This window comes from Trachurus japonicus, chromosome 6 (genome assembly GCF_045865225.1).
Source record: "Trachurus japonicus isolate A0001 chromosome 6, Traja_1.0".
Lineage (NCBI taxonomy): Eukaryota > Metazoa > Chordata > Actinopteri > Carangiformes > Carangidae > Trachurus > Trachurus japonicus.
In genome coordinates this window covers 22,450,849-22,522,937 of record NC_140912.1, presented here as the reverse complement: position 1 = coordinate 22,522,937, position 72,089 = coordinate 22,450,849, and the positions used below count along the sequence as shown (strand labels likewise).

General features: G+C 40.7%; 1 protein-coding gene across 1 annotated transcript; it reads right to left on the bottom strand.

The window, feature by feature from the left end:
* Positions 1-35,469: 35,469 nt before the first annotated feature.
* Positions 35,470-54,002, bottom strand: cbln1 (cerebellin 1 precursor). The gene is made up of 3 exons (XM_085779861.1): positions 53,563-54,002; positions 52,177-52,296; positions 35,470-35,821 (listed from the first exon to the last, which is right to left on the bottom strand). Exons 1-3 carry the CDS (start codon positions 53,818-53,820, stop codon positions 35,624-35,626), a joined length of 576 nt encoding a protein of 191 aa, XP_085635987.1. The 5' UTR covers positions 53,821-54,002; the 3' UTR covers positions 35,470-35,623.
* Between the last annotated feature and the right edge of the window lie 18,087 nt (positions 54,003-72,089).

The window sequence follows — 72,089 nt, the reverse complement described above, 5'->3', positions numbered from 1 at the left end:
AGCTGCACTGTCCTAAAACCATTCTATATATAACACTGTTAGGTCGCAACACAAAATAATGGCAACTGGTGTATGCTTTTTTCAGTGCAGCCAACTAATGCATTTCCGGCCTCCAATTTGAATAAAACTCTGAGACCATTGCATCCATCGATCCATGCTTTGGCTATAACACTAGGGGGTTGCTGGTTATATAATCATATTTCATATGTGGAAGGTGCTTTTATCCAAAGTGGGAGGTATATCTGTGTGTCGTCTGCATAATGGGGATATGAGAAGCCATGTGAGTAGATATTTGAACCTGAGGAGGTGGTGTATGTTACTTTTTTTTTTTTTAATTAAGTAGTACCATTTCAGCCACATTTCAAGAGTTTGAACAGAACTAAATGAAGCCATGTAAACGACAAAAAATAATTCAAATGTTAAAAAGCTTCTGGATTTGTAAACAGTAGAGAGGGATGCACCATTGCACCGATTGAACATCGGTATCGACCGATATTCACCTCACTGACTGCCATCGGAAAATACTGATGGCAGTGGCCAATGTTTATTTGTTATGTGGCATATTGTGCTGAATCAGAGGAGAAGCCAGATTTTTTTCTCTTTTTTGTGGAGCTGAGACAGAGGGCACATGCATGTTCAGTTTGTTAAAAGAAACCAAAACCATCGGTGACAGCATCAGCCATCTGCTAAATTGATATTTTAAACATTGGTATCTGTATTGGTGTCGGCCCAGAGTTTCACAATCTGTATACCCTTCATAGACGGCAATTTAACAGAGTAGTAATGCAAATGTTGTGTTAACTGCTCCCTGCACTGCCCCCTTGTGGCCATAAAGCATGTTTTTATGGTCACCTTCTTTTTCTTTTAATCAAATAAAGCCATTCAGTGTGCTCTCAGTTTCGCTTCTAAGAAACTACTTAACAACTGTCGGTTTTTTCCTGTATTTTGTGCTCTCATTTGACTGAGCGACATCGTGACGTGGCATAGACTCACATCACTGTTGAGCCTTTCTTGCTACTGTCTGAATGGTGTGACATGTCATCAGACGGAGCGCGGCTGTGTGATCAGCAGTACGGCTGAATGATCAAAGCCCTGCCAATGCAGAAACACAGAGAGGGTTTATTTACAAGGCATCTGTTAAATTCAGCACATTTATGAAACTGGCACCCACTGAGCACCCTGCTAATGCAATTTCCTTTCATGATTTTTTTTGAAAGCTAGCCAATTAAGAATATTACACTGCCTAAATAGGATTGTTCTGTCTATAATTTTCCTTATGCTTTATGGTGTGAAAGAGTGGGCCTGTATATACAATATACTGTATATGGTAAAAAAAAAAATCCATGTGTCATAATGTATACAAAGAATACTTCTTGAATAGTATATTCAGTCTCTTGGCACAATGCATATAGTTTATCCAGAGTTTATAAGGAGGAGGAGTCAGGAGTAACAGTAAAAACATCACCTCACTGCTCTCAACCCTGTATGAGGAATATCAGACACACCTCCATTCACTTCCAGTAGCTGACAGTGAGAAAAGATCTTACGCAAGCCCTGACAATTTTAGGTCCACTGTCTTCTCCCTGTTATGGGCCTTCAGCTGACAAGTATACAATAATGTTTTAATAGGCCTCCATTCCACAGCATGACAGTAAATTTACTTTTATCAATACTAATTCCCCTTTAGACAGGAAGAAAGGATTTGCTTTGAGGTGACCTTTACCTTGCCGGACGCGTTGACATTCTTCATGATCATGCACATGACAAGATGTTCAACATGGTGGGTTTTGGAAAGACTCAGCTCGTCACTATGATAACAGATCACTAACACAAGAAGACACAAAAGGGCTGCCATTGACACATGCCCCTGTCTGTACAGATCATAGAGACTATATCCTCACACTATCGTCAGCGATTTCATTTAACATCAGAAACATCCTGTTATACCGTGGAAATGGTGTTGGCGTTGATCTGCATCTTAAAAATGAGATAGTGTCCCTTCTGTATATGATTTAAAACTGAAAATTTAGGGGCATGATGAATGATATACTTTGTTTTGGGCCTCTTTGAATTTGGTAGCCGTTGCATCACATGTGTAAGGTTTGACCCAATGTGATGAGTCCATAGTGTCTGTAATTTATACAGTATGAATAATATGCAAGGGCTTGATAAGCGCCAACATGTTTCAGAAAGAGTTTACAGAGTACTCCTACACAGCAGCAGTGCATGATTCATGATCACTATGATCATGTAAACATGATAACTATGCCCAGAGTCTTAATTAGCCAGAATCACTAGGGTAAATCCCCCAGGGACCATGAACGTCATGAATGAACATTTCACTTTCAGTATGCTCAGACTGGACAAAAGTGACAGACCTACCTGGATCCAAACAGGCTGATTATGACTTAAGCCTGGCCAGAACTGGGTGTCTCCTCTACGGGACACAAAGATGAAGAGACTTGAGATGCAAACACACACAGAGTTCGTGCTTTGTTCAGGATTGTGGTGATGAATGTAAAATATTTCAATGTGGTTTTGTTGTCTAGACTAGAGTTTTCTCTGTGAATCTGTTTTGTTTTCTGATTGTCATCCTGACCAAAATACTGTTTTTTAAAAGTGACACCAAAGCACAAAGAACAAATAAATCCACTTTTATTTATCTTTTTTCTTCCTTAATGGCAGAACAGCTTCACTGTGGAGCAAAGAACAAGAAAAACTAATAATAACAGCTGTAGATGTATGAATGCACATGAGAAGATGCACACCTAAAATGATTAAGTATAAAGTTAACCTTTACTCCTCTGAATTATATTATTCTTCATATACATTTGGGAGCAAACGGATAATTTGCAATTAAGATAATGCTTCAGATTTTACAAACCTCTGAACAGCGGTATGCGGAGAAGATATTTTTCAATACATATTTGTAAAATAAAAGCTAAATATCAAATGATTGGTGATAATCTACATATGCTATGGTTGCTTGAGCTTTCATGGATTCTGTGTTGCTATACAATAGATCTTTGTTCTCATTTTGTTGTGTGGCCTTGTACTGTAAAATGACTAAGCGCCATCAGCTCACATTAACCACAGGGAAGTGTTTTTCTATCTTTCTATGGGAAGCTTGGCTGATGACAGACCCCCTGTGTTTGGAAACTGTGAAACTTTCAGATGAGAGATGGAAAAAGAGGAGGCCTCTCTTTAATGTTGTCCTGACAAAAATGTGCTGTAGGCTGCAAGAGAAAGAGATTGACACGACGTACATCTATATGTACACGCTGTGCCGGAATAGCTTAAAGACTGAGGGCACTGTATGCATCAAAGGGTGGGTGATCTGACAATGTTATATTGTGGATAATCGTATTATAACATATGATCAGCTCACATTAACAACATGCCATTGTTTTACTTTGAAAATGTCCTGAATATCTTTGAGTCCTGAACAGTGTCTTCAGCAGATGAGTCTGAATTTTTTTCAGCCTGTTTTGCAAGAGCATTAGATTTAATTAAGGTAAACACATACTGAGTGAGGCATGTGGACTCGTGCAGCGTTGAGGAAATTATCCCCATCCTGCAGCTGTCCTGCTGCAATGTGAGGTACAAGCTACAAGGAGGTTAAGGGCCATACATGTATAGTTATATGCAGAGAGCTTATTTGGGCAAGGATTACCATTATCGATGGGTACCTTTCACTTTTAAACCGATAGAATACTGATACCTGGTTACTGGGAACCGAAACTGATATGCAGTGATACCTGTTTTCAGTAATTTTGTGTGGTAATTGAAGTTATTTTGTTTATAAAAATTTGTTGAATATTTGTTGTTATGGTTTGATGTAAACATAGCAAAGTTGGCATTGTGAGGGGTTTTTCTTTACGGCAACAGTGGGATCTCTGTTGAAAACTTCAGCGTGTGCAGGGAGAGGAGGGGCAGTTCACAGACAGTAGAGTTCTCTACTGGCCTGAAAATTAAAACCCAAACCCACCATCAGGTCCGGTGTTGAGGCCTGGACCCGACACAGTCCAACTCCCAACGATCAACGTATACCGAACTGAACCAAAAACCGTGACCACAAAACTGTGAACTGAACCGAACCGTGGATTTTGTGAACCGCTCCACCCCATCACTCATGTATTGCACATTGGGTACCACTTTAAATAAGTATGAGAGCTTTTTTTCCCCTTTTTTTCATTATCACCCTGCTGTCATTGTGTTTCTCCTAGATTTTCTGGTATTCAGTGGAAACATGCTGTGCAATCCTATTGGTAAAAGCCACAATTGGCAGAGAAGACGTATTGCTGTTGTTGTGTCCGCTGGGTGAGTTTGTTTGTCAGGCAGTGACAGTAAAGAAGTTTGCGACAACGTGATGAGGCCGTTTCCAGCTGTGACAACACCAAGACCAACATACATCTCCAAAACTCACACTGAGGATGATGTTGGAAAAAACTCAAAACTTCTGGATGAAAAGGTTAACATCATTTTTTTCCCACCACTTCCCTGTGACATGTCATAATGTAAACACACACACACACACACACACACACACAAATGCCAATGCAATGATACCAGAAATTAATTTGAACCAACAAAACATTACACTGTGTGTGCGTGTGTGTTTCTGTGTGTGGAGACCCAGGGGTGTTTGAGTATAGCAGATATGAAATGGGGCATTAATTGAGCTTCAAACTGAAGGGAACAGAGGGAGCTGGGGGATGGGGCTACATTGGAGGGAACCATGGAGCGTGTGTGTGTGTGAGAGAGAGAGAGAGAGAGAGAGAGAGATGATCTGAGTAAGAAAAAGGGGGTTAAGAGAGAAAGAAATGCAGAGACAGACAGATGCAGTGAGAGGGGGGAGAGAGAGAGAGAGAATCATGCTGAAGGGAATAACAGCGAGTGATGCTCATTAAAACTGATTATTAAAGCAGTAACACTGAAGAGCTGCATTCAGGCATAGCCACAGCATCCCAAATGTGTTTGTGTGCGTGTGTGTGTGTGTGTGCATCTGTTGTTACTATAAACAGATAGCCACTGAAGTATTACACTGGCAGAGTGTATGCTGTTAAAACATACAACTGATTTTCATAAATTAAACATTAATCCTGTTCACAGATTGTTTCAGCACAGTCACACTTGTACTCATGCCTGTGCTGTTGTGCGTGAGTGAGCAATGCTGTCCCGTCCTCCAACAAGTGCTGTCAAAGTGCACTCGAGCAAGGCACTCCAGGCAGACAAGCCAAAGGCCTCTTGGCTAAATGTGGGGGAAACAAGTTGGGCAGCTCCAGCTGGTAGTGTGTGACAGATTTATGCTGCAGAGAAACAGCTGGAATAGTTTGATTTCATTTATTTCAACTCCACTGATAGGACACGGAAATGTTTTTAGTTCTACTGTAATTCGAAGATTTGTCTGGAGTTTGTTTCAGGCAGCGTCACCTACAGCAGCTTTTAGTATGTACCGTCTGCACTCCAGAGGTATAGTACCTCACTACAAACATGGGATATTTTTGGAAAGAAAATTTTCAAAAGCTAATGTGGCTCAACTAGTGAATCAACGAAGATGTAATTTTTGCCAGCTTCATGGAAACTGGTGGAGGATTCTGCTGTATGGGAATTCACGGAATCAGATCAACCTCTATGCAGATGACACCTTTCTCTACTTAACAGAAACTGTCATTTTTACAGTCATTTGTTGTCGTTATGAAATTAAAATCAATCAGTGCTTGTGAGGTGTTAGTTTGTTAGTATTTAGCTGTGAGCAGGGAAGCTAGTCCCCCCTACTTCCAGTCTCTATGTTAAGATGGGCTAACCATAGTCTGCCTCCAATAGCATTGTGTAAAAATCATTTAGCAGCGTTTACCTTACACACAAATCAGTAATTGTTTTTGCTTTGTATTTTGTTTTTAGACTAAATTAGGCTAAACCCTGGACTCCAATTGTTTATGGAGTATGTGGGGACTTCTTGAAGTGACTATTTTACTTACAACATACTTAAAAAAGAATTCAGTCTATGAAGCACTGCTTTCCAAACAGGATAGGGTACTGTGTTAAGAAGACTTAAAATAGCTAACCATCTTGAGCTCAGAAGCCAATAATAGATGAAGTCACTGATGACTTAGAAGAGTCATCGATGACTTACAGGAGAAGAAAAATTCACAGCGTGAGAGACGGTACTAAACTGATTATTTTAAAGTGTATTAAGAATCTCTGCTGCTATTTGGATGGTTACTTTTATATATTGTTTATCTGTTTATAAAACATACGTCTTGAAGCTTCAGTGTGTCTGAGGAAGATTCATTGCACCATTACTGTACTTTGCGTTTGTGTTGATGTAAAGTTGTTGAGATTCATTTCCTCTAACTTTTTAATTCTTGTCCTCATTTACCAAAACTACCAGATGGTCCTGCTGTACTCAACCCCCCCTCTCTCCAAGAAGTGTTTGTTGTTCTTGAAAACAAAGAAACATATTGGGACATATGAGCTGGCATTCTATCTATTCTACCGCAACACAGCGAGGTGGGCGAGGGTGTAGGTTCAGTTTCATCTCGGTTCATCTTTTTTTTTTGTCAGGTGGCCAAAATAAACAGTTGCGTACACATCTCACACTATCTGACAAAGAATCTGACTCTGCAAAACGTTCACTACCCATTTTACATTTCTTGAAATAAATGTAAGTGTAAAACTGATGTGATGGAATTTCAAAAACTGTTACAGGAAAATAGATTTTGTATCAAATTGCAGGTCCTGTGCTCTGTTTGAATATTTGAGATATTTTTAAAAGTCACCTGAGATGCTCTGTAGTTTTTCCCCTCAGTCAGCTCACCTGAGAGTATTCAGCTCACCTTTCTGTATGTATGACGGGATTTTCAGAATAAAATGATGCCTGTCATCAACAAACAAGTCAGCTGTTTGAATAATGTGTAAATATGAATTGATAATGCCTCTATTTCAACTGTCCCTACGCCCTCACATGGAAGTTGCCCTGGATAACATTCATTCATTGATCTTCTATACCGCTTATCCTCACTAGGGTCACCAACTCCATTGTGAAGGATCCCCTATAGGATCAGTTTTTCTCTCCGCATCATTAAAAACCAATGTGTTGCCAAGAAACACCAGCAACTCTGCAGGGTTTAATTTGCAAAATTGGTTAGATGGTTAGAAATTGATATAAATATTTTTATAATAAGGAGCTATTCATCAACAGCTTTGCATTTATATGTACTGTAGTCCAAACCACATGTATGCCCAAGGTGGTGGGAATCCTCTGCATCAATGTGAATATAAGGCTGAAAATCTTTGTTGTCTCTCCAGAGGGGATGAAACACATACCTTATAAAAAAAAAATCTTCTGAGGTGTGTGTGTGTGAGAGAGAGAGAGAGAGAGAGAGAGAGAGAGAGAGAGAGAGAGAGCTCATGCTTCATAAGACAACCATGACAGTACATGCTGGAGCTACAGGCATTGCCTGAAGCTGAGAAACTGGATAACAGGTATTTATTTTACTGTCATGACGTTCCTGGTGTTACTCTGGGAAAATGCTAAATAAAATTCTCACCAAATGCATAAATCAGTAATTCTCAAACTGTGCTACACATACCATTTGTGGTACATTATCCTTAACCTGCACCAGAGCCTTGATGAGAGGTCTGGCAATTGCACTCCAAATCCTTGCAAGTCCTTCACTTAACACTCAAAATCAAGACATTGTCATTTAACTTTATTATAGTCATTATAGCAATGCTAATGATAATAATAACTGAATAGTAATTGTAGCAGCAGGTGTGGAGCAGGATCGTGGAGACAGAGGGTAGTTTGCAGCCACAGACTCAGACGGCAGCTCTGGAGGCAGAAAGACCTGCAGAGAGCTAGGAGGAGAGAGCGTGAGCACAACTACAGTACTGTATGTGGGAGACAGAGAGAGAGATATGAAAAGAGAGGACAGGAAGAAGAAGGACAGAGAAACATACAGTCTGGAAACTTATGTATTTGAGGAAGCAAACAAACAGAGTTGGGGAGATGTTGGTGGTTTTCAGGAAGTTCATTCTTGTCATAGGACATCATGAACCGTCCTGCATACTGGGTTGAACTCGTGTTGAGTTTGTTTCAGGCTGCGTCACCTGCAGCAGCATTTGATTAGTATGTACAGTCTGCACTCCAGTAGCAGACACCAACCCAAGATTTTCAGCTCCACATCATCATCACAGGAACATTAATCATCCTCTGTCTTGTGTACATAAGCTCAACCCTCTACTGTCCTCTACTCTTCATCTTCAATTTAGCCCCTCCTTCTCTTTTTATTTACCCTCTCTCTATTCTAATTGACCCCTTGCTTGTGTTTGAATCCGCACTGATGGCTGATGACTTGGATGAGCCATTACAGCACACAAGGAACTGATGGAAAGCTTATGGTATTTTCTGTCATGTTATTGGTTAAGAATGGTCAGTGTCCTGCTTCAGATCAATCCAGTTAAAGAGTCATCGGAGAATGAGATCCCAAATGAAAGGGGACAGAAGTTGCACAATCATCATACTCACAGTGACAACTAGGTCCAGTGTTAGGGTGTTGACATGTGATCCCCTGGCTTTTCCTTTAGCCAACCATGGCATGGTGGTTTGAGTAAAGTTACTGGATGAATTTTCATACTCACAATAATGTTCCTGTTGGGATGAACTGTAATGATTCTTCTCTTTCATCAACACCTTGATCTATGATGAAACACCTGCAGAGCCATAAGCCGCAGCTGTGTTTTTGTCTCTTGCGCTAATAAGTTAAACAAGACTCTTTTTGAAATCACCATTGGTCAGAGATAGTGAAAACTGATGGGAAGCACAAATCCACCAGACTGAGGAGAGATTTTTTTTTTTCCCGTCAAGAGTATAAGTGTCCAATTTCACTAAAATGCATATTTATACCATCTGCATCATCACTCTCTGCGACTGTGTGGCGTCTTTGGGAAAATAAGGAGGTTTTCCTTATGCTCTTCTGATGATTCAGAGGTAGTAACACTAAGTTCAAGCTAATCAGCAGATCCTAGCAAATATTTAACGATTTCACTTACAGTAAAGGTGTAGGATTTTCGTAAAAAAGAAAATATGGACTTATAAACAAGAAATCCTGCTTAATCATCACCTATAGGCTTCTGCTCATCTGTAGTGGTGAATGGGTCTGCAAAGCCCCCAAGAGGGAGGGGTCTAGTTTGAATGTTGTGTTTAAAACTGCAACAAACAAGCCTATAGACTCTACCTTAAAAGGATTTTTCATTTTCATTTTAATAACCAACAGCCTGCCAACAAGCTGTTGCTAACGTAACTGACAAATCAACAAACAAATGGATGAGTCGTATGGAAAAGAGACAGATGTGAACAATGTGAAAGCTCAACAGTTGATTGGTTTTGCACTGCAGGGTTAAATTTTCACTTATATCAACTTAGACGTTGACCTTTACCATTCCTTTCGTAAACTATGACAGAATAAACAGCAGACCCAAGTCACAGTCCACTTACTTCCTTATTGTTATTCTTGTTTATTCTAGTTTGTGTTATTTTTGATGAAAATAAAATGCATGTCAGTCAAAGGTGTTGGCCAAAAAGGGCATGTCACTTTATAACCAAGTGTGGAGGCATTTCATATAATAGCTAATATCTCTCTGTCTCTGTCTCTGTCTCTTTTTCATTCACACAGTCACACATACAAACACACACGGAGCCGTAGAAAGCCACATCTGCCAAAATAGAAAAAAAAATGAGGGCTTTGTGAGTATGAGAAAAAAATCTGTACGCTGTAAGCGAGAGAAAAGGTGCAGATGGCAACAAAAGCTTTTTGTGGAGAGCTGAGCACAATATGATGGTGGAAGGAATGGAAAACTAGAATCCCATGCATATACACCCACCCGCCCCACCTCCCCCCGTTATCCCCACCCCACCCCACCCCACCCCCCGACTGCGTCCCTCTCTCATCTGTCCATCCCCTCTCCTCCTTTTCTCTTTCCCTCTTCCATCCCCATCTCTCTGCTCAAAAGGTTAGTAAATGTCAGATGGGAGTTGTCATCATCTTCAATGGCGTCATCTTTCTTCATAGAAACACTGTCTATCTGCGTGTGCATGTGTGTGAGAAAGTTGAAGGGAACACAATTGAACAGAATGAAATAGAACAGGATATTGAAAATGGGAAATTACTGCCTGCAACAAAGGGCACACACATATATATACACACACACACACACACACACACATGCATGAAGGATGAGAATGACTTGAAATAGAGCTGAGAGTGAACAGTATATACTTCATGTCTCTGTCCTCCTTTGTCTTCCTCCTTTTCTTTTGCTGTTTGTCACTTTCTCTTTGTTCGTCATTAAAAAAAATCTGCAAAACTTCAGTGAACATATTTGCATCAGTGCAGCTGCTTGTGACTTTTCCAATGCCCACATGCACACATTTTATCACCCGCCGTCTCGCTGCTGCGTCTTCATCACAGTCCGTATTTGCCTCTCTATATATTTTATGACTAATAGAAGGAGCAGGGCTTTGTGGCGATGACAAATCCCCACACTCAGACAGTTTTACAGCCCCCAAAGAGCCCCTTGACAAACGACTGGGCTGTAAACCTAATACTCTAATGCTGTGTGTTATTGTAATGGCGTGTGTATGTGTGCATGAGTGAATATTTCGGAGATGTTAAGTATTGCTTATCTCTGCCAATTATAAAAGTGCTTTAGCATCAAAAACAAATCTTAGCGCAGACACACACATGCAGGGCGATCACAAAGAGCTTTATATACTGGTGATATGTCTGTTAGCCTAATGTGCATATGTTACACAGGATACAGCACGGGAAGTAAACACATTCTGTATGCAATGCATGCATGTACACAAACATCTTGCATCTGTGTGTGTCACTGCTGGAGCTTTTACCCTGTTTATTCTGGATGGAGATTTGTTTTTTTGGGGATTTTCATGTGTGAAATTCGGAGACAGCTGTGAGTGTGTGACCACAGGTGTAAGTGCAATTCTGTTGCAACATGGAGAGATCCGGGCAAAAGGTTGAACCAGGATGACTGAGGACATTTTTTGGAGGAGCAGGACGTGATTAGTATCTGCAGGTGGAGCTGGAACGGGCTCCAGTGTTGGCAAATTGGTCAGTTTGTTTTATCACATCCGTTGAGCGTAGTTTTGTTTTTCCGAAGCAAAAACAAGTTGCATTCATTTGCATGTTTAAATGTATAAACATGCATAGACGAAGCTATAATCGGTTAGTTGCATCAACGACATAGATCTCTCTCTCAGTAAACATGCCATGTCTGGTAACACAAAATAATAATTTGATTTAATCAGAGATTTATGTTAATATTACAAATGGTCTGTCCCGGCTCAAAATTGAACTATGTACTTTCTTCTCAGGTAATTCAGATTTCAGCTTTCCCTAGAAGGTGCAAACACAAAACCAAAACACTGATCTAAAGGACACAAAAATGCTCCATGACAACTAATTGATTTCACATGTTAGTTAGGCTACTTGATGCATTTAAAGTGTTGATGATGAGGGCAGCTTCAAAGGATCAGTTGACGTTTTTTCAAAACTGTCTTCAAATCAAACATTGAGAAGTTTATTGGCCACAAAAACAATCCACACTGCTCATCTTGAAGTCAATGTGAGGCTTCTACAGTCTGAGCTGGACACATCAGACAGGCACGAACGTACAGTCTATTTGCAAATTCTCTATCTGTCGTTTGTGTTGTGGCTCAGCAGGCAAACACAGCCTGTGGAAGCTCAGAGAGGGAATTTTGTAGTGAAAAACACTTTGACTTTGGAAACTGTCCACTTGATTTAACAAACTGGCGTCGCCGAGGCCTTATATTTCCTTCTGCTGAATTCCAGGATGCACCATTCACACACAAGGACTTTGGATTTTCTCAGCCATTACTTTAACTGACAATGCTAGAAAATGAGGACACAAAAATCACAAATAGGAGGTGAATTTGGAGACAGAAATTAGTCTGAAAACATTACAACATTAAACAGTAAACAGGGACTGAGCTAGAAGAGGTTGATTAATGCTTATACAGGGGTGCTACACTTTTCGGAACCAGTGTCAGAATAGAAAATCTTTGTTCGTCACTGTTGTCATGTTTCGTTGCCAACAGGAGAAGTGAATGATTTAATCACTGCAAACAGTAGATTTAAATACACATCCACATGTTTTATCACAGTATGTATGAAGTCTGCATTTTGAGTATAATTGCTACTTATCTAAAATGTGTCATGATTTGCTTGTCAATAGAAATAGAATATTTTTATTCATACTGAAGCGCACACTGGCCCCTGTCATGTTAAGCCTTGATAAATCATGAGTGGAGTCGATAAGGCCTCAGGGCCACAGGCTCCACACTCGGCTCATACAGTCATACAGTGTATATGTCTCACACCTTTTCTTCCTTTACTCGTCCATAATCCCCTAATGGCTGCACGCTGTTATTTCCCCTGAGGGCCGGTTGAGCCGCGCACCGCTGCGGGAATGCATTAAATTCAAGAGTTGTTGACGCACGCTCAACGGAAAGCAATAACCTGCACAGGGTCATCCCACCCGCACCCCCACCCCAGCCCCCTTTCATTTTCTGAGGTCGAACAGAATTGCCTTTCAGTGCTGGTGTGATTATGTTCCATTTAACATGGGAATTATGAGAATTACACACATAAGTGTAGTGCAGCATGCCTCAACAAGATTAAAAACAGCTGCACTGGGAGGGAGGGAGAGAGACACAAAGGACGGGCGGCGGGTGAGCGGAAGGGAGGGGGAGAAACACCCAGCGTGAGGCGGCGACAGACGTGTAGCTTTACCGTTTTAATAATAACATCGAGCCTCAAACTTTTTGAGGATGACTTATTTCAGAGATTGTCATCATCAATCCTGCGCGTGCTCAAGTTTCTGACTGCCGACGGTGACCGCTGGCTATTTGAAAAAGTTCCAATTCCCTAAAAGGGAACATATTTAAATTCATCCTGTGAACAGTTTACATCAGGTCTGCTGGTGGTTGCCTATATTTTATACTAACAAGATGCTAACCTCCCCGTGGCCACCTGCTGCCACCTGCTAAACACATGTCAGATACAGCATTAACAGGAATGTAAGATGAAGTTGTTGTAGCGCACTGAATTTTTTTTTTTTTTTAGATCAATCTGTTACTTGCACTTTGTGCCATACGGTATCATCAATAAACACTGTAGCTGCCAGGGACTGTACAGTGAAGCCCTGCCTGGAGGAATTCATTCAGTGAAAGCCTGGGGGGTCAAAGGAAGTCAAAGCAAAATAGGCATCAGTGAAAGGGGAAATCCCTGAGAGCATCACCCTGAAAGGCATAAACCAAGTCCCCTAGGGGCCCCCACCCGCCCCTTAAGCCCGAGGTTTAGCAGGGAGCTGCAGAATTAAATGACTGTGGAAAATGGCTGTTAAAACCCTCACTCTCCTCAATCTGATTTGGACGAACTTAATTATCAGAGTCAGAAGAGGAGCGTTTTTCCAGCCGCTGGCACAAGACAGTTCATTAAAGCTCCCGCCACCGCCTTGTTACCCCAGCAACTCCCACGGATCGATGTGTAATGTGCTTTTTGTTTATGGAGACAGAGGGAAAAGGAGGAGGAGAGAAGACAAACTAATTGAGCTCGTCCAGTTATTACCATGCTTGATGGCCGGCCGCCGCTGCAGAGGGATCCTACCTGGGAACAATTATGGGCACATTTTCCAACTCAGAGCTGTCCTGTGGATGGGGGGGTGTGTGGTTGCTGGTGGCAGATTCCCTCAGAGCTGACAGAGTGATGTCACAAACCTCTTTGCCTCTTGTCAGCAGAAAAATTAATTCACTTTTCTTTATCCGTCTCCTCCTTCCCTCTATAGAAACCCAATAGACCCTAATGACAGGTGTAATTGAATTTCTCAGTGTTCATAGTCACATACCCATACACAAATAGCCCTTACGACTGTTAGTGAAAATAAACAGCACTAATGCGGCGTCTCACACAGTAATTACGACCCAATCTGTGGTGTTTCGCCTGTTATTAATTCTCTTTAACTGCTCCTCTCTCTTTCTGTCAATCCCTTCTTCTATATCTTCTCCATTCTCCTGCTCTGCCCTCCCTCCATCCTCGCCTGTCGCTGCTCACCATACTGCATTTGAAGAATTAGCCGCGCTAACATAGGCCCTAATTGGCTGTCACTGTGTGCTTGAAAATGTGAAGCCACTTCCTCCATATAATCATGTTTACACACAAGCGCCGGGTGCCAGGCTGCTGGGCTTGTCTCTATCGAGCTTGTTTAGGGAGTAATTTACTGTAAAATTGGCTATGATAGTCAGACACACACACACACATACAGAGAGAGAGAGAAAGAGAGAGAGACCAGCTCAGCACAAAATGGGTGCTGTTGAGACACAATGACTTTGTCAGCGTGCAGGTTATATATTTATTTATTTATCCTTTTCCTTACTAGGCGTTGAACTGTAGAAACAGAGCTGTGCCTCATTATCACCAAATTATCTTACCCAGTTTAAGGGAAGCAGAGCACACTCTATCAGTGTGTTACAAACCAGCAAATCACATGAGATGGATTACAGGACGTCCGGTACTAGAAAACAGGAAACATAACCATTTTGCCGGTACATTTGTTTACACACGTTTTCTTTCTACTTCAATTTATCACGCTAATTGGAGGAGATAAAACGCTGCCATTTTAGAGAATAACAAATCAAGATGCATCTTCAAAAAAAAAAAAAAAGATAAACAACACAGTCCCATAGTTTATCTGTCACTGCACTTCCTCTCAGTATAAAAGATCCTGATGGCAAAGCAATCAAATGGGTTCACTTCAAAAAGAGCAGTCGTGCCTTATCCTTTACTTTCACCAGTATAGGCGCAGCTTTCCATAAGTGTCAAGAAGATTTCAGATTAAAGGCGTCTTCATTTGGAAGCGCAGTGACCAGAGGGCAACTCTCCCAGGATCACATTCCTTATTTACCGGCTCCGTTAATTCCTATTCCCAGCACAACAAGGGTGGGTGGGGTGGCGGGGCAGGGAGGGGGTGGGGGGGCACTTGAGAAGTCTGCTCACTGTGAAGTAGACCTGACATTTTTCTTCTCTAATTGTGTTTTCTTCTCCCTTTGCTGGATTGCAGTGTGTGTATGTGTGTTTATTTGTTTGTGTGTGTGTGTGTGTGTGTGACTGTGCACCGAAGACTGTATATCAAAATAAGTGTGTGTCTGTGCGCACATGTGCAGGCATACTTATTTATCTGTGCGTGTGTATGTGTGTGTACAGCAACAGTGTGTATGTTTTTTGCCAATTAGGCACTCAATGACAGGACATGTGGTGAAGCAGCTAGCTGGGCTATTCATGGATCAGCAGTTATGGGAGGAAATTTCAAAATACCAACTGGATACACACACACACACGCAGAAAGAGAAAGAGAGTGGCACTAATTTTGAATGCTGATCTTAGTGCAGCTGATCTTAGTGGCTCAGGCAGCAGGATGCTGTCTGTCAGTGCATCATGTATTGACACAGTTGTCCTGCTCGCAAGTCAAGTTCACTGGTTTCTTGGGATTTGCAAAATTTCTAAAGTTTGACAAACAGTGCTTAACATTTCAACACTTCTGATAACCTTCAACATTTTTGGAAATTAGATAAACTTTTCTTGGCATCGTAACTAGTCAAATGAGAAAATTGGTATGAAATATTCTGTTTATCAATAGGAGTCTCCTGCTGAGTTTAGCCACTGGGACTATAAAAATGGAAAATATAGCTAATTGTGCTACTCCACAAAACACTGATCTAAAATTTAATAGAAAGCACAAATGTTACCTCAAAACCTGGTGATACAGTGGTTTGAACTGTCACCAAACAGCAAGACGGTTCTTACTTTAAACCTTCTGACTCTGTAGGTTCATATATTTTCCCCATATCTATATGGGTTCCCCAGCTTCCTCCCACAGTCCAAAAGCATGCAGGTTAGGTTAATTAGTGATTCTTAAGTGCCAGTGTGACCGATGTGTCTGACCAGCCCTGAGTGGGTTTCAAACCCTCTTCTCCCGCACTGTGGCCGATGATGCAAAACGTTTCACCAAGAGGTCAATGACCACTTGGCAAGTGGGTTTGCACGTATTTTTATGGGTGAGTGAGTTTGACTTCAGTACCGCTAACTGCCACATGTCGTCACTTCTCCTCACTGGTACCTCGTGACTGTGGCTATACCCGCGGACCTCTGTTATACCTGTAATTGTGAATTGTTGTAGTTCTCTATATCAACCCTGCCGTAGAGTGGCAATCTGTCCTGGGTGTACCCCATCTTTGTTTAATGGCGAATACAGAATTTGTAGCGATACAGCCAGCCGTCATAACCTATAACACCATCACTTTAAAAAAAAAACAACAACTATTTATGTTCAAATGATAAAATCCTAGAATGACTGCAGTAATTATGGCGCAAGCAAGGCATGAAGTCATGTGACGGGGTATCCGTTGTCCTGGAGATCATCAACTCCTAAAAGTAAACTTATAAGTCTTCTGTTAGTCTGCAGACACTAATTAAAAACCATTTATTAAATGGCCAAGTAAGTGTCTCTGTCTCCCTGTTTTAATGTTTGTATAATTCTCATAAGTATTTTTTAAAAGAAAAAGAGCAAGTTTTTGGCAGACAGAGTCTCTGCACAACTTATCATTTTGCAATTAATAGTTTCCCATCTGTGTGTGTCCAAAAATAAAGCACAAAGTGAGAGAAGGGTTGCAACTCTTGTCTTCACTAAATGGTAAACTGATTAAAGAGCTTACTGGCCATGGAACTGGTGTATTGGTGTCTCTTTAAATGTAGAAAAGAAAAAGAAATTGTGGGCAAGGAAATGAGAGAGAAGCTGCTGCAATTTGAGAAAATGTGATGAGCAGGAGAACGCACGGGAGATAAGACACGAGTTGAGAGGGATGAAACAAGAAAAAGACGGAGTGGGTTGGACAGAATAATGATCACTCCTCTTCAGTGTCAGCTTCTGGATTAAACTGAGTGAAACGTGTTTTATACTCAATATCTTCCTCTTATTTATTTTGGCCATGAAACAAGTCATCCAGCCCTGAGTGGATTCTGTGTGCACACTAAGTCACCTCTTCCTCGATCAGTCATCCTAGGGCTCCTCTCCTGAAGCGATGCCATATGGCGTCTCCACCTCTCTTCTCTCACTCCGGTTCTCCATTCTGTTAAATGTCTCACCTCTTCATCTGTCTCCTTTTTTTTGCCCCCACTCTACCTCTCCTCGTCACTCCCTCCTTGCTTCATCTGTTTACTCCTATTGTCTCCCTGCTCGCTCGTCTTATCTACCTATTGCTTCAAACAGGCAGATATCCACAGATGAGCATGCTGCTCGGCTCGCTCTCCCGCTGCTGATCTTTCAGGGCCAGATCTGTACATGAGTAAAAAGCTTTGCCAGTGGGCATGACAAACGGACATCTCCTCCTTTGTCCCTCCCGCCTCCTCCTGCCCCCATGTCTGCCTCTACTTCTTATTTCTCTTTTTCACCTGTCACAGCCCCAAAAAATAAATAAATCAGAAGATGACTACATAACAATGATTTTTATTGTAATTGTAGTCTGTTTGGACCATATTTCATGCCACTAAAAGGTATGGGTGGCATAGTATCTGTATTAGTAGCCACTTGATAGGTTTAGGCAGATTATAATAGGCAATAGAGCTTCAAAGTGGGATGAGCTTCTGAATTATCAATGCTCCTCAGCAGTGAAACATGAGCCTCTGACTCTGGTTTTCTGGAGAATTCACCTCACGATGTTCACCCAGAGAAAAGCCAGAAGCTTGTGTGTGTCCTTTCTGTAGTGAGACAGAGGGTGCACAGGTGTTACAGGACAACTGTGTGTCGCATTGTAAGGCAACACACCACTGGTTCCTGTAGAAGTATCTCACCAGGTGTGGCACACTGAAAAAGTTTGACTAAAGTCATGCTGTCCAACCATGATATACATCATCTCTATTGTTGGACATGCACTTTGTCAGGTTTCTACAAAACATCACCCTCACCTTTAGCTCACCATTATTAGCTCTATTACGCTCTGTGAATGGATGTATTTTGCGATCTTTACGCCGTTTGTGCAGCAGGTTATTATGACCCATAGTAACATTTCTTTGTTAGGTGATATCCAGTGATATTAATTATGACAGAGAGTCAAAGTCGTTAGATGGGTCATCGAAGCATAGGATATTGACGCTGGTGTTAGTGCTCAGTTGAAATCACCAGTTGTTTCTATTATCAACAAAGTATACCATGCTGTTAGCAAGGTGATTCTTATAATCAAGTTATTCTGTTTTAATGCTGATCTGAGTTAAGTCATGCTCCACCTGCCAGTCACTCACAGTTGTCTATGCAGACACTAAATGGGTCTTTTACAATGGGAGCACTGGATGCCCAAAATAACTTAACTGTACTTGCTTACAAGCATATATAACATATTTAGACAATCTTTCTTTTCAGTTGCATTATCTTTTCTATTTACATGATTTCTTTCCATTACTATTTGCTGTAGCTATGTAGGGTTTGCCTCTCTCTCCCAGAGTCAGCTGACCAGTCCGGGCGTCTGTCCATGCAACACCTGCTGGCTGACACTAAAACACATTAGTCTGGTGTGAGTACCTCTCACTGCAGCCCTCTACTCCTCTCCTCTAGACTCCACTCTCCTTCTCTGCTCTCATTTCCTCTCTACTCCTCTCATCATTTAACCTCTCCTGCTGTAGTTTTTCTCTCTTTTTTTTTAGCTTCTCTCTCTACTTTCCCTGCCCTCTCTCCATTTGACTCCACCACAGTACTACTCAGGTCCAGTCTCACTCTCAAGACATTTTGTGTTATTCAAAGAGATGGTTTTGACGCTGACTTGGTCTTGACACAATCATACTCACACATATTTTCTGATCAAAGAGAAATGCAACTTACTTTGGACATTGGCTACTTTTCTGTACTTTTCAAAAAAGATCCTTAACCCTGACTCAAAACACAAGTGTCTCCTTTCGTTTAGCTCCTACAAGAACTTTATTCATTACAACTTTTATTTACATTCCTGGTAACTGAAGCTGGCCCAGTATGCATGACAGTCAATTTGGATATAAGACTGATGAACCTGTACGAATCACCCCAGTTTTTAAAAAAGCTCAGATATTTTGGTCATGGTTGGTCTTGAGAGTGGATTTATTATCTTACTCTTTGGTAGTCCTCTCTGCCAATTAATAATTAACCCTAACCTGCTTTGGGTGGTCCTATGTGTCCTCATCTTTTGTTATATACCGTAATCCGGTCTTTCATAATGACCTGTCTCTAAAGAGGTGCTGTGCCTCCTCCTCTTCTATTAACGACATACATTTGGCCCTAATCGGTGTCTTTAGGAATCCTCTGGCCGATCTCTTTGATCTCGGTCACTGTAACTATTTCTGCACTACACACCAGCCCTGCAGCTTTTCACCAAGAATGTGATGACATTATAAGGAATTGGAAATACAATGCACAACCCTCATACTTCGGTAAAAAACACTCTACAAAGTTCAGCACAGGCTCGTTTCAGAGCTAATTCAATGTGGTAATGGTTTCCTGCGAAACTGAAGCAGAAGAAACACAAAATATTTTGATGGATCATAATTTCTTTTCCAATAATGTACAGTCGGATAAGCATTTTAGTGCTACATTTATACCATGGTGTTTTCAGCACCCCTATAGGGTAGCTGTGAAAATATTCCAACTCAGGGTAAGACCCATGAAACCCAACCTGCTGTTTTCTTCTCTGCCACCAGGTGTCGCATACTTGTTCTTTCATCGCTTCTCTGTGTGGATGACATAAAGCAGATTGGGATTTGTCTGATTGTATTTAATATCACGCAGGGACAGCACTGGATGAATCATAATCTCTTACACAGGGTCTCAGACTCTAAGATCTATTATTAAACATGCTTAGCACAGTAGCCGTGTCACAGAAATATTACACGATGCAGGATAATAGTTAAGAAGACAACTCTGTGAATGCTCATTGCACAGGGTTTCAGACACTTAGTCAAAGATCTATTATTACACATGCTTAGCACAGTACGAGTCATGAAATATGGCACAATATAGGCTATAACTGAGAAGACAACCTCTCTGTGAACACTTATTTTAGATGTGATATATCACACAGCTGTTGTCATAAGTCTGTGCGTATGTCGACTTTGTCAAACAATGTCAGTCAATTAAAATGAAAAAACGTACAGATTTCACCAGAAACCAGCGACTACTTCTGCTCAACAACAGGGTGTAGAGAAATTACTCTGTTCTTATCTATTCTTTATCTGACTTATCTGCACCGGTGTCTGACACCCAAAAGAGAAAAATCTATACAAAGACTATATTGTCAGTGTGGCTGCAGTGGAGGACACTAAGGAAACATCCTCATCTGATGCCTGAACCACTCCAACTGGCCTCTTTTACTGCGGAAAGTAGCAGCTATACTCCACTGTTCCCCCTGGATGTGAAAGTTATATCTTAAAGGATCCAACAACCCTAGAGTTCTTTGGATTTGCGATGTCATTCTTTTGTGATCAACCAAAGCTTGTGACCATCAATGAGAGCTGAAACCTAAAACCTAATCAAAGGCCATTTGCCATTTGCCATTTGGCTCTGCTCCCTCTTCAATGTTCAGTGCTTTATAGGTGACCCTGCACCAATCTCCCTTTCAATCATCTTTTCTCGCCCATGAACAAAAATTAGATACTTTGGTCGCTTTCACACCTGAAAGTCCGGACCACGGTCCGGACCAGAGGGAAGAAACTGATCCCAGTAGCTTCACACTCAGTTGCAAATTGTCCCAGTGCATTCTGCTGGTCACAGTCTGATGAAGTCAACACAGCCACATCATCTGCAAAAAGCAGATGAAGGTGGAAGTATGGCCGTGACCAGGTATGAATGTATTAAAAAAAAAAGAAAATGCCTTTTTTTCAATTTTTTCTTTTTTCTCTTCCTCCCTCTTTTTTGTGGAGGATTTTTTTTTTTTTTTTTTTTTTCTTTTTTCTCTCTCTCTTTTTGGAATATGACAGAAAACACTAGTGACGATCATAGACTGTGTCGATCAACTGTCTTCCTGTTTTTTTGGGGGGTGGGGGGAGTTCGAGAGTCAACAATCACTATCATGAAATAACTTTCCGGAGCCTCACTCTCCCCACCCTCCCTCCCTTCCCCCCCCCCCCCCCCCCCACCCCCCCCCCCCCCCCCCCCCCCCCCCCCCCCCCTCCCTCCTTTATGGACTATGACAGAAGACACGGACAATTAAGTGTTTTTGGGAAATATTCGATGTTATTCGATTGAACAGCTGTATTTTTACTTTTTGGAAAGCTTACAAAGGATGGGCTAAATAATATCTAGGTCCACTACCATTTCTCTTTTCACTTTTTTATTTTTTCTGTATTTTTGTCCATTATTAGTATTTCTCATTTTATTTATTCATCTACTTACAATTCATTTATTGATTTGTTTACTCGTTTAATTTATTTATTCTTTTTTTATATATATATATAGGCCTGCCTATATCTTGTTCTCTTTGGTTAGTATTAGTTATTAGTTTATTCCTTTAAAAAAAAAATTTTCTATACTTTCTCTTATTTAATTAGTGTTATTGTTGTTATTGTTATTAATAATGATGATAATAATAATAACACTGATCTTTCTTACTATTATATTTACTTTATTTTATTTTTATTTAGTTACTATTTTCAATATTTCACCAGTATGGGTTAGGGTGAAGAGAATTTAAATTAGGAACCGCGTGAGGGGAAATGCCCTGTTTGTCACAGCTCTGCTAGTGTTGTGGGGCAATAGGAGTCAACAAGATGGGGTAAATAAGGATTGGGATTGTACAAAGTTTATGCATTTTAGGTTTTTTCCCCATTTTTGTGTTGGGGTGGGAGGGAGGGTGGAGGGTTGGAAGAGGGTTGTGGGCTTTAGAGTGGGAATACTCTGGCTTAAGAAGAGGGAGGGGAGGGGAGTTGGGATTCATGCTGGTATTAGAGTGAGACCTACCTCGAATGTGTATGCTGCCTTCTTATATGTTACTGTACCTATATCCTCTCTCTCTCTCTCTCTCTCCCTCTCTCTCTCTCTCTCTCTCTGTGTGTGTACGGCAATAACGGAGAAAGAGTGCTATGCGGACATGAATGAATGAAACGATATTGCGTTGCTGGCACAAAAAATTCGCCAGTGCCAAAATATAAATTCTATAGTGGTGGGGAAAGTGATAACTCCATTTATTATATGCAGATGACATTTTATTATATTTCAGTAATGTGATTTTGATATTTTCTCTACTCTTGACAAAATTACTAATAAGAACTATAAACGACTATTTGACTTAGTTAAAGGGGACCTGGAGAAATGGTTCGATCATAAATCATTGTCATTAAGTAGCCGAATATCAGTTATTTAATATGATGGTCTTACCCAAGATAAATTTTCTGTCCAGTATGTTGCCCTTTACCTTCGCCGGTCCCGCTATTGGGAAAGGACCCAAGAGTCTTGTGGCAAAGTTTTTGTGGTTGGGAAAACGACCTAGAATTGGGGGTACGGTACTTCAGCAGGGCAAACAGCTAGGGGGATTTGGGCTGCCCAATTTTAATTTATACTATTTATCATTTATGCTCCGCCCTTTAAGAAACTGGTTCTTTCAAGATGTGAACCCTTCGTGGCTCCAGATGGAGCAGGATATTGTTTCTCCTTACAAATTGGAAGAATTAACCTTTTGTGGTCTACCCTCCAGATACTGTCAAACAAAATTTGGCCCTATAGTCGCCCATTCTATACGGATCTGGCGGGGAAGTGGAGAAATTGGGTGGCTGGGAGATGCAGTGGCACACGCAAGACACCAATTTTTAGAAATCAGCTGCTATGCTTGGAGAGGAAACCATTATTTATTCCCCATGGTCTAACTCTGGTATCCGTATTTTATCCCATATTATAGACGACAGAGGACTTAGGTCATATGAAGATCTCAAGAGCTTATATAATCTACCCAGATCTTCCTTTTATTTTTATTTACAGTTGAGACATGCTATCTTAGCTCATGGAGTTCCATGTAACATGCCTCTTCTCGAACATCCCCTTCTCAAGCTTTTAGGCATGGAATCTAAATCCAGAGGTCTGGTATCCACTCTGTATCAAAAAATACAAGAAGCTAAAGGCCATACACTGGGGGTGACCAAAGTGTGGAATGTTGATTTGAAGGAATATAACCAAGTTATTGATTGGAAGAAGAGTATTGGGGGAAACATTAAAATTACGTCACGGAATTTCAATTATCAAATGATTCATTATAAATTTATTCACAGATTTTATTTAACACCCAGGAAACGCTGCCAACTTCAACTTTGCTCCACTCCCACCTGCCCCTTGTGTAACTGTAGCCCAAATAGGAACTTATTGTCATATGATGTGGCAATGTCCGGATGTGGAGTTTTTTTGGTTTCAAGTAGCATCCCTGATGGGAGATATAATTGGGATCAGCATACCGTGTAATCCGATTGTTTTGCTGCTAAACGATGACTCGCAATTAGTACTTAAGTTTACTCAGAAGAAACTACTTTTCTTAGGCCTGACGGCAGCCAAGAAGATGTTAATACAGAGGTGGAAACCGCCACACACACTCAATATCTCTCGATGGACTGCCTTACTGTACGACATTACTTCTCTGGAGCTCTCGATTGCCCGATCGAATGGGGCTATATAGCGAATAGCATCCGAGGTCCTGTCTAAGGCATTGGAGAAGATTAGACTTAAGTTACATAGACAAAATTGGTTAGTCGATAGGGCTTAGTCCCCCCATGTATGAACTATAAAAGTGTATGAAGATGTCTGGGTAAATTTGTGCATAGGGATTTGGGAGTTGAGGGGTACCTGTACGGTATGTTTGGTATGTATGTATGTTGAATATTTGGGGGACACTACTGGCAGTGTGAACCGATAAGATCACCCTTAATCTCAGGATGGTCATTTTTATTTTTATCTTTATTTTTATTTTTTATTTTTTATTATTACTTATTTATTTATTTCCATTATAACTGGTGTACTCTTTGGACATTTGTTAGTAGAAGAGGAGAGGGACAAGGGGACTTGACACTTCTGTGTTAATTAATTGAACTGTATGTGATGTACTTCCCACTTTATGTTCAGAGACTAAATCCAGCACGGGGAAGGGGAGGGGAGGGAAATAAGCCAGAGGGTTAGGGTGGTATGGGTGGGATAAGGGTGGGACAATAGCCCACACTCATTTTGTATATGATGTATGGTGGTATATGTACGATGTACGGTGGTATATATATATATATATATGATTTAAGGTGGTGTATGTATATATGTCAATTAAGTAACTGTGAATTTGATTTAATGTGGGCATATTGTAAAACGGGCAGGGGGGATGAAATAATAAAAACTTGATCACAAAAAAAATCATCTGCAAAAAGCAGTGCAGCAATTCTTGAGGTCCCCAAACCAGACTCTCCTCCCCCTGGCTGCCCCTTGAGATCTTGTCCATGAAATCCTAAACAGGATTGGTTTACAAAGGATAACTCTTGTGGAGGCCAACACATGGCTTGTAGCCCTGTAGTGTCTCCCACGAGATCCTCTGAGGGACATGGTGCTAAACCTTCTCTAGACTGAGAAGACACATGTAAACTGGATGAGTTAATTCTCATGACTCCTCGATAAACCTTGCAAGGGGAAAGAATTTGTCCTTTCTTCCACACCCAGGGTGGAATCTGCATTATGTCACCTGATCGGAGGTTTGGCAATCGGACAGAGCTTGCACCCTGCAAGTTTGAGCAGTGTGATTCCCAGTAATTGGAGAACTATCTCTGGCCCCTTTGCCCCCACCAAGGACTTCATGCAGTGGTATGCCCAGGTTCCTGCCCTTGCCTATACTGCCTATCTTGCACAACACACCCCCTTAAATTCTAAATAACTTTAACATACAGTATGTGGGACCACTTCCATTTTATGGAGGAGGATGAGAATAACATTAGTCTATTTACGTCAGTGGCTCTAATCTTTTATGGTGATGCTAAAATTTTAAGGCTTCCTCATTCACATTGTTTTCACATGGGCAGTGTTGAGCTACAGTATATCACCACCACATTTTTACTCCCTCTTTTACCACTAATTTACTCACTGAATTTTTTTTCAAAAAGCCTGAGCCTGAGGGATCACATCATAACGGCTGTGCAAATCAAAACAAAGACAATCTTTTTTTAATTATTTTTTTAAATGGGAAGAATTTTTTATTTCACTTCATAAATTTGGAGAAAAAATAAGTATTTTGAATTCACTGTCACTGTCCTTCTCTTTGCCTAACATCATAATGCTACAGTCACTTCTACCAATATAACTATATCCCTATAGGAAACCTCCCATTACAGTGTTGGTGTGGCACAGCAGCAATAAACTTGACAGAACATGTTTCTTTTGCATTGTGCTCGCTGATGCTGTCAATCACAAACTACAGAGGAACACAAGAGCTCTTTCACACACAGGTTAAAGCCCTCTTACACACGCTAATACTTACCCATGGACATACACCCCCATCCCACCCTCTTGTTTTCATCTCCTCTCTCTGTGTTTTGTTCACGTCTGGTCAGTTCTTTATTTAAGGTTTCTGCCAGGTCTTCAGTGAAGGTTGCCCTCAGTTGGTTATTAATAATGTTGCCTACAGACTACAAAACCTTAAAAAAAAAAGTACTAATGTAGCCAATAGGGGAGGATGCAGAACAGTAAGATAATGGGTGCAAAAGAAAATCCTTGAGACACAGATTGTCTGAATTTTAGAGACATCCGCAACAGTCAAATCTCGGAGCTCTGGTCTTAAAATTCAATGGTAAAAGTACTGAAATTCGAGTTTTTCATTCAATTTAGGTTCATATTTATTGCAACTAAGGTTATGTACTGACTCTTCCACTGAGTGCAAACTTTGAGATGGCTCTGGTTCCTTAATGTAAGACTTCTAAAAAGGTAAATTCTGAGGAAAGAGCCTCCACTCTAGACACTGAAACAACAACGAGTTCCAGCAGTGATACACCGTCTCTCTATCTGGTCACTTCACATCAGTTTTAGAAGATGCATTTTTCCACTTAAACTTTCAGTCATATCGTATCAATAATTTCAGCTTGATGTTATAATTTTTTAACCAGGACCTTCAGTATTTGGACTAAGTAGCACATGAAAAAAGAGGTATGCCAAATTTAGACGACTCACTCGACATATGGAAGTTTGATAGGACTCCTTGATGCCACTTTCTAAATATACTGGGGCAGTTTTATATATATATATATATATATATATATATATATATATATATATATATATATATACATATAAGCTGTGGTCTGCTTGACTTATGTCTCAACTTTCAGTTCAGCGAGCAGAGAACACTAGGTCTGTCCCTCACACATTGAAAATGTACATTAAAGGCGTAAAATGGTATTAAACCAATGGCACTAATAAAGCATCTCACTTCGGAGTGACACTTCCCTGATAGCCTACTGGTATTACAGGGATGTACCAGATGCTTATTTAACCGGCATTTGATCATATACTATAACTATCAGATTAGACTCTGCCCCAAGTGTAAGGAGTACAAGCATCTCAGGGTTTTGTTCAGATGTGAGGGTAAGATGGAGCAAGAGACAAATAGCAAATGGATCGGTGCGGCGTCAGCAGTGATGCAGACATTGTACTGCATCACTGTGTTCTTGATGTACTAGTTGATCTTTCCTCCAAGCTTCATCTATGTCCATAAGCTTTAGGTTGTGATCGAAAGAATGAAATGACAAAAAGCAGCTGAAATGGGCTTCCTTCATAGAGCGGTTGGGTGAAGCAGGAGACGGGCTCAGACAAACGCGAGATAAGTCTCCTTTATGTCAGGAGGTAGTTTTGCCTCTGGAGGTCGTTTCTTTGGAGGCTCTCTGGGCATGTCCAACTAAGAGAAAACCCTCGGATATAGACCCACAACTTGCTGGAGGGATTCCTTTTCTTATCTGGCCTGGGAATGCTTGGGGATCCTGTAGGAAGAGCTGTAAAGCTTTGCTGGTGAGAGGGAGGAATACCCTGTTGAAATACCCTGCTCATGGTAGGCTGAGTTCAACATGGGGCAGAAGGTCGGTAGTTTGATTCCCAGCTCCTCCAGTCTGTATGTTGAAGAGTCCTTGGGCAAGACACTGGATCCACACTTGCCCCCCGATGTGTAATCGGGTGCGTGGATGTGTGTGAATGATAAGCTTCCAAATAAAAGCCTGTCTACGAACAGTGGTATGTGTGTGTGAAAGGGTGAATGCAACAAAAACAGTGTAAAGTGCTTTGATTGGTCCGAGAGACTAGAAAGGGCTATATAAGTCCATTTACCATTTACTAGGGATGTAACAATATCAAAATCTCACAATATTACAATACCTCAATAACAAGTTTATTGCGGTATTTTAAGGCATATCACAATATCAAAATCTCATCGTACAATAATACCACAGTAAGCGCACAGCAGAAATGTATTCCTATTTTAAGGTGCAAAATAAGTAACAAAGAATGAATATTTGGTAAAACTAAAATAGCTTATCTGCCTCTTTCCTTCCCTTCCTCTACCCGACCCTCACCTGCCCCCACCTCCCTCTCTCCCTCCCTCACTTGACATCTGCAAAGTCTCTCTCAAGACACTCTAGCCCCTGGTACCTGGTACTTTTTTGGTAACGCCCCAGCCCGGGTTCCAAGCAAGCAGAGGCGATACTAAAACGTGACGTCAACTGAGTGTCCTCCACTGATTGGCCAGAGCGTCATCACTGGAAGATTCATTAACGCACTGTACGACGCGAGAATCGAACCCGTTAATTTTAAAAACACACTGGCAGCAGCGACCACTGATCTGTACTGAGACTGTTGTTGTTCTTTCACACGAGTTAAAAGGCTGCTGTGTGAAAACCACGCTGTGGTCCCTAATCGAGGAACAGATGAGTGAGTTTGGAGCTGACGAGAGGATCAAAAAAAGAGAGCGAGACGATGCGACCGGAGCAGCCGCGCTATGACGACCCCGCCCGCTGAGAAGGAACTATGAAGTACTCAGCTGTAATGGAAAAGCACCTAAACGGTGTCGCGTCAAGCCGAGCTGTAACTATGTAGTGGAAAAGTTGCAATAGTGCCACCACATCTATGGTCGGTTTATTAACAGGGAGAGTTGTGTGAGTTGCAGTGAGTGCAGTGAAACAACTCACACACAAGCGTTTAACAGTCGGCTGACACGGTGACAAGGACGATTGTCTCTTGCACTAAAAGTACAGTTTTTGACAGAAGCGCCATCATTTCATATTGTTACATGCCTGCGATTGTAGCCGATGTCAATCTGGCCCTCTGCGTTGTGTTTCTCGGTACGGACTGCCCCAGGTGGGGTTTCAAACCCTGGTTTCCCGCACGGCAGGCGACGATGCAAACCGTTTGCCAAGACCTCAATGAGGCCTTGGCAGCTGGTTTGCACGTCCTTTATGGGTGAGTGAGTGCACTTCCGTTACACGATGATATCGAGACATTTTTGTTATTGCGATATTACAATATTGCCCACTACCGTTACATCCCTACCATTTACCATTACAAACCGGACTCCAGTGTGCAAGGACTTAGATCGGGGATGGATCGGAATATGGCTGTGCTTTTTTGCGTAGAAGAAATTGTTGGATACAAAGATTCCTAGGGCAAAGAGGCCATTGCCGTACGTCATACTTTTGTACACAATACTTGTTTGCCAGGAAGAATTCTCACTCTAACAAGAAACAAACAAGAAGAAATTTGTCATGATTACACTTTGTTTCCACTGTCACCTCAGGATCACACTTTTGATACTTCTAAATTAAGTTCATCGTGTGGTTCCATGTTAACACAAAATCATTTGCGAACTTTAGCCTTTTAGTTTGCTGCAGAAAACATTGATAGGCTGCAGAAATCCACTGTGTTCACTATACTGTGTCCTTTCTTTACTCTGTGTTCTGGTTTCTCACCCGTGTTCCCCGATCACTTCAGCTCATAACACAAAATCAACACAGTCAGGCTCAGCTCGTGACACCACAGCCACACAGCACTGGAGTCAATTATGTCAAATTCCTCCATTTTCTCTGTTGAGTTATATTTTTGTCATTTTTCAAACTCATGCACAGATACATTCAAACTCATGTACGTATTTGCTTTTTATCGTAGCTACCATGAATTTCGTGATCTGCAAGGATGAATTTGTCTGTTTGCTGTTTGAGTGACAAGGGTTGAGACATAAGGGAACGGCCAGAGGGAGTAGGTGTCAGATGATCTCTAACTGGCACAAAGGACGCGAGCATAGACGTGCCCGCATTTGAGTGAGTGTGTGTGACCCGAGGAATGGGTGAGTTTGGGTAGAGGTCAAAGGTTATCTTTCCCTGGGACGAGAAAAAATGCTGCTCTTTTCTTTTTTCTTGTCTAGATGTCAGTCTGACTTGCTCTCTGTTGGTCGCTCTTGTTGAATGTCTATCTGCCTTCATGCCCATCTGGCCAGAGCGAGAGGGCACGAGGGCAAAAGTGTGTATGGCAGCAGGACGTGTGAATGTGTGAGTGAGTGTGTGTACATTTCCATGGAGCGGAGAATATAATGCTGCCTCAGACCCAACTGTCAGCTTTTCTCTTGACATTGAGAGGAGAGGAGGAAAGGAGGAAAGGAGTACAGAGTAGCAGACACAGGGGGAGAGGACACAGAAGAGTACAAACAACTCACACACACACAAAAACACACACACACACACGCTTTGTTTGCTGTGCAGTGACCTGCTGCAGACAATTATGTCTCCCTCACTCTGCCACAATCAAATTACTGCTGGAGGACAAGGCCTCTGTGCAGACCCACTGCTGCAGGGGAGATGAACACACACACACTTCCAAACATACACATGCATTTCCCCTCTCATACTCTCACATAACATCGTAAACATTCACCTACATTGTGGATGTTGTGCAAATGCACCACTAACACACAGACATGTTAAAAATGAATTCAATTCCAATTGCAACATTGTCATTAAAACACCAACAACTAATGTGAGTGAGAAATTCCAGGCCTGATCCTTAAACAGAAAACTCTCACTTTTATTCAGCACCTGCTTTTGGATGAAAAACACCGTCAATAAAACAGGGCAGATATAACTTTATATAATAAATGGCATATATTAATAAGAATGAACTCCTGTAAGAAATAGAATATGCAATAAAATAAATCCATCTTGGTCAGAGATATGTTAACTCAAATAGATTTACTCACAAGCTTTGTGGGTTCTTGGCCACAAAATTCTTAGAGACAAACCAGACTACACATTGGACCCATCCACCAACCACGTAGGGATGGGGGAAAAGAACTGGTTCCAGTTGAGAATATCATTTGCTTTTAAGCTTAATTTACTTTGGCGTGACTTGTAAAACAAACATCACGCTCTCGCGAGAGGTCAGCGCATATGATGAAAAAAGAAGTTGAGGAAGTCACGGTCATGGATTATGATGCGCTGCAGCACTCACTTAAACAGTCATTGACTTGTCTACTAGATTGTGATGTTGCCTCTGAGTGGGAGAAAAAAACAGGAAAGGAAACACATCTCTGAACTTTGTTAGTAGTTTGTGTTCTGCCTAAAAAAACTTTTCAGGTAGATTTATCAACAGGGAGGTATTTGCTGTTTTTTGCCCAGAATTTGCCTTGATGAAAAAACACAAAATTTTGGTGGTCTTTTTCTTTTTATGCTTTGAAAATGTGTTACTTTTTAAAACTTACAATAGCCTCAATGCGTCTTGTACAAATGGTGACAGTGAAAGAGAGAGATGGCAACACAGAGAGCATTGAAAGCTGCTACTGGGAAATGAGATTTTTCCTGTTTTTCAGAAGTAACCAGTCAAAATGTTCTCTTATATTTGTGCCAACACAGTACTTGGCAATTACAAGGGAAAGGGAAGTAAAACACTGTCTGCTGAGAGGGACAAAGGGACAGGGACACAGAGACACAGAACAGAGTGAAGTTGGAGAGAAATATGTTAAAGAGGAAGGACAGGAAGGAGAATCAAGGGGCGGGAAAACAAGACATAAAGAGATGAAATGAAGTCAGAAGAAGAAGGAAAAGAAGAAGAGCAGGAGGAAGGAGGGATCTGGTGGAAGAGAGGAGATGGTGTTGATGTTTGCTTGTTATTCCAGCACTAATTTTCCCCCTGGAGCTCATTACAGTCTGGAGAGAAACAAACCACAAAACCTTAAAAACCAACAGAGTGGAGAGAAAGAGGGGGATGCAGTGGGGTGGGGGGAGTGAGAGAGAAAAAAAAGTTAGGAAGGACTGTGAGAAAGAGAGAGAAGGACAGAGGAAGAGAGGAGAAACAAATCAACTGGATTCATAAAGACAGAGATGGAGGGAGGACAGAGAGAACGAAGGAGGGAAGAGAAGCTTGTAAGTGAGACCAAGTGAAACGAATAAGCGATATGGAGACAGTAATAAGAGACACACAAACTCTCTCTCTCACACACACACACACACACACACACTCAGGCACATACAGTGAACACCGCCCACTGTTACACACTTCAACACACCTGGGGCTGTGTGTGTGTCTCTGGTTGCTTTCAGAAGTAATGCCAGCTTCTACAAAATAAAGTGCCAGGCCAGGCTTAAAGTAGGTTTAAGAAAAATAAAAGTCCCATTTAAATTTTATTGATTTCATCAGAGCAAATAAATAAGAAAACAGTAGATAAATCGATTTGATTGATTGATAAATCAAAGAATATCATCGTAGTCTAAATATTCACATGTAATTTACAGTCAAGATAATAATAATCATAATAATAATCATAATCATAATCATAATCATAAATAAAAGTCCTCTTTAGCTGTAGGTTTTATAAGTAGTAGATTCAGATTTTTAGCCACAACTTGGTTTGACCCAAAACAAAAACAAGAAGCATGTTTTTAATCAGAAGAGCAGAACAGCAGCCTCAGATTTCCACACAATCACTAGTAAGTTTCTCTTAGAATATTTTTTCTTTTATATAACACTGAAGTACGGAAATACAGATATTATAGTCATCAAGATCAGATTCAGGTTTCGGTATTAGTATTATCATTATTATCATCATAATACCAGTAGAATAGAAACAGTGGCTTAGATTTCGATATATTTATATATCCATATACTGTGTAAATTTATGTATATATATTTATATATATATATTTATATATAATAGAGTTTGTGGTTGTCTGTTGGTTTCAGTGTCCAAAGTCCAACATTGAAGAAAAGCAAGGAAGGATCCGTGCTGGGAGGCAAACGAGTACAGCAGCAGATAAAGTACAGACATGAGGGGAGGAGAGGGAGATGGGCCGTTGAAGAAAAGAAGAAAGACATAAGGTGAGTGAAGGTATAACAGAAGTGTCCACAAAAAAGTAAGAGAGAGAAATCTGCACTTGCGGGCAAACAGCATAGTCGAAGAGAGAAGAGAAGAGAGATCTTGGAGAGGGAGGTGTACGAATCTTGAAAAAAAAAACTCAGCGATGATGGAGAGACAGACAGAGGAGAGGGGGGGTGAAGGTGTGGAGGAGGGGGTAGTTGGACAAAAATGGAGGTTGATTTGAATGTTTTCTTGGCTGCCAGAGAGATGATAAAAAACATTTATGTAGCAAAGTAGAGCAATGCTTTCTGAGTGGCTGTAACTTGTAGCAATAGCAATATTAGTTCCATCAGATGTAATGTGACAAATTGACTGCATGACACTGTTTCTATTACATCTATGTTTAAAGGTTCTATAAGCGAGACCTTTAACAATAATATTGCGGCAAACAATTACGTAAAGATATAGCGGATGGTACAGTATGTATTGCAATCTGTGTGAGTTTCTCTGTTCTTAGTTACAGTATCCGGTCCAGACACCACAATAAAGAACAGAGGCCTCTGACAAAGACAGAGATGAGAGCAGGGTACAGGCAGACTGGCCATGGGGACCACCCTCTCTAATCCTGAACAGACGACGCTGCCTCGAAACATCCATAAAGTTTTTACTGGCTCCGTCACTTTCTCTACTGCCTGTCATCTGCGTGGTAAGTCCCAGTGGGTAAGTCCAGTGTTTACCTGCTTCCCCACACCGATCACGGATCCAATACTAATCTGGTTTCACAGAGATGGCCAGACCTACGGGTGGTTTAAGAAATCCAGCTTGACTATGAGCAGGCTTTTCTTCATCGCTCGAAACACGTCTGTCCTAATTCACTACTGAAGCTATGATGATGTTATCTAACTTTGCTGTTGCCAAATATATAAATGTGTTCAGCTGTGTCTCAGTGCTGCATGGCAAAGCTAGCGTGGGCTAATGGCTGTGGCTGTGGCTGGATTGTTTTTGGTTCTCATGTACATGCAGTAACTTTATTCAGTTGTGCTTTTTATCATGTGTTTAGTGGCCACTTGTACTGGGAACTTGTGACACCTTGCAGAAAACGTGGCTAAGCAGTGGCCGAAAACAAAATTAGTTTTGATTTCAGATACTGGTGGGCCAGTGATGATTGTTTACAGGACCTTTAATTGTCTACCTTAGATACCTCTTGTTACACACTTTATATCTTCACGTTTTCGGAGCAGTGAAAATAATATAAAACTTTCAAGATTTTTAGATAGCAATGCTGACTTCTTACATTACTACTACTACTACTTATTTAAGGTACAGGAGGATGGAGGCTGGGGTGGATTGTGGATCTACAAAGTGCTGGACTTTGCTTACACACACTGCAGTTTGCATCCTGTTTGACTCAGTTTGGGCTAAATAGTAGTTAGAGAAAAGTTGTGGTTTCAATTAAATGTTAAATGTATCTAGTCCTTCAAAGAGTTATTGACTTTTTCAGTATTTAAACAAGACCATGAATAGTTGAATTGTGATTTAGATATTGATATTGCAAGTAGATTTGAAAGCATCAATAAACTGGACTGGAACTGGTCCCTGGTCTTTTAGAGGGGAACTATGACAAAATCTTGTAGTTCTAAATACTACACTGTTTAATTTAAATTATACTTTTGGTGTCAGTTGTGTCATTTCATAAATTTTCTGCAACAAGTAGCCTATTTGACACAGATAATGTAAGACAAGGTAGCGCTGTTCCATCAGAAGAGGACTGGGCTGCAACCAATGATTTTTATCAATATGAAAATGCTGTTGCCTTTAATAATCAATTGATTGAGCAGAGTTTAGTGAAGTATTCCAAACATTATTCCCGGAAGTGATCATATTCAAATGTCTTGTTTTATGTGACCATCAGTCAAAACACCCAGAAAGTAGGGAAAAAGTACAGAAACCTGCAGGAGGTGAAATCCACCGCATTCACTATCATCATTTTATAACTTGGCAAGCATTAACTCTCAAACCACATTTATTGTTGCAAATTAGTAGTATAAAAAACAACAAAGTATTACTGAATTTATTTTTTATGTATTATTTGCACATAGAGCTTGATTTTATATGTTGGTTTTAGGTTTTCTAACAACTGAGGATGTGGCAGCTGTTGTTTTAGCTTTTCTTCTTTTTGCAACAGGTGTCCAGCTGGACACTGTGGTCAACTTTCCTTGAGCTGGAGACATGTTTGATGTCATTATAACAAAGACTAGGAAAAGACTGTGGGAGGGTTATGTGCGAGACACTAAGTAATAGACTAGGATCAATGGCAAGGAAGCGACAGATGTGAATTTTAAGAACAAACTGTCTAGGTATCTGAAAATACCTTAAGTAATGACGACGTCAACTATAAAACACAGCGTACAGGAGAAATAAATGCTTCCTCAGCCCCTGATTTTGAGATCAGAGTTCAGTATTTTCCCCTTTAAAAAAATTCTAGTTTGGCGTTAGGGAAGAGGCTGATCCAAAATCAGTGCAATTTATGTTAAGCGTAAGAAAAAAAAAGACTACAAATATGGCCATAGTAAATGTAGGATGGGAGCAGTTCTTGGAGAAACATTCTTCAAAGCTCATGTTGATGAATTAATGATTGAATGATGAATATGGAGGAAGGGAGGGGAGGGTTACACTCGGGCTTTAGAACACTCTGGAACATATAAATGATCAATTGCGTCTTTCAGCAGAGAATAAAAAAAGTTTTGGCTGTCCAAAGCTGCAGTCAAGCCACAGAGAAAAAACAGAGGAAAAGGATGAATGAAAGGATGGATGAAAGGAGGAAGGGAAGTGAAGAAGCTGGCCGCACTGGCGCCATAATTCTTCTCCCGTTTTACCCTCGTTTAATCGTTCTGTGTCATGCTCTTACATCTCTCTAACATCTCTCATCCTTCCTCCTCCCTCCACCCTCTGCAGCATCCCAAATAGAAGTCTGTTGTCACATCCCCTCTTCTTTTTTCTTCTTCTTCTCCTTGTTCCTCTTCTTCTCCTTTTCCACCATCTTATTTATGTCCTTTTCTCTTTCCCAAGCCCCTCTTCTTCCTTCATCTGCCTTTTCCCCACCTTCATCATACTTTCCATCTTCCACCAGCTCCTCCTCCTTCATTTCCACCCCCTACTCCTCCTCTTCCTCTCCATTTTCCTCTACATGGGGAACACCAGGAAGCCAGAGAAGGTGGAGTATTTCCATCCTCCCATTAGGTTTCCTCTCTCCAGTTTGAGGTAGGCCCGGTCTCCTTTTTCCATCTGGATCAGAACACCATTGCTGGCCGCCTCGCGCGTCACATCCTGGTCGCCTGCAAATGCAGAAATCACCGGCCAGCCGTTGTGCATCAGGCTCACCTGGATAAGGTGGAAAAGGACACACAGTTTACAGAATGAAAAGGAGGGGTGAGGGACAAACATGCTCACAGACAGTCAACCACACAGACAGGGAGATGTAGGGGAATTTGGGATTGGTATAAATGCATACAGAAGATTTTGTATCCTGACAGTGTTTTAATGTAGAATTAGACTTTTCTTGTTGAGCTGCAAGATAAAAATTACAGCTATACAGTATACGTTATAATATAATGTAATCCAACAGAATATTATATTTGAATGGCACCACTTTATGTTACTTTGTGTAGTCAGCACATCGTCAATAGATTTATCAAGGGAGTCCTTCCCCTGCTTTTCAATTACTACTTGGAGAAGATTTAACAAAGACTTAGAGAGACATTTATACACAGAGAGATACAACAGTCCCACACTTTGTCTGACTCAACAAATGTTTCAATGGGGAATAACATCTTCTTCTTACAAAGAGACGTAGCTGTCAGTGATCTGTCCCCCCTCCCTTCCCAGGGCGGCCAACATACACACCAGACAGCGGCTTTCATCACTACTCTTTTGAGCAACAGCAGAAATACAAGCGCTGTTGGCTTTGTTTCCGCCTTTACGTTTTTCAAAAAATAAAAAAAAAGGAAAAGAAATGGCTTTCTGCTACCCCTGGTACCAATGTGGCACTAAAAACAAACTGAAATGAATTTTTTGGAAAGATGTCTGTTTATGCAGGATCACACTTTATAAAAACCTGTGTGAGCAAACCCACTGTTTCGTGATAAGGGAAGCAACACAGAGTTTGTGTTCTCATGCATTTCTAGAGGTGGTTGTAGGCTGTAAGACGACGGAGTCTGACTTGGCATGAGGAAGGAGGAAATCCTGCTTTCTATACTGAGGCTCATGTATATAAGAGACTATTCAATGAAACTTCTAACCAGTTATATTGTGTTGAATTTACTCAGATAATCACCAGTCTATTGCTGCCCTGCACAAGATAATGTAATCCCTCCACTCTTTCTTAATGTACAATTTTACACCAGAGCCTGTGGGACATTTTGTGTCATTTATTGTATACTGTAAATACATTTATTTTTCTGACATAATCCACACAACACGCAGGGTTTATTATTTCAGAGAGCCGCTCGGTTTAGAGAGACACCCCCCACCCCGCTCCACCCCACCCCCGCCCAAAGCTCTAAATACATCAAAATACTTCCGCACACCCTGGAAGCAAGTAAACTGTTGCTAACTGATGAAACACAGTCATAAACATCCCATAATTATACACTTATCCACCTCATTCTAGCTGATGGTCAAGAGAGAGAGAGAGAGAGAGAGAGAGAGTGTGTTTGTGTGTGTGTCTGTGTGTGTGGGCAGGAGATGAAGAGCCTGTCAGAGTCAAGAGCTCTCTTGGCCCGGCTCTCCTCTTAATAGCAAAGTGAACGTAGCAGCTAAAGCTGTGTGTGTGTGTGTGCGTGAGTGTCTGTGTGTTGCTTTGAACAGCCAGTCTGTGATGAAAACACTCAGACTATTCTCAAACTATCTTTTTAAATTATCTGAATGCAAATTTAGGAGAGGTCACTGCAAAACTTACATTTCACATTGCTGGAAAAAATTCTCTTTATTTGTGAACAACAGATATAATACAGGGATGTGTGAATGTTTGGTTTTATATATAATAACACACCTACATGTATCGGCTTGTCTCTCTAATTATACTTGTCTTATCGGTGCACCAGTGGTACCATCCTGCTTATTAGTACTGTCAGCATTACCCACATTTAATATACAGTAGAACACACCTGATAGTTGTGAAGTCTTTGCTTGCACAATTAGTTTAAAATTGGCAGATATTATTAGCAGACGACCACACAGTGTAACTCTAATAATACATGTGAGACAATAAGCCAATTTATACATCACATAGTAAAAATAAGTGCTGCGTTACCAGCGTCTAGATGCAATTCACGCAATTGCTGACATCAACTGTTTTGTCCCACATACAGCATCTTCTACGCACACTGAGGCCTCGCAGCGCATGAGAGGAGGGAGTTTTGTTTTAACCGTCTGACCTGAACTTGGCTCCCCCTGAACGCATCTCGTTCTGCAGGGAGAAGACCCCACCCTCTGAAATGTATTCAACTCTCACTATTCAGTTTGAGGGTTTCACTTTCCCTCCTCTGCTCCTTGTTCGTCCTCTCTCTGCAGACTTACAGAGCTGGCGAATGGTCACAAGTCTTTAAAGCAGTAACACAAACGCAAGTCATGGGTGGGAGGGGGTCACACGAAGTTAGCAAGTTTCAAAGTGTGCTGTAGCAGCTTTGCAGTTAATTTAAGGAGCTAGACTGAAGGAATATCATTACTGAAAAGACAATACCCCGAGCTGCAAATTTAAGTGGATACAAAAAGGTGACGGCACCTTTATCCTTCAATTATTTATGGCAATGAAACACATTACTTGTCATATAACTTGAATATCCTATTTAATTTTAAGACAACACCCTCGAGGCCGGTGTTGGATGTTTTACAGACTAAAAGAGGAATCAGTGTAAGATAAATAAACCCCTCCCTGTTCCTGAACCTCCCTTACCCTCTCTGTGTCACACCTGACAGCACGCACACAGTTGCATGAAACTGACAGAAGAAGTAGTCAGGGTACAGTAGCCCAAATGTGCCAGTGAAGGAAGAAAAAACAACAACTGCTTTTCTGAAACGTTTACCCGCGTCAAAGAGCCGACAGGGTGTAGGACTTCACAAAGGAAACAGCAGGTGTGGGTGTGTTGACAGACATCTACACTGCCTTGCAAACCTCTTGTGTCCCATCATAGAAAATGAATGAAACTGTGAACTAGGCTTGGGCGGTATCCAAATTTTGATACCTTCAAACTTCCTCCACATTTTAATGTAAAAGTAGGTTAAACATATTAAACTAACTGAAAATTCAACCACGCATAAGTTCTACTGGACATAATCAATTTTAGGCATTAAATGACTTTTATTTAATATTTAATCCTTATCTCCTATATAAGTGCACTGCATTTTTTCATGATGGTATTGAAACTGATGCCGTTGCTATTTTTAAACACCTGCAGTATACGGTATTACCGTAATACCGCCCAAGCCTACTGTGAACTAGTTTTAATTCAGTCAATATAAAGGTGGCATGATTTGGAAAAGTGGTCAAACATGATCCTGCATTAAGTGCAGGTGCATTTGACCAGTAGACATTTAAAGGTGACAGGTTTGCAGTTATGACACTAATTTGGAAAATGAGTGTAAAATTAAATCATTAAGTTCCAATACAAACAACAGGAATGATACTGGCAGATCTGAGGATAGTCAATAATCAATATGTGATAATAATGCCAATAGTTACACCATCACACTGGCAGAGTTCACCACTTTTAATGCAGTGTTAATAATCAGTGTGCAGCCTCCTTACAGTAAAAACACCACTTCATTAGTGTGTGTCTTGATTGATTACAAACATTACACTGTTTCCAAGAGTCTTCAATCAGTGAATGAAGACGAGCACAAATCATTAGAAACATGAAATTTGGATCTCATCATCAATAACTGACATCGCTCCAGGTTCTACGGAGAGGTGATGAGAGAAGAAACGGTGTACACAATTAAAATAAAACACATAAACACACCCTTTTATGGAGGCTTTTCAAGGACAGAGTAGCGAGTGTGTTAGAGATGGAGGGAGGGCCTGTGGAGAAAGCCATTTGAAGCTCTCCTCTACATCTTTAGTGAAGCTCAGTGCTAAACTGCCAAATTGTAAAACTGAACTATTAAATAAAGATAAGAATTCACAATTAAATGTACAAACTTGTGTTCAAATCAAGCAGAAAGACTTAAAGGAGGGCAATCTAAAAATATCAAGCACTTCCTCCCCCTTCCAAAATGTCAAGACGATGGACGCTCAGGCTAAAAAGAACATCGTATGTAGAGAGGTGCAAGCGGAGACTTCAAGTTAGCCTCATTAACCTCCAGATTATTATATCAAACAGGCACGAAGGGAGGGAGTAGGTAGATAGATAGATAGATAGATAGATAGATAGATAGATAGATAGATAGATAGATAGATAGATAGATAGATAGATAGATAGATAGATAGATAGATAGATAGATAGATAGATAGATAGATAGATAGATAGAGGAGATAAAACAGGAGAGAGAGACGGGGATGGAGGGGGAGAGAGCGCGGGAGGGAGAAATGGTTTCTGTCCAGTGTGCGTGTAATGCTTCCAAACAGAGATGGCAGACAAAAAAAGCAAGCATCACTACATCACTCTGTTACCCTGAGACGCACACACTCGAGCATGCGCGCGCACACACACACACACACACACACACACAGGAATCATGCAGACAAAATCCACCCTCTTGCCTCCCCATCCATTCAGCCAAGTCACTCATGTGGAACTCACACTTACAAACCTTCCCTCTTGTCCTCACACATTTTTTTCCCCTTGATACATAACACACACACACACACACACACACACACACACAATGTCTCTTTCAATCAATAATTCAAACATGTTTCCTGGTTGTCTCGCTTGTTTAATCCCCCCTCAGATCTAGAATCTGTGATTTTTGTCACATTACTGATCATTTCTGACATGCAGTGTATATTACATCAGCGTAACAGTGCAGTGAACAAGGTGGGAGATAGGACTGCTCTCTGAGCTGCAGACATAATATTCAGCACAGATGATTGGTTACTAGAAGCATTAATTACTAGAAGCATACCTATCACATATTTATAATCGGCCAATAATAACAAGAAGCCGATCCATCTGGGAATCCCTAATTGCCAGATTCATCTGTCAGTAAAAATGTTTTTTGGCCTTCACTGAGGTGAGCGCTACCATGTTGACTTGGCTTAAAAGATCTCGCACAAATGTTTGTAATATACTCGACATTTCAGAACCACAGCAGGACTTATGATCATATTTCCGTTGCTGCTGTAAGGAGCAATTTGAGCTGATTTTACTTAGTAGAGAAGTTCTCTAGTCGTTCTTTCAAGTCAAGTCCTGATTAGATTGGATAATTGCGAGTGTGTTTTTACTGACAAAAAGACAGCTTTTATTCCTAACTGTGGAAAATTGCCCGAATCACTTTTTTCTTTTTTCTTTTTAAGAAAAATGACACTGTTTTCAAACATGACATCAATATGTAAAATTGGCAGGGCATTTACAGAAAACAGTGCAAGTCTGAAAGGGACTCACATCTCTCTGTCTTTTGTCTTACCATCTATCTTTCTTACTTATGTGTCGACTATCTGTCTCCCTCCCTCTGTTTCTGACACACACACACACACACACACTGGGTCAGTGTGCGTACTAGTGATATATAGCTCTAATAAAGCTGTGACAGTGGTTTGAAGGGATGAGACTGTGGTCACACACATACTGTATACACATCCACACATCCACACACCTGTATGAATAAAGAGCATGTGGTGTGTGCGCCTCTGTGCAGCTGTCTGCCATTCCCTCCCCGTATCCTACATGCAAACACACACACACACACACACACACTGTCATCTACACCCTTACAATTACCATCCATAAATATAAAAGCATGATAATAGGCCTGCGCATCATGTCAGGCCTCGATCGATCTGCATTCATTAATGCATAAGCGCCAATTAACTGGCTGAGTAACAGAGAGAGAGACAGAATAACAGAGAGAGGGAAAGGGAGGGGGGGAAGGGATGTGTGTGTGTGTGTGTGTGTGTGTGTGTGTGTGTGTGTGTGTGTGTGTGTGTGTGGAGGGGGTGGGGGTGGGGGGCAAGAAAAGAGCCACAAAAAATGTTGAGGGGATGGAGAGAAGCAGGGAGGTAGAAAATCTGGCCTTCAATATGGAAATAGACGTCGCATGTCTCAGTGCAGCACTTAATGCCAACGACATGATGACATCCTGTTATTGCATCATCAATTCCTGTCTACTCCTCTGTCTTGACATGACAATGATACTCTTCTAGTTTTTTTTTCTCCTACTGTTTTTTTTACATCGTTGTCTCTCTCATTTTTTTTTCATCTTTCTCCTTTCTGCCCCTTTTCATTCATCTCTACATCTTTTCCTTTTGCTTCCCTTTTTTAATTCTCCTCTATCTTTTGCTTGTCACCTTTTTTTTTCTCTTTCCCCTCTTTCTCACTATTTTTCCTGTCTCCTCAGAAAGACAGTTAGTCATAGTGATAGATACATACATAATGGTGTGTCTGTCTGGGGCGTCCGTGACATCCTGTGTCTTTAAAATGGCCAAGTTTTTCCGGTTGTGGAAGTTTTCTGAAGTTTGTAGCAAAGTTAATTGAGGGTCACACAATTGGTGCACAGAGGAAAACAGCAAACCTCTGACAGTTCCTAAAAAAAACTCAGCTCAAAGAGTGTAAGACAGGAAAGATTGATTCATATACACATGAAATCTAACTCTCTTGTATGGAGACACCCAGCATGTCATCTTACAAAAACGTAACTCTCTTTGTGCAGATTGTAAGCATCCAGAAATCATACATTACATTATAATAATAACCTCATAACAGTAAAAGTTCACTAGGTTAGCTGACCTGAGTGGCACTACCTTTAGATTTAAACACATGTATTTGGGGGAACCCATCCAATCACTATTGAGTTAGAGAATCAAGAGGATTTTTACACATCACAAATGAATAGAACAAAAACAAAAGCAAGAACTCCCAGGAACCCCTGCTGTAACAGCGCCATCTCAGTGGCAAGACAGCTGGTAGTGATCAATAAAGAATGATGCAAAACATTACAGGAAACAGGAAACAGTTTGAAGGTGGGAAACTCATAGTTTCTAGTAACATGCTTTGCATTTTGAAAAAAGAAAAAAGTTTTTCCTGCCGCAGAGGCTCACGTCTTATTAGAATCTGGAACATCTGTGCTGGCCAGGAGACTTTATTTAGGTCATGTCTGTGTTTATTGTTGGTTCTCTGCTCTTTGTTTATGGTCTACCTTCAGTGGGTGCTCTCTAGAAATCTAGAAACACAATTACTGTACCAGTCCAGTCTGCAACTCTCACAGGGACACAGCACTAATTTGTAACTATTCCTATTAAGTCAACAAAGCAGTTTTTCCATTTGGGTTGAAATATTTTTTGCATAAATGGAAAATGGAGTTAGCATGTACAGTAATGATTCCTGAATACCCTAAATGTAGGTTTGTCCATTGAAAGCAAACACCACGCTCTACAGATAGCTGAGATTTTACATGATCACTGCAGAGACAATAAAGAAAGTCCAGCTGAAGGTCATTGTTTCCCAGATAAATGTACATGGCAGTTGCTATACAAAATGATGTTACCCTGCAAGAAATTATATTACACTAATTCCATTACAGAGTGGGAAAAACCTTCTAATGAACTTCTTCATCAGTGCTGCCTGGATCTCTGCAGCCTCTTAACCTCTGCTGGCACAGTTTGACATTATTCCTGACTTTTACCTGATTACACCTGATTGTTGGTTATTTCTCTCAATCTCATTAAAGTCTGAATGAATTTCCACAGTTAGTCTTGAAAATGTAGATGTCAGGTCAGTGGGTCCAATTGTTTCAATCTATTTCAGGTTGAATAATAGTAATGGTGCACGTTTTAATGTGAGGTAAACAGGTGATGTGTGCAGAAGAAATTGTGCACATTGCAAATCATACATGAAGGTGGGGAATGAAAAGATTGTATCTGAAGTTAGTTTAAAAGGGCAGTTTTTGAGAAAGTTGGGCAGTTTTCAAAAGTAGAACCGATGCAGAGAGAGATGGAGGCAGAGCAAAAGTCAGAACTTTACTTACCTATCTACATTTTAACCAGATCAGATCTAACAAATTTCAGCAAGTCTTCACCAGCTGTCATCGATATCGCCTCGGGGAACAACATCATTAATTTGGGGAAACCGCCGAGCAAAGCCCTCAGCCATCATTCTTATTTAGCGAGAGGCAAAACATGCAACTCTGAATCTGTTGCCAAATGTCAAACCACAAGTTTACATTACAAGTTAATTAAGACAACTCATTTGAGCTTCAACAAGACTTTTGATTCCTTATAGCGTTTACAAACTGGTCTTTCCCATCTGCAGTGTTGACACAGCCTCCCACACAAGTTTTACCTTACATTCAAACCTACACGCAGCTCACACATGATCATTGCACTAACTACGGTACTCCCACTGAAATAACTGTCTTTTCAGTTTGTGGTTTAAGTGGAAACAGACAAACTTTCCCTCCTATCCTTTCCAAGTATTTCTGTAGGTCCTGCTCTTATGAAAAGGTGACCATTTTCCATTTTCCTGGGTCCAGCAACAACACAGGAAAAAAATAACCACTTGTTACTGTAACTACCAAACGAAGACAGAAGAAAGAAGCATGAGATTAATTAGAAACCCCCATTTCAGTGCTAAGATGAATGCAGAGTGTACGCTATACTGTATTAATACATATGCAGGTTTTATTACTTAATGATCAAGTAGAAATAATTACAGCTGAATCCTAGAGCTCCTTCCATCTACTGAATCCTTGTCTCCTCTGACGCTCTGGCTCTCTTTCTTCTGCCTGGTTGTCTTTCTACACTTACTCCAGTTGCTCCACCATCAACTGTTTCTGCTACTGACTGTATACTCTTTCTGGTTTGGTTGTGCGATGGCAGACACACTTCCTGTTTACCATAAATTGAGCCTTCATTTTCCCCAGCGATTTCTCGCCCAGTGTCAGACAGAATTGCATAGTGAAAATGATGCTTGTATGGAACCAATCCAAATACCCACGGTATGATTTCTCCTAAGCCATTACATTGTTATATTCGATGTTTACTACATAATAAGTTATAGTAAATGTTGTCCATCGCCTCTTAGAAACAGGATTTAACAACCAAAACAAAACTTGCTCTCACATTTTGAAGTTTTTACACACAGAGAGCATTTGTGTGTCTCTTGCGCAACAAAACCAAATGTTGATTTTATTTTCAACAGTTGACATGAAGTGCATAGCAATTGTTCCACTTTCAGTTCACTTCACAGTCAGAGGTTGTTGGCTAAAACATGTAACTGTATTGTTAACCCATAATTGTCTCCTTACATACATTACGTCTATGGTAAATGGCCTGCTGTTATGGCACATCACAGCCATTAAAGAGAGCTGATGATGATGATGGTGACTACATACGCTTTTCATTGAAGAGGTTTGGCAAGTCTCTGCACTTTGAATGAGGTCAAACTGTCTTTTTGGATGTCTATCATGGCCAAAATGACCAACATTAATATGCATGAGCAGGCTGAAAAAACAAAACAAAACATGTACTACATGATTACCGATACTATAGAGAGCGTTTTAGCATTCCTTTAGGCCCAAAGAGCTGTTGGCTTGTAAATATTCCTTTTTTTTAGACTGTTCAATTTAAAGATAATAAATGTTCAAAGAATATTTTCTCTAACACCTCCTCCCTCACACATGGGCACAACACAGTGCAACTTTCTATAATGTTCTGCCAAAGTGAGAGAGACAGAGCGCAGGTTGATTGGATTAAAATGAAACCGAGCATCTGGCTTGCAAACTGTGTGTGTGTTTGTGTGTGTGCGTGTTTGTGTGTGTTGACAACAAACGACCAAACTGTAAAAACAGCAGAATGAAAGACCTCATCTGTGTCATCACTGAAACACACAAGACAAAAATAGTGCCGAGACCCTAACCCATCAATTACCTTCATACACCAACAGAAAAGAGAAACAAAGACGTTAAAGAGTTGTTACAGGATAACATCCATTTCTAAACATGTCCATTAACTTCTGAGAGTGTATGATTTTAATGGATGAGTCACCCCTATGGTCACTGTCACGTCTCACCCCATGCCACTCGGCAAAAGAACTAATGACATGACGTGAGCTGAAAGGTGAGTTTTTCTATTGACCTTTTGGACTTTTTTCAAAATGCAACCAAAAGGCATGCTCCCTCTTCATTACTGGATTCTTTGTGTTGGTAACTAACCATCACTGAATAGCATGAAATTGTGAATTCCAACTGTTTTTACTTTATAGGGTTGGAAATAATATATTATTTAGATAGATAGATAGATAGATAGATAGATAGATAGATAGATAGATAGATAGATAGATAGATAGATAGATAGATAGATAGATAGATAGATAGATAGATAGATAGATAGATAGATAGATAGACAGCACAGCTGTATAGCTGCATGTATTTAATTGGATTCAGGATTTAATCCCAGCAGCAACACCAGCGGTTATTCTTCGCTAAGAAGGTGAGAAGCTAAGAAGGCTTGTGCTAATGCTTACATTATTCTCTGTTCTCTGTTGGTGTCAAGAATGCAAACTGGAGATCGGAAAAGGGGTGAGAGGCATGGCACCCATATTTATACAGATGAATACATTTAAAACTTTAATATCAGATATTTAGGCAAAAAAAAACAAGCAAATAGACTAGTACTTAATGTTTAGTAGGTGTCAGGTTTACTATGTTAATGAGTGTAGCATGTTAGCAGGATAAAGTTTGCTAATTAGCGACAAAGACAAAGCATGGTTGAGGCTGTTGGGGAATGTCATTAGTTTATTAGGTATTTTTGATGAGGCATAAGATGAAAAGGCCACCAAAGTGATTAGGATTCATCCCAAGGGAGAAGTGAATGTGTCAATACATAGCAGCTTTAATCAATATAACTTTCATCTGAAGCCATGAATGTCTGAACCAAACTCTGTGTCCATCCAGCTCATAGATGGTGAGATATTTCACTAGATATTCTAAGTGAAAACTTTTACCCGCTGATCAAAAGTCAAGGTATCACCAAAGTCAGGGAACTATAAACAAATGTGCTTTCTAAAATCTTTCTAATCAACATGTAAACAATACCATCCACAGAGCTACTCCACTGACATGGCTAAAAATGTTTGTATCTCAGTCATTGACCTAAACCCCAGCTCATCCCCACTCACACCAAGCTCACAAACATGTAACATATAACAAACAAATACACAGTGTGTGAGGTTTGACATTTCACAGTCTCTACGCAGGCAGTTGTGGACAAACTATTGCTATACATTATTCCATTTTTTCAAGTGAGGCTTCAACATGCCTCTCATTTCCTTGGATTTTCCTGTATGTCGAGGGGGTTTTCCTTCATTTTTTTAGCTCAATTCATGCTCTCATTAGTATACTGCTGGCTACTAAATAACTGTTGCGGTCTGCTGGAAGTGCACTGAAATGTACCAGTATTTCTTACATCCTCTTAACAGTGGTCCTTCTCTATAGTTTCCACTTTAACAGAAATGATTAGGGAGGGATTTTCTGCTCTTGGCCCACCCAAAAACCCGATGTTTCGTACAATAGTATATACCACATCCTGGAACTACAAAAAAATAAATTAAAATTGCACTCACCATCTTTCTGTTACTCTAACAATACATGGTGTTAAATTTACAACTTCCTCATTCTTACATCTCCCTGAGTAGTTTACTACCTTCGACACCAGTGAATATGATCCAGGGAGATAACAGTAACATCTATTTCTTTCCATGGTAAAAAATAATTAAATTCCTCTGTACTGTACATGAGTTCATAGAAGTGAGAGACAAGCCGTCATTGATCAGTGTAGACATTTAAATGAGGTTTGATTGCGCTTTGTTCTTTTTTTTTTGTCATTTGAAGTATTTTTTCATTGTCTTTTATCTCTACTCTGTGTATCATGAGTGCACCACTGTGTGTTTTTTAATATCTGCAAAGCACATTGAAAACCTTTTTCTTTTTTTTTGATCTGATACAAATAAATTTAAATGTTACTGTTATTATCATGACGTTTTTATATTTGGTCCACAAATGCATTATAATGGTTCATTTGTTAAACATTTTAAATGTGTTCACTAGAGGAAACGAGCAGTTAAGATGGTCACAGCTGGAAACCTACTCCAGCTGAATGACCACACACCACAAAGACATGTTATTTTCAAAAATTATATTTTCATCTGTTTGGTGCGGTTATAAAAATGTAATACATACTCCTTTGCCCTGAAGACTTAATGGCCATATATATATATATATATATAGTTATAAGAGAGTATATATAAGAGTATATGACTAGGTCTAATTAGCTTTTAATGTCATCACTTCTTTATACGAGTCTGACACTTTCTGTTTGGTGTGCGTGTGTCTGTGTGTGTGTGTGTGTGTGTGTGTGTGTGTGTGTGTGTGTGTGTGTGTGTGTGTGTGTGTGTGTGTGTGGCACTATGCTCCTACATAATGGCTGGCTATTTTTGTATTTAGCCAGTGTCTCATAAGTGTGGTGTCTGTGGTGTGGTGGGAAGCTGCAGAGGGAATCAGACTATATTAAGGAAACTGTTTGATGATATTTAAAGATATCGAGAAGGGATGTGGCTTAAGCAAAGTTTCATCTCAGTGGTTCTATACACATATCAATCTTTAAAAGTGTATGTGTTTTTAAAACAGAATTTGCCATCACTTTAATGAAGTGGTGGTTATACAGCAACATCACTTTGTGATAAGACTATGAACCATTTTAATCAGCCTCACACTGCACAGTCAAACAACATTCATTATAGATTATATAAAATCTATAATTACACTGTAAAAAGGTTTACAAAGAGATGTGTGTGTTAGCAATACCATACATATAGCTTCTGTGTGATGTGAAAAAATGAGAGAGGAGAGAAAATAGGAAAAAAAAAGTCTCATATTATCTGTTATCTGTGCTCCATGTAGAAATATTTTAGTACATTTAATTCGACCCACAGAATAATGACTTTTTAACAAGAAAAACTCTGTAGGCAGCTCATATCAAGCTACAGTAGAAATTGTGGATATCTTGCCTCAAAATTAAATCAGTATCTATGGTCTCAATATATAATACCCAACCAGCCTCATGGTGGTTGTACAGTTGATAAGTCTATTTTAAGTGCTGCTGCATTTATACATTGAAATACAATGGTGGTTTATTTCCCCTATTACCACTTGAATGTATACTTAAAAAAGATAAGTTAAATGAGAACCCATGTGGGGAGCTGAGTACTGATTTTAATAAAAAACACTGATGCATGGTTGCACCTGCAGTAAATTAGAGTACACCTGAACCATGTTGTTTTGCTACAGTATAGTATTCAGTGTGATTAACAGAGATGGTACTTGTTGTTGTTGTTTATGTGTTGCATAGCATTTGAAAATGGAGCGTCTTTGCTAGTCCTCAGGAGGTGAAAATCTTACTAGAATATGGGATGAACCTTTGACCCAAGTTCAAGAATGAACATTATAAGAGTTTAAACGTGACTTTAAAAGGATTTGGCTCAGATGCAACTACTCTGAGTCAGAATGTTGTAAGTTCTTACAAGAGTAGGACCGAAAAGGTAAGATCTTTTATTATCAAGCCAGTGCACTGTCAGCAGCTTGAAGCATTGCCTCGAGGTTTTCCTCCCTCAATTGGAAAACGACAACCGCAGACAGGCCTTAATACACACGCAGCATGTGGTTTTTTTGATACGGTACTTGTGCAGCTTTAATGCCTCCGGAGCTGCTTTGAGGCCCAAGGCCTTTAAGGATGCCACTTCTGAATGCTTTGGCTGCTCAAAATACTGTTGTAAAATTTCACTTATTCCCGATGCAAAATCACATTAAATAGTGATAGAATATTTCCTCTTCATCTCCTGGACAAATTAGTTTTTGGTCTTAATTGTAAACATCGACTTAATACTGACTGACTGAATAGTCATAAGGCCGCTGGCTTATGTTTTTGATTATGTTTAAGTTGCTAAGCAAAGCATTCATGGAGGGAGGATTAACCGCTGTCTAACACCTTAAACCAGGTTCAACTTCGTACTGTACAGTCTTGCAGTCTTCACAAATCAGTGAAAAGAAACTTGTACTGAACCAATGACCAATCTAACCTGTGAGCACTTGAAACTCTAGATTACTGATGTCTGACCAGCGCCTTTATCTGCTTGTCTGTCTGAGCTTTCTGTACCGAGCTGCAGGTACGTACAAGATGTTCATTAACCAAATTGATTTGTTTTGATTTGATTTGTAACAGACAGCAGCGGCACATGTATGAAATGTAAATTGTCGCACCTGAAATGCAACCCTGTAACAAACGGAAGCGTTTGATGACTATATCGTCAGAGATTTTCAAATAATATGCTGCACGTAAGCTATCCACTATTGGAAGGATAGATGTAGATGATGGGTGGCATTATGGGTAGACTCCTCTTCAGATCAGTGAATATACTCGATTTAATCCGTGATGCTTGTGTTTAATTGCCAGGCAAAACACAGAGGGAGGCACAGAGAGAGAGAGATAGGTTTGTAGTGGCATTTTGACACCCACATCACCCCTCGCAGATAGATAGACGGATCCCTGCAGCGGAAAGCACTGATGATGAGATGGAACTAACTGTTTATCCTTCCCTTTGTACATCTACCCAGCATCCGCTGATCAATAGTTCCTCATGATGTCTGGCTTTCTTCCTATTTCTCTCTTCGCCCTGCCTGAATCTCTTCATTCTCTTTCCTACCTGTCCAGTTTTTTTCTTCTTCTTTGACTTATACCTCTCATCGTTTTCTCTACTATCCACATCCTTATTTTCCCTTTATTTCTTCCATCCCTCCCTCCAGTTCTCTCTTTGCCTTGTCTTTCTTCTCTTATTTTCTCTTCACTATCTCTTCCATAGCCCCCCCCCCCCCTCTCTCCCCCTCACCTCTTTTCTCTCCCGTCATTCCCCTAACTGTTTTGCATTTACTTGCAACCACTCTCCTCCTTCCGGCTGTCTCTCATGTCTTGCCTGCACCACAGTAGCTGCCTCTAAGGCAATCAAACAGTGGGAGTTTTCAACACAGCAGATGCGCTGGATGGAAGGGAGTATGAGTGGAAGAGGTTGAGGGTGAGAAGCGCTCAGGTTGGATGCATAGCAGAGAGAGGACAACCTACACCTGTCTGTGTTGTGTCAAAAACATAACGGAGCAAAACTTTTTTTTTTTCTCAACATTCAAGATCAGTTTTCAAAAATGTAAATATCAACACACATTAGAGGCTTCAGACTTAATAGGACTTGTACTTAAGTGATGCACTCTAGCCAAAAAATGCTGGTTGCAAAAGTCTGCCAGTCAAGCCATTATCAAAATTACTCCAATAACAGCTTTTTGTTTTTCGTGTAAATCTCTCTTTTGCTGTTTTGCGCTTAACAGCATTTAATATCTGTACTAAAAGAACACGTCAATTTGGCACAAGTAACAGTACAGACGTCATGACAGACATAATTACCTTAGTGACATGAGTCAAGCGTTTGCCATCCACGGTCTATTTGTGTTCAGTCGCTCGAAGATGACTGGGAGTACACATAGAGACCTTGACATAACTTTTCCCCTCCACATATTGCCCCCTCCCTCTCTTGTTGTTGTTATTGTCGTTACTGCTGCTGCCCTTGCTAATTAATTCAAGACTCCAGTAATAAAGTATAAGTAGCAAAACATGATGCCAAAGCCCCAGGGATGCCACAGCATAATTACACAACAGTTTAATTTGCTAGAGATACATTGTAATTAACATTGCGTGGCTTGTAAAGCGTCATCATGTCATCATGTGCACGTTAAATAACTGGAAATGAGCTTTAGACTGAGTCAAGAGAATATGGAGACTGTAAGTCAATAATAGGAGAGTAAAAACGGGTTGATGGTATAAGATGAAAGCAAGCAAACCGGTGATTGGGGCTCTGTGAGCATGTCAGAAACAAATAAATGAAAAGCTGTAATTGCCACATAAAACCCTTTAGCGTCTGTATCGTTGTGTCGGTAGGCTATACAAGAGGAAATTAAAAGGCCTGCCTCTGTTTGCGCTGCTCAAAATGTACTTCATGATTTAATTTGCTAAATAAGAAAAGAAATCCCACTCAGGACACCGCCTCTTTTCATGAAAAGAAAGCCACGAGGAAACGCCGCTGTCCATGGTGCTGAAAGTAACGCTGCTGCTGCCGCGTGCTGCCTCCTCTCTCTCCTCGCGCTCACGGCAGCACCCCGTCCTCCTGTCGGCTACACGCGCTGGATCTGGCTCTGTCCTCTCTGTGCATCATGTATTGATTAATTATGATTGGGCCGGCGGGTGGCGGGGCGACTAGCTTTCATCTGCCCGCCTCCATCGTTGTCTCCGAGGGAAGACATCTCAAACATCTACAAAATGACTGCCAGCGCGGGTGATATGCAACTTTTATGAGGGGAAAACAGCGAGAGGGAGGGGGGCGTGGTGGTGGTGGTGGTGAGGCTCTCTCGCGCACGCACGCACACACACACGCACACGACATACACTAGCACAAACACATAAAAAGATAAACACACGAACACGCTGTTACCTGTATAGTTTGGCGGTTGTAGACTTTCACTACATGGAAGTTAAAACTGTAAATCCCTTTGCGTGGCGCGATGAAATTGCTTCTCTCCTCGTCAAAATTCTTCCCAACGTTTACTAGAACCTGAAAGAAAGAAAGAAAGAAAGAAAGAAAGAAAGAAAGAAAGAAAGAAAGAAAGAAATTCTTTGATAAAATTGCTTGATGTGGCTCATTTGCATTCAGAAGTCACTAATCACATGGGTGCATGCGAAATGTGAAAATTGTAACAAGGGCGTCCTGTCAAATAAAGAACTATCCAAAGCCAAGATAACCAAATTTATTCTTCTGAAATTCATAATTGTGTACTTAGTAATGTTTTTTATTAATTTAGTATTTTCTTTTCGGAATAATTAGGTGATATTATTCAAATTGAAGGCTTGTTTTTTGGGGGGGATGATGGACTCTGAGGGCCCCTCCGACCACACACCCAGTTCCACAGATGTAGAAGAATAACTCTTTGCTTTTATCTCGATTTTCTTTTTCCACGACACAACTCCCAAACTTCACGGGGAATGAAAGGGAACTTAATCAATCTTTCAAATGAAATTTTCAATTATGCATTTCTGCAGCCAAATGTCTGGTTTTATGGATGGAGGCGAACTATGGCGTGTAATTGAACGGCAGTTTGAGGGAGAATTAACCTTTAACGGCGGGCGGGTAGGACCTCGCCCTCGCGACCTGCCGTTACTAAATTATTTGGCAAGATGTCAGTTCACATATTGAGTATTGTCAGCTCAAAAAGTTGAAATATTCAAAAGTCTTGCCTACCAGGCTATTCTTGCCCACCCACTTTGGAAATGTTTTAGCGTATCTATAAAAAGAATCGTTACCGAGACAGATCCGTTTCAGCTCCACTTTTACTTATGGGGAATGAAACAGCTCACTGAGGCGCAGGAGACGCAGCTCTGTGACATACTACAGAGTAATTTGGTTTATATGACTTTGTAATAGTCCTACACACTGAATGACCCTCGATTAAGTTGATCATTTAATCCGCAGACACATTCATTCAGTGTCTGGAGTTTGATTTCAAAAAAAGATTAGGAGAAGAGGAGGTTATCAGATGAGGCACGGTGCGTAAAACACGCATAGGTAACTGTTAGTGCGCTGACGCTTCTGTATGTGATATTTGATGTTTTTCCCCCGGTGACAGACAAGTTCTCCTCTTTACACAGCATGTTTGACTGTTACCATACCAGCAAATATACATGCCACACATTCAACACACACACACCTTCTCAAAGTTCAGCATTAAACTGACAGAAAGCAACTGTAAACATTCATCATGTCTTTGTTTTGTTTTTGTTTTTTGTTAGGAGAGGAGAACAGGACAGAAATATTGCCTCCTACCCGATCGAAGTAGATGACCATGGTTCGGTTGCTCATCTCGGAGGGCTCGTGGTTGGTGTTCCGTACTGCGGAAAACGCCACCTTGGCGCTGCCCGAGCGCACCGAGATCCCGAGCGCCGTGCCCGTGGGGTCCGCGGTCGGGTTGGAGTCGCACACCACGAGGCACTTCCCCTCCAGGACGATTGGTTCCGTCTCGTTCTGAGCGCGGGCCGGACTCGCCGCGAGCCACACGGCACTTAGCAGGCAAAACGCCAACATACCGAAACCAGAGCAGCGAACTTCTTTCTGCGGTCGCCTTCTTCGTACCTCAAACCGTGCGTCTAATCCCCTCCTGAAAACAAGATAGGAAGAGTTTCCCGTCGTCTCCCCGGTGGACCGTTAGACGTCTTGTTTCACAACTAGATGCCACTCCGCTGTCTTGGATCGAGCAGCCTACAGCAAACTGTTTTTTCTCTCACCAAGTCTCTCTCTGAGGGGGGAACCAGACGCTTTGTCTTGTCTTGAGTCTTCTCTCCTGCTTTTTTTCTGGGAAATCAGCTTATTAGCCCGTTATCTCCTGTCGAGTTCCCACTTTGCACCTGTTCTTCTCCTTTTTTTTGTCACTTCTCAGCAGTTTTCTGTCACTTGGAGACACAGTAAGCGGGAATCACGCGCGGTGCGGAGGGGCCCTGGACGAGTGACGAGGCAGAAGAACTCATAGCGCGCGGGAGGGAGCTCCGTCTGCTCTCTCTCGCGCGCGCTTGAATTATTGATATGTGAGATATGAGAGTTTCAAACACAAAAGGCTCGAGAGGAAGGGACGCGGCGCGCGAGCGCAAGATGCCCTGGTCCTACTTTTTTTTTCTTTTTCTCTCTTTTTTTTTTTTTTTACAGACCCCTCCCTCCGTTAACGGAGACCCATCATCGGATTAGCGCGTGCGCGTCTTTGATATTTTCCAATCACTGCGTGTCGACCGCCCCCTCCCCGCCCCTCCACTCTCTCTCTCTCTCTCTCACTCACTATCTCTCACTCTCTCTCTGTCTCTCTGGTTTACCTCCCCCATTCCCCTCCACTCACAACCTTCTATCTATCTATCTATCTATCTATCTATCTATCTATCTATCTATCTATCTATCTATCTATCTATCTATCTATCTATCTATCTATCTATCTATCTATCTATCTACTCCTTCCCTTAGTGTCTGTTTGATATGATAATCTACATCTATTTATCTACTTTCTTTTTCCTCTCTCCCTTCCTCTCTCTAACTGCAGCCCTATATGATAGGCACTCATTGGCACAGTCTGTCCACCAGTCAACATCTTAATCACCGTCACCATTGCCATCATTATCATCAATGAACCAGACAACAAATTGAGTTGTTAAAATTTCACTGTAACCAGCAGGAAGTCGTGTTTAATGTGGAGGGAGATGAAACTTCTCCAGGATGTGTAAATGCCTCCTGGGGTTGTATGTAAAACTCAGTTGGCAGCTGGATTTAATAGCAAACAAGCGTAAAACTGATATGGAGTAGACATGATGGTTAAAATATATGAGGGAGGCTGTTGGTGGTTGTGGGAATGTTTGCACACAGACATGGCAGGTAATTTTAAGGTGTACTGAAGTGAGTCAGGCAGGCAGAAAAATGGCAAATAGGCTCCTGATGCAGCAGGGGGCGAGATGATATCCTGACGTTTATTGCCTAGTGAGTCCCCTTACTCCAAAAAAAAGCTGGATCTTACACTTCTCATAATGCAACTTCAAAGAATCTTTTTCATTAGGTGAGTATGTGTGTGCAGGTAAACAAGCTGGTCTTTCAAAACCATCACAGACTCAATAACTCTAAGTTGTTTCATGTAAGTGATGAAGTTTATTATTATTTTAATGTTGCAGACCATTTTCATGGGTTTAAGTTGTTATGGTTTCAAGTTTAGTGACTCTTAAGCACAGATTGTTATTACTTAACAACTTAAACAGCTGAAAACCAAGCTCCTGCCCAATTATTAGGCCACACCTGGACTGAGGGCAGACCTGGGATCAGGCCTTTAGCTCAGTGAATGTGATTTGCCATTCAATCACCTGTATCAGTTGACTATAAGTGGAAATCCTTTGTTGAGGACGAAAAAAAACGCTGGTGTGCAGGTGCAGAAGCTCTTTTTCGAAAACCCAACAAAGTAAATTTTATACACAAACCATGAACACCTTTTATTTTTGACCTGCATATGTGTTTAGTTTTCATTGGTCATCCCCAACCTGTGCTTCATCCTTCCCTTTCAGCCTTCATCTTCTCTAACGTTTCTCCTCTCTCTTTTCATTTATTTCTAATAGTTACCTTTCTTTGTTTCCCTCCTGTATTTTGTCATTATTTGCTTGTTTCCTCCTCTTAGTTGTTCCTCTTTCACTCCTGCCTCTCTCCATCATTCTGTCTTCTCCCTCTGTTTCCTTACAGCTTTCTCTGTTTCTTTTTTTTTTTAACTCCTCTGTACTCTTACCTCCCCCATCTCCTCTCTCACTGTCTTTGTGTCCCTCCCTCGCTTTCGTTGTTCCTGCAGTTTTCCTCCCTGTCTCTCCGTTTCTGTTTCTCTCTCCCAGGGGTTTCCTTCAGCCTCTAATACAAGTTGACGGTGAATGACAGGCCAAAAGGACTTCTCTCAGAAGCAGGACGCAGGGGACGTGCTACATCTACTCTCTCCCTTTCTCTCTCTCTCTCCCTCTCTCCCTCTTTCTCTCTCTCTCTGTCACATATTGAAATATAGATGCTGCCACACAGTCAAATCTCAATTTTTCCTCTCTTTCTCAGGACCACGTTGCTCTTTTGCCAAACACTTTTTTTGTGTGTCCATGTGTGTGAGTCAGTTATCTGATGTTGTCACAGTCACACAGGAGGAACAGAGCTCATTGTTTGTCAGGGTGACACTGGCCTGACTGCAGTTTAGCTGGACTGACAGACAGGAGCATGTTGCCACCACCACACCTACTTTGTCTTTGTGTGTCACGGGGTTTATACATGACTGTACAGTCAGTGTGTGTGTGTGTGCTGGTTTTCGCTCAGCAGAGATTATATAGTGATCATGGATATCATATTCATTGCCACTGGCCCACGAGGACTGTCTTCTTTCCCAACTGCCTGTCTGTCCACCTGCCAGCCTAATTACCTATCTGTCTCTCTTACTCAGCTGTCTGTCTGTCTGCCTGCTGGCCGATGATGCTCTCTAGCCTCAGACTCTGAGGCTGCGCAGTGCTGTCATGACATTTAGGAAGTGAGATCACCAAAGTTCATCTTTTTTGGGGTAAGGATAGGGAGAAAATAATCAAATCAAAGCTAATGTGAGGTACAGGCAGAAGACGCATTCTTCTAATCATAATTGTGAAGATAGCACCGGGGAATAAAGCAGAACCAACAGCCAGTGTAAAGTGAAGAAAAATATGGCTTTAGTCAGTTGGCATATTGTCTGGAATGAGTCCTATTGTCGTCACTGGACTAAAATGTGCAGTTTGGAAGCTGATTAGGTGTGAATACTGAGAGGAACAAATATCTATTTGCAAGCCTGTTGTAGTCTAATAATTATTGTAAATAAAAGGAACAGGGATGCATGATATGAAATTACATTTTCTCAGTTTATTCTGCTTTAATAAGTGGTGCTGTTTGCAGTTATTTCTATGCAGATATACAAGATACAAGGGAGTAACATGTGAGAACTAGTTTTCTCAGTGTAACTGTCTATGTTATCTCTCTGTTATTATGTTGAGTGTATAGTGCAACATCTATGGAGTAATTACCCTGTCATGGAATTTGCTTGTTTTACAAGTTGTACATTATGCACATTATGTATTTATTCTACATGCCTCTGGGTCTCATTTCCCATGAGCAGAGCTGACTGAAGGCACAAAGGAGTTTTCTTGACTAAATTACAGACAGAGCTGCCACAATTTAAAATGAAGTGTGAAGCTATTAAAACTACAGCTGAGAAACATTGTTTTTAACAACTGTGCTCTCCTCAGTCAAAAGAAAGGAAATAAAAAGACATTTGACAGAGGAGGCAGTCTCCAGAAAAGAATCAGAGCCATGGGGAAAGACCAGAGTTTAACCTCGGCCGGATGTTGACATGTTCAAGACAGCTGAAGGAGCTCAACGTAAACCCAATGTTAGATAGAAGCAAATTTATAAGTATTTATAAGTTATTAATTAATTATAAAAACAAATAGTAACATATATATCTTACCTCCCATTGTGAGTTAATTAAACAAAAACATTAAAGACTTCTTAAGAAGTCTGGATGTTGCTCCTCTGATGCTCAGTTGGTCATATCATCCCCACCTACTCTTCTACAAAAACAAACCCATCTTCATTTACTACAGTACTTTTCCGTATGAAAAGTAACCTATATTACTGTAACTACTGTGTGTTAAAATTGTCACCGTACAACAAGGGGATTGTTTCTGTTGGAAATTATGTGGTATATTGTTTTCAAAACAAGTTTCTTGAAAATGCAAAAGAACTTCCTGGAGTTTGCAGGACTAAGTGATGTTGAGTGACGTTGACGTAGATTAATGTTGTGGTTTTCATGACAGGTGATTATAAAAACAAACTGTGCAGCTAATGAAGCAAATGATAACATTTCTCTCATTTATTTTTTCATTTATTAGTTTATTTCATAGGGACAGTGCACCACTAATCAACAGAGTTAAAAGAAAAACTGTAAGTGGGCCAGAGTTAGCCAACAAGGCTAGTTTTCGTCCGTTGTCCCTGGCCAGATGTTAAAGGCAACCTAAAAGCCAAAAAAAAGGGCAACAATTTATTTCTATCCTTTGTGGCCTGTGGTGGGTTTGACTGGTGAAAAGTAGACTACTGCACTTATACTATATGTTGTAAGGGTGGCTATTACTAGTGCTCTCACCAACTGGACAGTTTGTTTTCATTCAATCCAGGCTGGCTGCAAACCATGTGACACATAATACAGTACTGTAATAGTAATGATTTTGATATATTTTTTAAACCAAGTAACAAATAGTAAGGAGTTGGGCCATCATGTGCCACCAGAATAGTTTCACTGCTCCTTGGCATCAATTCTACTGTATTCTATTCTAATCCCTGAACACTATTCTGAGGGATGAACACATTCCTCCAAAACGTATTCCCTCACTGTATTTGTTGTTTCGGTGAAGACAGTGGAGAACGCTGTCCAACAAAGTGATTTATGATCTAGTCACTCTGAAGGTTGGACAATTTCATACTAACGAAATAAGTCAGTGACATCCTCTGCCTTTTAGATGGTTACATTGTCAGTCTTGTGCACCACTCTCTCAAGATTCTCCTTTAATGTATCACCTGTTTATATATTTTCTTAAGACTGAGAAAATCTGAACCAAAATATAGATAATCAATGTGTTAAACCTAGGAACAGCCTAGGCTTGGCCATTCAAGGTATACAGTAAAAGTTAATTATAGGTAAGAGATATGGAGAATGTGTATTACATTCCCAGTGAACATACACAGCTTCAGAGACACAAACACACACTGATTTTTCATCTGCTAAAAAGAGCATCTCAGAGGGGAAATCTCAGGTCCCTCAGTTTCCTGCAAAACAACACGCCCACGCACACACACACACACACACACAGACAGTCTTCCAGAACAAAATGTGCACACGCTCAGACACATAAATGCACCTGCTCATGCACACAAAGCCAGGTAAACACAGAGGGATTCAGGTTAACCAGACATCAGTGAGATGAGCTGTCTGGTGATCACTGGGCTTCCTCCTGAGACCCGCGTGTGTGTTCGTGTGTGTAAAAGTGTGTGTGGATGGGTTCATGTGAGCATGCATCCTCATTGCATCATACCATATCCTGAAGCACAGTACATTTTTTTATAGCATAGTACACACTATCTTAAAGAGATGGAAGCAGAGGGAAAACTAACTAAACCCTCTGCTTTCTGTCTGTCCTCTTGGTTTTTTTTTAATCTCTGCTCCACGCTGCTTGTCACACATGTCTGAGAAACAGAGGTGACTAAACACGAAAAGAAAAGCAAGGATGGCAGAGGATGCAGTCGAGCACAGGGACATTACACAGTGGGCTTTTTAGGAGCCGCAGACAGGGAAAGCACGGGGGAAGTCCGCAAAATGATGTCTGGTCCCAATTATTCCACAAACTGATGTCCACTGACCTATAGCTCTCAATCTGTGTGCTCGGCCCAATCAAAGGGGAGGCTGAGATAGTTGTGTGTGTGTCGGCAAAGGGCAAAATCACCAATGTTTCATTCTTAAACCCCTAAATTTTTAATGGAGTAGGCTGCAGCTAGATTATTCATGCCCCAAACTCAGGTGAGCTTAACTTTTATGGATCAAGCCAGGGAGGGAACAAGATGTAGACGGTAGACCACTGAGTTTATTTAGAGTAGGGGATGTCTAGGCTTTCAGTCCATCAGCCTGGTCTGCCCACTATCAAACTGCACAGAACCAGGCAAAGTGGAGGAAATCTAGGTAAAGGCCAGCTCAGCTCAGCTTCTTCTGCAGCTTTTGACTCTTTCACAGTCACAGGTTGAAGCTGCTCAGGTTCTTGCAAGAACCTGAATCATATCTCAATATTTGTGGATCTCAACAAATTATGGACAAAACTCACAGTTTACTAAATGATTAGCAAAATAAGTGAATAAATCAGCTTTAATCAAAACAAAGAATGATGTAACAGGGTTAATTAACAAATGCATTCAATGCTCTGAGCCAGATCAAACTCAACAAACGCTTATGGTCCCACCTCAACATTTGCAGCTCCTTATCCTTTTCAAAAAAACACAAAACAGCCACCTTCAAGGTTCTTCTTGGTTCCCTCACTCTGGCTCATTAGACCTGTACACAGGTTACAGGTTACACTGATACCCCCTCGGATGAAAAGTCATAGTTGTTGTTGTCTATAACATCATCAGAACCATGACCAACTAAAGTGGATATCTCTGGATTCTTGGTGTTTCAGTGCAGTGGACATTACATCATGCTGCAAAGCCACATAGTCATACTCCAACTCAATCTAATGGTACTCATCTCCACTCTGTCGTGTACCCACATCAGTTCCAAACCAGTATTCCTTGATGCAAATGTTTTATTAATCAAAGCATTTTTCCAATGCTTTTATCTGAATAGACACATTTGGACAGGTATGTATCTGTGACGAAGATACACATGTACATGTATGCTGACAGTCAAAACTATGAGTATTTGGGTAGCTGCACATTTTTTCTGCTCCCCAGACTCTGTGCTTTAGCATATTTAGTAAGAAATGAAATAATGGATACAGCATTAAAATGCCAAGTCTCTACTTTAACATGAGTAGGTTTATATCAATATAGACAGGACTGTGTGGGAGATAAAACCCTTTTAACACACAGTGCTCAAAGTGTAGGGGTTCAAAAGTAATTATACGGATAGACATGAAGTAAAAAAAAAAAATCATTATGTTTAATATTCTGTTGAAAACTCTTCTCAGCCAGGCAATGCCTGAAGTTTTCTACCCACAGACATCACTTTTACCATGTATCTTCCCTGTATGTATGTACCCTCTCACAGGTCGTCTGTCTGCAGCCACCTCCATCTCCGGCTTGTTGTTGGGTCTCTCTCTCTTTAGTCTGGTCGTTACTGACTGAGATCAAGTGACTGACTCAACCAGTGAAGATATTCGACATTTTCAGCCTGAAAAGCACTCTGGTTGCTTTGTTAGGACAGTTGTTCAGCTGAATGATGAAGTGTTGTCCAGTGAGTGTTGATGTTTTTTAATCTGAGCACACACAATGCTCCTATGTATTTACCCCTGGAATCGTCAGTACCTGTAGGTTTGCATCTGAAGTTCTGGTCACAGTGTATTCACTTTATCAGGAAACATTTTTTCTTCCCATGAAAATGGTTTTTTCTGCTACTTATACACCATTTTGTTGTATCCTGAGCCCATCTGATGTTACAGAATGAACCAACTACCTTTGATATGTCTCTGACAGCTGATACTCAGTATTATCATCTTCGCTTGTCTCTTATCATCTTTACACTCTCGCATGTTTGAGCCACATGTGAACTCGTTTCATCAAGAGCTACCATTGAAATGACTACATTTAATTGTGTCCTTAGACATTGTGTTAACTAAACTATATCTCCCACACACTTCCTCCTGCATTGACATCACCTTTTCATTGAATTGTTCATGTTATATGAGCATGTTCTGAAACTGAGGTTGAAGGACAAACTTACATCAGTTCAGTCACTTACAGCTTTTGTGATTATGGCATCTTTCAAATTATTCTTGTATAGAAATGAGTGGAAGTATCTGCAGTCCAGTAGAAGTGGAAATAACCCTTGCTCTTGCTCCTACAAAGACAAACACCAATCTCTCTGTCAGTGAGGCATTTAATTACTGTTTTCCACTGCATTTTTGCCTTTAATTGATAGGAAAGTGGGTAGAGAGACTGGGGGAAAGGCACGCAATTGGCACAGTTGAGAGCGAACCGGCGATCACTGCATTAGGTATTGCCAACATGGGACCTGACCACCGAGCACCCCAATTATGGTGAAGTTCCAGGTGGACACTCTGTGGCATCACTCCTGGTGGTGACCTCGCTGAAAGCAGCATCATTGTTTTTTTTCCCCCCCTGTTTTTATTGATGTATCAGCACCATGATAGCCCAGCACAAATCTAATAGGTTATTTATTATACAGTTGTCCTGCCATAAGATTAATTAACATATGCTCGGGTTATTTATAGGCTTATTTTTGAAGTGGAGCTGCCATTAAGTGAATTATTGTCTGTCACCACATCCAGCACTTCTGTTGAAATAATCAAATCAGATATGGAAAGTGCAGCCTGTAATCTCATTTTCTAAAGCTGATTACATTTTGTTGACAGGACATTGGTGGGTCTGACAGTTGCCGGGCATGACAGCCCAGTGCACGGCAAGGTTGTCATCCTATTTACAACGGCTCATATGTGCAGAGTAATTTTCAACAACTTTGGATCTACAGGGGGAAAAAAAACAGCTGCTAATATTTGACGTACAAACTCAAGTCATTAAAGGGATAGTTCACCCTAGAATGATATTTCGCTCATTATCTACTCACCCTCATGTGGACTAAGGGCTGGAAGAAGTTTCAGAGTCCTCCATCCCTTCTCTGAGTTACAGGGGGTCTTGGTGTAGCAGTGCATGTCCATATAACGGTTGTAAAGGGACACCAGAGCTCTTCGTAAAAAAACACACACAAAAAAACATCCAAATACCTCCATGCTGCTCGTATGTAATGTCCGTCTTGTGCTGAAGCCCCAAATTGCGTAATTGTCCCGGAAAAAAATTAAATAAGTCTATATTTTAAGCTTGTTTGTAGCGGAAGCTTCTCGAAGCTCCTCTTCCTGGTCCGTCCAAATCTCGCGTGATTTGCGCCGGCGTCAGTGCGGTTACTGCGAATCACGCGAGATTTGGACGGACCAGGAAGAGGAGCTTTGAGAAGCTTCCGCTACAAACAAGCTTAAAATATAGACTTATTTAATTTTTTTCGGGACAATTACGCAATTTGGGGCTTCAGCACAAGACGGACATTACATACGAGCAGCATGGAGGTATTTGGATGTTTTTTTGTGTGTGTTTTTTTACGAAGAGCTCTGGTGTCCCTTTACAACCGTTATATGGACATGCACTGCTACACCAAGACCCCCTGTAACTCAGAGAAGGGATGGAGGACTCTGAAACTTCTTCCAGCCCTTAGTCCACATGAGGGTGAGTAGATAATGAGCGAAATATCATTCTAGGGTGAACTATCCCTTTAATTAAATTTAAATTTTCATACATGTGCTCACCAAAGTGATTTGGAAGTAAAGTGACATCACTGAAAATGATATATCTTTACATACAATAAAGCCTGTATGTGTTAAACGAGTCGCATGGTCTTCTGACAAGAATTAAAGCAGTTCAAATCTGAAACTATTAAACTTATGATGCACACCCGGTTTATGATCTTAAAAACAAACTACAAAAGAGGCTTTACAGCTTTACCATCTCTGTGTCTGTAATGTCTTTGCACTGGTACTTCTCCTTCTCATATGGGACACTACTGGAAAATGATTCTGCTAATGTCAGCTGCTTTTTAGCAGCAGTTTGAGGGTTGCCGCTGTCTTCTGCAACTTGCAGGGCTGCTCACTTCTCACGCTCAACTGATGCCTCAGTTTTTTAGGTGCTGGAGTAAAACAGTGATGTTGCTTTTAATCACTGTGTCTGAAGAGAAATCTTGTGTTAGGATGAACTGGTGCTCGGTGTACTGTAATTACACATGTTAGTGTAAAATTTAATTTTCATTTTTAAACATCAACCCAAAATTTTAAACACAAATTAATCAATAAAATCAATATATCACCCAGCTCTGAATAAACCTGAAATAACTACAGCACCTCCAAACAGTTGTCAGCTCAACTGGACTCCTTTTAATTTTGTTCATTGTAGTTCAAAAGTCAAACATTTCAGGTCTCTAAATAATTAGTAATCAGTTAGAGACAACGAGTCATTTTAAATTAGATTTAGCACTAAAACGTTAAAGTTTGATTTTTTTTTTTTAAACTGTATAACTTAATTTAATTAGCTGCTACAACTTGCTGATCCAAAAGCTTAAATACATTTAAAAAGAAAATAAGAAAACTAGAAAGCTGGTATCTTCATGGTGTTGACTTTTGTGGACTTCTCTAATCTTCACAGTGGGCAAAGGAAATAATCCAGGTTTATGTCAGGACAAAGGATATAATCACATTTTTACAGTATTGTGTCACTTCTATGTGTCCTTTGGTCGGCCACTTGCCACATTACTGTAATATGACACCTCCATGCTGTAGCATTAGAATAAGAACCACACTGTTTAGCAGATTAGCTCTGTGTCTAAAAAAAGCACCACGGTATACTCACCTGAAGAACGTGTTGTTCTTGCTCGTTGGTTAATTATGTACATTCATATGGAAATGCAGAGTTAAAATCAAGTGGTTTTTAAATTAAAGTCCCACAGAGAAGGAAACATTTCACACATTTTATTTTTAGAACCATTGACTGCTCAACTTTACAAGAGCGAAGGGAGAGAAACCTGCAGGCTGGAAGAGTAAGACAGGTAGCCGGGGCTTATAGAGATGATGGAGCTAAAAAGAAAAAAAAAAGAGAAAAAGATTTGTTTTTGAACAAATCTAACTGTATGAAACAGTGGGTCAGAGGTTTTCCTGTGAGTTTGTTTTGGTCATAAATGGTGCAGTTAATATATATTTGGAAAATGTTATTTTAGCATGCTGTAGCTTGTGCTCCTTTCTACCGAGGAGAGAGCATTCAGCAGAAACAAGCAACAAACTCTCTGGGAAGTCTGCCATCAATATTACATGATATCCATCTACTATCAACAACAAAGTAAACCCACTCAGAGCAGGCATATTTAATATCTGGAACCCCTGAGTGCATATGTTTTTTTTCCCCTCTATGTTTAAATGAAAAGTCAAGTCCCAGTTGCAAAGTCTGATTTTGATCTGAAAGTGAAAAACTTGATGTTAAAAAAGGTAGAAAAGAGAGGGCATAATTAAGACAAGGAGGGAAGCGGTAGCTAGTGGACGAACTCACACCTTTCTTCTGCATCTTTTCTCTGAGTATCGGTAGACATCTGTTCAGACATTTGGTTAAAAAAAGAAAGAAAAGAAACATAAAGAACAAATCCTTTGGGTATAAATCAGCCTTTTATAGTCTCAGCTATAGTAGGTTGTAATGATTAATACTCCTTACCTCCCTCTTATATTAAATTCAGTTCAACAGGAACCTTAAGAGCTCAGGATGCAGTATGTAAATATAAAACTGTAATTTAAAAAGTTTAAAAATATTGAAGTGGCAAATGCAAACTGATACTTATTATTTATATTATAATATACTGTATCCGTCATGGTTATTTGGTTTTGATGTTGTTTTCTTGTCTATTATATTCGTCTTATTCAGTCAGCTCCAGCCACAATTAGACCTTACTGTATGTATTTTCCTGAAGTTTTTTGGCTACAATAATCAAGAAAACTTTAATCTTTTTTTGCAAATTTAAATGAATATATCTGAAAAAATAAACATATTCTTTTTAGCCTCCATAATGCTCAACAAGTCATCCTATGGTTCAGGGTTCCTCTGGTTGGGCTTGGGTGTACATGTGATTTCAACATTACATAATGTTCTCAGTAGATATCCTATGACTTCTATGATGTACTGGTGTCGAGGTCCTCCGCTCAAGTTGACCTCATCGATATTTCTTGTTTTCTCTCAGGCTTTTCCCCAGCCATCTAAGTCTGAGTTATATGTTTCAACATTAAACTTAATCATTATGGCATTTATTTAGTGGCATTTTGCCTCAGATACATAAATTGCTTTAATTGTGAAATCTCAAAATATCCTCCAATGCTGAGGATTTCCAGAATTACATAACAAAGTACAGACAGCACTGATTGTGATGTTAGAGATATGGCATTAATCATAAACTGGCTTTGACCTTATTCTATTTCTCTCATTCACACTCAGACCCCCCAGTGTATATAAAAACTCAATTTCCCACAGTTCCAAGGGTACAACCCCTCTGTCATGTTAATAGACTGTAACCTGATAGTAGTGTATTAAGAGAAACGTTCACCTTGACCCTCCTCTCTCACACCTATCTGATTAGCTGTCATCGCCCTCTCTCTCTGTCTTTATCTCCTTCTCAGTCTCACTCAGTTTCTCATTTCATGTCCTTCACTCTCAAATTTTCTCGCTTTTTTTTTCTTTTCCTTTTTCTTTTTCTTTTTTGTTTGGAAATTTTCTGCAGGCTTCTTACTTCTTACTTTCCCTGACTGTCATTCTCTCTTCACAAGTGCAATCTCCTCCGACAAATCAGAATAAATGTAGTGTAACCAACACACACACACGCATACACGAGACATGAGGGAGGTTACAGAGAGGAGGAGAAGGGAGAAAATGAATCAAAACCAGGTGGGAAGAAAGGTAGGAAGAATAATTTAGAACTCGCAGTAGAAATCTTCTGTGGGGCTTTTATTTTTATGGCTTGACATATACATGGCTCCCCAGTGTTGTGTTTGCATGTGTACTGTATATGTGTGTTTGTGTGTGCATATACTGTATCTGTCTCCAGTATACACACTCAGTCTCGGCAATGGCAATAAACCCACTTAAGGTAACAGATAAAGAATTAAACCTTCACTTGTTGTGACCCCACATACACATACACACTGTCTCCCGGAGCCGTTAACAACATGTCTGATGTCTATGCTGCATATATCAGTTTTTGTAGGTATATCTTGTAACATTCAATGTCAGTGTGGCTGAGTGTGTGTAACACGGGACTGTGAGAGTGTGTTTCTTCTTTCATCTTGAGTGATATAGAGTATATGGTGTATTCGGTTCTATTTTTTACTCTGTGTGTGTGTGCGTGTGTGTGGTCTGTGTAAGGTGTATGTAATAAAGGTTTTCATTTGGTTATGGGGCTTCAGAAGGGCCGTCCAGAGAAGCCTTAGATTGGATCTGCTGTGTGTCCGAGGAGAATGGGAAATAACATCAGCTGTCAGGAGAGGAAAGGTGAAAAATAACCTGTCATCACTTCTCTCTCTCCCCCTCTCTCTCTGTCTCCCCCTCTCTATCTCTCCCTCATAGTCTTCTGTCTGACTGTCCTCTCTCTCACCTCTGTTGCTTTCCTGCTCTCACTCTTACTTGCACATCTCAAACTCACGCACTCATGGCTTTTATTGCTTGTTTCCACTCCCTCTTGTTCCCTCATCGCCTGTTGCAATAGCGCCGTCTCTTCAACAGTATGTGGAAGCTAATCTGATGCCAAAACTAAGCAGACTGAGGCTCATGTCAAGATTTGAGTGCGGATGTAACATGTTTTAACCAGTTTCAAGAGCAACATACAAATTATTTAATTGGCCCAAATTTCCAGTTACCAGGCTTCAATGAGAAACACTCATGTGGTCGTTAAAGAGTAGGCTAAGTACACCCTGGATTTCAGGAGGAAGCCCACCTCCCAGAATATTTTAAAAATGCACCAGAGCGGAGGAGGTTATGAAGTGTTTGGGGTCTTCGTGATGCACATCTTCTCACTGGAGGATGTGCATGAGGCTAGACGATTGCAATTTTTGTGATTTTTATTGTTTGTTTGTTTGTTTGTTTTTTGTTTTGTCAACACGTCCACTTAAAGGCTGCTACAATTCAGCTTCAAAAGTAGACTTCTTCCGACATGGACATTGCCATTTGGATTTGATTAATAGATTCAGACCAGTCTTCACTAATCTTCTATCAGATGATCTTCAGACCAACTCTAATCACCAAAGATATCACATTGATATAAAAGACATGCAGAGCATCATTGTAACCATAGTAACCCCCAACACACACACACACACACACACATACACATACACACACACACCTGTTTGCAAGAAGAGAGGGAGAGAGGCTGACCCCTCTGAACAGCATGCATGGGAATAAATGACACCAACAGATTTGTTGATGTTTCTCACTTTCCCTCAGTGCTGCTCTGTGCTGTTCTGTCTTTTCAGCCCGAGCCTGGTCAGTGCCCTGTTCCCCACAGCAGGACATCCGTCTGCTATGCTCCGAACCACCTACACGGGACTTCAGGTGCAGCAGAGCATTTTGTATAATGACGGCACACTCTACAGATCATTTCTCATAAGGCTCCTGAATGGTCGCTGGATATCAGTAACATACTATAAAGCTGCTTTGGTCTGGGTCTAGAAATCGTCTCAAATTCCTCTCTCATCTGTAGTCAGGAGAATTACACATGAAGACCCATGCTATTAGGTGTACTTTAAAAAAGATTCAAGTGTGACATGATGATGTGATACTGCAGGAGATAGAAAAGAGCTCAGAGACCAAGCTCAGCAGCCTAATATAACTCATGAGGCACAAAAAAAACAACCAAACAATTGAAGATTTTGATTTGAATGAAATGTCTGGTAATGTTTAAAAAGAAAACAATCTGAGGTTTCTGGTTGCAAACAATATGCTAATGGCCATCTTCCAAACACAGCTCCTGTGAAGACTTTCCAAAAAGTGCAGTAATAAAACAACCCCCTTCAGCCTGTTCATGAAAAAGGCTCTTTGTGTGTTTTGTTATGAAGATACAGAGTCATAAACTGAAATCTAATAACAAAAAGTTGTTAAGATTCAAACTTCGGTTTTTAGACTGATCTGGTTTCGAGTATATTTTTAACTTTTGTAATTAATGTAATGCGATAAACTTCCATATGTTCTCAGCCAAAATCTGTCCTCCCTCCCTTTGTGTTTATCTTCCCTCACTTTATATCACACATTGTCAAAACTCATTTTTGAAGAACAGGATGAGCCAAAACCAAAAAAAAAAAAAAACCTGCAAAATAGCAAGTGTTTACAAGGCAAGGACATGTTAAGAAGTGCTGTCATAAAAGATGAAAGATGTTTATTAAAGGTGAGAGGGTTAAAGTGTAGAAGACGGTGCATCTGTAAGGATGACAGTTGGAAGGCAGAAGACAGATGGGACTTGTGAGACGAGTGTGAGAGTGGGAGTGATGGTGGTGAAATGAATGTGGGTGAGGTGAGAAACACTAAGATATACTGTGTAGAGCAGTAAAGAAGGTGCACCGTTGATAATAAAAAAAAAAGTGATAAGGGTGGAGGAATTGTTTCCTGGATGTAAGAAGAAATCCAGCTGTGTGTGAAGAGAGTGTTCAGTGGCATACGGGATATATATGACATGGAGACCTTTGATAGGTTGATCGATGGACTGATCAGCCGTCCAGTGGCCAACAAGGAGAGCTACAAAACTACAACATAATAAAATAATTTGTTGTCAGAAAAAGCTCATCATCTCTAATTAACTGTCCCGACTAGTTTTGTTCATGATGCAAATTTTTCTACTAGTCCTAGAAGACGTGTGAAGTGGGCAGGCACCGAGAAAAACAGCTAGAACAAAAATAGAGCGACTCCTTTGCCATAAGCTGCTGAAAAGAGCGATTCAAATAGATTTGAATGGGAGGTGTAAAGTGGGCAGCCAGTGAAAACACTGTTGTGTTCACGAGAGGAAGCCAGACATGTTGGAGAACATTTGGTATGCGGCACACCCTGAACAAAAAAAACCTGCCGCGGTGGCCAACAAGGAACAGTGGATGCTCACTTTTCTTAGATGAGAGTAGCTCTGCCCTGAAGACAGCAGGTGATGCCTTCACTTCTAACAAGGTGACAGGACACGAGAGTGTGTCAGAGAGGACAGGATGATGGTGGGGTTCCTTACATTCATTATTTGATTGTGAGTGTGTATGTGCTTGTTTTAATGTTTGTTTGCACCTGTGAGCAAATATCAGAGAGGCATGAGCTGTTGTGTTGACTCTAAAGATCGATGGTTGATCTCTCAGGAAGAAGAAAAGGCCAATCTTCTACTGTAATAACCCTGACGCTACACCTGTGTGTGCCTGTGTCCGTGTGTGTGTGTGTGTGTGTGTGTGTGTGTGTGTGTGTGTGTGTGTGTGTGTGTTCCTATGTGTGTGTTTATTCTTAGGGGAAAGGATACAACCCATTGACATGTTGTTATGTTGGATTCTATGACATTTCACCTTTCATTTTGTGTATCACGTTTACATTATGCAACTGTCATTATGCAATAAGAGCAAAATAAGGCAGGTATGAATGTCACTGTTGTGGTTGTAAATTCATTAGTAAATTATTCAGTAGTGTTGAACAGATTCTATGCACCCAGGGGTGAAACATTTCCTTCAAAACACCATGTAGAGATGCAGCTGGGATAACTAAGTCAGACAGGCAACAACACTGGATAAAGCAGCAATATAACAAAACCCTAGACAACAGTAACCGTCTGAGAGCACAGAACTGGGCTTACGTATGATATACGTATGATTAATAAATGGGCCATTACACGCAGAGATTTGGGGCCATTTGACACATGAATTGACAGTCGTGAGAAAAATGTGGTGGAAACCAGCGGTCATCAATCCAAGAGGCGGTGAAAGCTCTGCAAGAGTGTCCCAAATTTAGGATCAGATTCTCACAATGTGACTGCTGCTACAATAAAGGTTGATAAACCAACCCATCAGAATACAATTTAATTGTGTGGCAAAGAATACACCAGAAAGAAAAACCTGCAAATTTCTATGGATGATACAAACTGTGACATACCTCTGATTTCATTTACTTGTTTCTGTTCACATTGCATTACAACTCACCGTGGTGGGAAAAGCAAAGCACAGCTAATAGGTCAATGAATACTGGACACACAGCTCCTGATGAATTTTAATGTTTCTCTGTGTCTAACAGTGTAAGCAACAGTTTACTAAGGTGATAATGTGTCAGTGTGGCGTTCACAGCTTAATTGCAGGTTTAACACTACAGTAGTTTATAAAGCAATCTGAACTACAGCAGTAATGCAGGGATCCAGAAACAGTGTCCACAAACTCAGGTGCACTGAGTGTGAGTGTGTCTCTGGTACAGGAACAAATCTGACGGTGTCTTCAGTATTCACCAGTACAGAGGTTGCAGGGTCGCCATGTACACAAAGTGCTGTGGCAGCCAGTGTGTATAGCAGAGCAGCCATGACTGCACACAGCTATGGTAAGCCCCAAGGGGAAAACATATATAGCAGTAAAACCCCACGCTCAGTGCTTAAACTATAGTTCAACTTCCCAGGATGTGGCCATTTCCAGGAAGCAGTGTTTCCAACACACAACAAAACAGGTGTTTACATGGTGAAATGACAGAAACCTGTTTTTCCAAAGTGTAATATTATCAATCAAAAAACATCTGTTGATGTCAGGGTATGTTTTTTTGTCAGTAACATGATATTGCCCACTCGATAATGACATCAGTGAGGGTGAAAATGGATTTGCTACCATAAATTAAATGAAAAAATCTTCCATCTTAAACTCCTTCACTGCAGGTATCCATGACAAGAAGGTGCAGCCAGTGTACAGAGTGTCTCAGCACACTAATTAACACTCGATGTGTGTGTGTGCGCGCATGTGTGTGTGCGTTTCAGTCTGTTAGTGCGTTAAATGCACCTGCTGGATTGTGAAGATGAAAACTTAAGTTTGCTTCTCACACCTCCAATTAATTTAAATGTATGCAGAGAGGAGAGTCTGACTGGCCCTTTCACTTTAACCACACATTAAGGGAGAGATGGAAGTTGAGGTAAAGATGAGGGGAAAAGCTGCTGCTGAGGGGAGACAGAGTGGGGGGAAACTGATGATGGTGAGATGAGGGAGTGAGAAGAGAGATGGATAAATAGGTAGAGAGAGGAGCAAAAATACACACACACACACACACACACACACACACACATCACTGGCTTTAATACTGATAGAAAAATAATTACAAATACCTCCTAGAGGTTGTCTCTCTCCACCACTCCACTAGTCTCAGGTTACATCCCTTCGTATGAAATATTTACCATTCATGTGAAATTGTGTCCTAATTGTTGTGTGAAGTAATAGATTAAAAGGTTTCTTGAGAGGTCACCTGATCTT

Excerpts from the sequence above, each read along its gene's own strand:
- cbln1 (XM_085779861.1), bottom strand. The coding sequence starts at position 53,820 with ATGTTGGCGTTTTGCCTGCTAAGTGCCGTGTGGCTCGCGGCGAGTCCG. Across the intron at positions 52,297-53,562 it reads TGGTCATCTACTTCGATCGG|GTTCTAGTAAACGTTGGGAA; the intron begins GTAGGAGGCAAT and ends TCTTTCTTTCAG. Across the intron at positions 35,822-52,176 it reads ACAACCGCCAAACTATACAG|GTGAGCCTGATGCACAACGG; the intron begins GTAACAGCGTGT and ends CACCTTATCCAG.